Source organism: Henckelia pumila, chromosome 1 (genome assembly GCF_033568475.1).
Source record: "Henckelia pumila isolate YLH828 chromosome 1, ASM3356847v2, whole genome shotgun sequence".
Taxonomy (NCBI): Eukaryota; Viridiplantae; Streptophyta; class Magnoliopsida; order Lamiales; family Gesneriaceae; genus Henckelia; species Henckelia pumila.
The window spans coordinates 114,923,698-114,995,786 of record NC_133120.1 but is presented as its reverse complement, the minus strand read 5'-3'; the positions used below and the strand labels follow the sequence as shown (position 1 = coordinate 114,995,786).

General features: G+C 32.9%; 4 protein-coding genes across 12 annotated transcripts; 1 reads left to right on the top strand and 3 right to left on the bottom strand.

Moving 5' to 3' along the window:
- Positions 1-8,677: 8,677 nt before the first annotated feature.
- On the bottom strand, positions 8,678-10,594 carry LOC140873211 (uncharacterized). The gene is made up of 2 exons (XM_073276253.1): positions 9,080-10,594; positions 8,678-8,749 (listed from the first exon to the last, which is right to left on the bottom strand). Exons 1-2 carry the CDS (start codon positions 10,592-10,594, stop codon positions 8,678-8,680), a joined length of 1,587 nt encoding a protein of 528 aa, XP_073132354.1.
- A 22,210-nt stretch (positions 10,595-32,804) lies between these two features.
- LOC140873204 (uncharacterized) lies at positions 32,805-33,239 on the top strand. Its single transcript, XM_073276240.1, has one exon. The coding sequence runs from the start codon at positions 32,805-32,807 to the stop codon at positions 33,237-33,239; it is 435 nt and encodes a 144-aa protein (XP_073132341.1).
- Positions 33,240-38,395: 5,156 nt separating this feature from the next.
- LOC140882417 (ATP-dependent DNA helicase homolog RECG1, chloroplastic/mitochondrial) lies at positions 38,396-52,668 on the bottom strand. Of its 3 annotated transcripts, XM_073288412.1 has the most exons (17): positions 52,496-52,668; positions 51,818-51,900; positions 51,638-51,725; positions 49,977-50,540; positions 49,784-49,896; positions 48,494-48,728; positions 47,836-47,999; positions 47,257-47,338; positions 46,312-46,401; positions 45,459-45,692; positions 43,480-43,551; positions 43,242-43,394; positions 43,023-43,166; positions 42,097-42,255; positions 41,716-41,799; positions 39,176-39,748; positions 38,396-38,770 (listed from the first exon to the last, which is right to left on the bottom strand). In XM_073288412.1, the coding sequence occupies exons 1-17, from the start codon at positions 52,532-52,534 to the stop codon at positions 38,678-38,680; spliced, it is 2,970 nt and encodes a 989-aa protein (XP_073144513.1). In that variant the 5' UTR covers positions 52,535-52,668; the 3' UTR covers positions 38,396-38,677. The 3 variants fall into 3 exon arrangements, with proteins under 3 accessions (XP_073144513.1, XP_073144522.1, XP_073144529.1); XM_073288421.1 differs by lacking the exons at positions 51,638-51,725; positions 51,818-51,900; positions 52,496-52,668 and adding an exon at positions 51,526-51,634 and having other exon boundaries at positions 49,977-51,443; XM_073288428.1 differs by lacking the exons at positions 51,638-51,725; positions 51,818-51,900; positions 52,496-52,668 and adding an exon at positions 51,365-51,617.
- A 6,162-nt stretch (positions 52,669-58,830) lies between these two features.
- LOC140892756 (mitogen-activated protein kinase 9-like) lies at positions 58,831-66,373 on the bottom strand. Of its 7 annotated transcripts, none has more exons than XM_073301769.1 (12): positions 65,828-66,083; positions 65,465-65,613; positions 63,824-64,232; positions 63,609-63,736; positions 63,392-63,451; positions 62,636-62,785; positions 61,591-61,746; positions 61,221-61,358; positions 61,069-61,142; positions 60,780-60,878; positions 60,419-60,677; positions 58,831-59,799 (listed from the first exon to the last, which is right to left on the bottom strand). In XM_073301769.1, the coding sequence occupies exons 2-12, from the start codon at positions 65,471-65,473 to the stop codon at positions 59,785-59,787; spliced, it is 1,497 nt and encodes a 498-aa protein (XP_073157870.1). In that variant the 5' UTR covers positions 65,474-65,613; positions 65,828-66,083; the 3' UTR covers positions 58,831-59,784. The 7 variants fall into 7 exon arrangements, with proteins under 7 accessions (XP_073157870.1, XP_073157885.1, XP_073157878.1 ...); XM_073301784.1 differs by having other exon boundaries at positions 58,831-59,802; positions 65,828-66,082; XM_073301777.1 differs by having other exon boundaries at positions 58,831-59,203; positions 65,828-66,079.
- Between the last annotated feature and the right edge of the window lie 5,716 nt (positions 66,374-72,089).

Here is a 72,089-nt window from a genome sequence, read left to right as displayed (position 1 = left end):
TTCGGACCGTCCGAACCTTGACTTCGGAGCCTTCGAACTCGATGACCCTCAAACCATTTTCAAGTGTTCTGAATCCAATTCCGAACTCCGTTAACCCATTAAGAGTTCTCTTAATCACGTTTACTTTTAATTAGTAGGATTTAATGAATTAATTAACACTTAATCACTGATTTCGGGTACGGGCTACTACACGGCCATCCACTGCCTAGTCCCTCCTGGATCTACCCATCTTATCCAATCGCAAACCTGCCTCATGGAATAGGGTGTCCAGATACACAAAGTACGAGACGTGAGTATAAAACGCTCAACACGAGAGTATGAGTATACTGTACTATATAAATGCATGAATGCAAGTGTACCGCCTACTGAAACTAGAGGCCAAGGAATAGATAACAAAGACAGACCGGGCCCTGGTATGTAGTGTAATATCCAGAAAATTCATAAATCTATTCATGATTTATTAAAATAATTTTAAATGAGTTTTAAGTTATTTTATTTTATTTAATCAAGATTTAATACTTATTCTTAATTAAATGATTTCATGTGATGTGTTAAATGATTTTTAAGTTATTTCATTTTATTATTTATGATTTAAAAGAGTAATATTGATTAAATGATTTTATATTCTTAAATTGTTTTAAATTATTATTATGCATATGATTTCATGAATTGTGTCTATATTATTTTAACGATTTCGATTGAATTGATGGTTTTATGTCGAGTTTGATTTTGGACTCACGGGACGAGACTAACCTACTCACAAAGTGTTAGAAAATAATTCTACGAGTATTTTGAGTATAATATTGGTATCATTTTATTTTATTCATCGGGAGAAGAAAATTTTATTAGTCTGAGTTGGGATGTGCTGGACAGACTACGTTTTATGTAGTCAACACACGCGTTGTATTAACTCCACTCTTTCACACTTATCTACTCCTCTACCCCATCTTTAATTTCAATTTCCCACTCCTTTAATATGATTGTCTCCTCTCCCTCATTGCTTCATTCCTCCTTGCACGTCACTTTTCCCCTTCCTTTCCACTCCTTTGGTTCTTCATTTTGTTCATCTATTCTTTCATCCGAGGTAAGTCCAAGATTTCGAATTTCGGTTGTGCTAAGGTTAACTCGTTGCCAAGACTCCGGATCAACTCCATCTTCGGTTAAGGCAAGTTTTTCAACAAGTATTTTAAGATTTTGAAACCCATTCAAGATTATAATTATTTTAATATGAAAATGTATGTTGATGTGCATGTTTTAATGGTTTATGATTTTGAAGAAGCATGAAATTACGAGTGTCAAGTTATGAATTGTCGAAATTGTGAAGCGTGGTCCTTCTTGACAAGTTTTTGATAGATGTGTAGAAAATAATGAATCTTTTGAAGATTATGATGCTATTGGAAGTTTTAAAGATGAGAAATTGATGTTTAATTGAAAAAAATGAATTTTTGAGATTTTGAAGAAGTTGAACAATTTTGATGGTAGTTACGGTTTAAAAGTTTTGAAGCAAAATCATTTAAGATTTTAGTGTTTTGAAGTTAGTTAATCCATGTTCAATTACAAGAAAATGAGTTTTGATGATTTATGTATTTAGGATTTTGGGTAAAAGAAGTTTATGTTTGAAGTGTTGAAGTTGTGTTCGGTGGCACCGGATTACCAATACTTGTTATGATTTTGAGGATAAAAATTAGTGTATTGATCCAAATGATATGAGGCCAATTTTATTTGAAAACTAACCTATTTATCTACAACTTTTGTGTTTTGAGTTTTGTCAAAATCGTTTTGGATGTTTGGCCAAAATCGCCCCGAAGTGTGTCGGTTGTTTTGAATTTCCTTAACTGACCCTTCTCGGAAGAATGCGTATATATTTTTACTGAAAAATCCAATTGAGGTGATATTTTCGGCATTGGCAATCCAAGAGCAAGGGCTACAACTTTTATGTTTACCACTTTTCCAAATTACGATTGCAAAATAGAGTTTAAGAACAAACAAGCCCATCAGCAGATCATGCGCGCCCGCGCCCGAAAGGTGGCGCCCCCGCGCATGGCCTTCTGATTTGAAGATTTTTTAATGTTATTTTAGGGTCCTAAATTCATGGTTATGATCTTTTAAGGCTTCTAAAATACATTTAAGAGTTTTTATGCAAAAAGTTTCAAGCTTTAAGTAAAGAACGAAAAGAACGACTTACGTGGATCGATTACATTATGTGATGCATGTACATGTCTAAGTTTCATTCATGTAATCTATGTTCAATATGAAAGTATGATTTTTATCATCTATTACAAGCATGAAGTTATTGAGTAAAGTTTTATGTTCATGAAACGAAAATTATGACAGAAGTTACGATGATATGATGATGCTTCATAATAAAATGAATGTTATGATGAAAGTTATGATGAAATGATAAAATGATGAGACATGAATGAATGATGTTAAGATGAAGCATGATATGACATGTTAATGTATGAAAACGCTTTTGATGTTTTATGTGTCTTTGTAGTGGCAAACACGGGATTAGTGCTCCGGTTTGGGCTCCGAATAGGGCCTTTCCAAACATGGCTCATGAGACAGATAAGTACATGAGACTGCTGCTTCGGGATGAGCTCCGGAGAGGGCCTTTCCAAAGAACGAATGTTATGAGGCTTAGTGCCATATGCTTGTTGATCAACAAGAAAAGATGAATGTGCCCATTATGACGGTTGCCACAATTTCACATAATTCATCACCCCAAAATGATAAGTTTTTATGTTATTTTCATGGTTTATGTTCACGGTTTGATGTTGTCCAAGTTGCATGATTTTCATGAGATGTTAAGTGCAAATGTTTATTTAAGAATGAAATGGTAAAATTTTGAGGAAATGCATGAAGTGTACTTTCAAGATTTAAAGTTAAGTAAGTTGATGTTCATGATTAAGTTCCTTACATCTTTTAAGAGTTTTGAAGTTCATGTTCAAGATTTTAAGTTTAAAGTTCCTTGATGTTTACGTTAAAGTTCTTCAAAGTTCAAGGTATCATGTTATGTATGTTCAAGTCATTCTAAGTTTAAATTATTTTGAAGCTATAATGATATCAATATGCATATTTTAATCTTGCTGAGTCCTTTAGACTCACTATACTTGAATGGTGCTGATCTTAGCAGTTTTGATTTAAAAAGTTTTGGTAGCACGGCTGAAGAGTCCAAGAGGCGAAGACATTGCATGACACAATAGTTCAAAAGCTCTGATGTATTTAAAGAGGAAATATTTATCTATGTCTATTTATGTTATGTTGTTACAATATTTTATGTACGATGTTTAAATGTAATGGTTTAATTATTTTCATTGTCAGTCTTTTAAAGATGAGTTTTGAGGATCTCAAATGTTTCGTCCTTTAAATGTATTTTATATACATAGTTAATTAATTGAACTCACTTTCCCCTATCATCTTTAAATGTTAGTAGCAGGTTTTGACGTGCCGTATCTTAGATGAACTTAAATGTAGGGTTGTATCCGTATTTCATATAATGAATTTGTTGATTTACTTGGGCGATGCACTCCCAGCATAGTTTAAAAAGTTTTGAAAAATTTCCTCACTCTTTTTCCGCAACTTTTTTATTAAATGTTTTAAAATACGGGACGTCATATGTAGCACGGTGTGCAATCGCTTCAGGAGGTGGCTCCCGTACCGAATACCAGTGGATACTCCGGACCCAAATCGATGGAAGTCCATCCACTAACAGGATAGGATAAAACCCTATGATATCCCAAGATATAGCTCAAAATGTAATATGCATGCAGCATACAGTCATGTCATAAAATATGCACATAAAGATCATGCAAGCACATAATACATGCATACTCAGTCAGGATATCTCGAACAGTACTTTCGTACCTCAACTACTAGGCAAGCTCTACCAGCTCTAGGTCCATGCCTAATGTCCGCACTGCGTTCGTCGTCAGCTCGTTGCTGTCGCTTGCCTCAAAACTAGGCCAGAACTCCACTACGACGCCTGGATCGCTATGCTGCTTCCGGATTTCCAATGGGATGCCTAAAATTCTCTAGATCTAAGTTAGAAGGCTAAAGAATTGAGAGAAAAGAGGTGATTGTTGCGCTTGAAAATGAATCTCGGCACCTCTATTTATAGACGGAGTTCGGACTGTCCGAACCGGCTTCGGAGCGTTCGAACATGATCGGACCGTCCGATCTGGACTTCGTAGTGTCCGAAGTCCCATCCGCACGTCAGCCATGACGTCACTTTGTGGTAGGCCTGTCGTCAGCCAACAAACTTAAAATACCTACTCCTTAACAAAAACGAGTGTAGTGGTGAGCAGGGTCGAATCCACATGGAACAGATATTTATTTTTTTCAAGTAAATGTAACTAAAAGGGAGGTTTTGTGGTTTGCAGTAATAAAATAAAAAATTAAGACTAATGCAATAATTAAATAAATGAGATGAACAAATAATTAAAAGAGAAAATTTATATATTTTACCAAACTCTGATTCAAGAAATTTCCGTATTTCAATTACATCACTGGTCATTGGCTAACAAATAATTTATTCATGCAGTTTCTAGCAATTAACCTTAAAATCATAGGGATAGCCACTAAGATTTTTTGTGTTCTCCTATTTTAATTGACCAAACCTAGCATCCAGTCAAAACTTATCAATAACCAACTGGGCACGATAGCGTTCCATATTGATTAAAAATAGCTTTTTGATTTGTGAAAATAATTAATCCTAAAATATAACAATCGAGATAGCTATAATGGTTAAATCTAGTTTCGTTGATTTATTTAGATTAAACATGTCGTGAGAGCACAACACACCTAATCTATCGCTACTCAAGTACCAATCGTTCATGACAATTACGGATCACTGGACTCATGGTTAGCAATATAAAATCATAAATCAAATTAATTTGTCAGATTAATTGACCCACAACTTTCATGAAATAAATCATAAATTAACAAATACTAGAAACAGACAAGAACATCAATTTAAACTCAAAACATCACAGTGATAAATTGAAATACGAGAAATATTCCTTGAATCAGAAATAAAAACTTAGCCAAGCATAGTTGGCTTCATAATTCTCTAGAAATATAAAAGATTAAACCTAAAAATTATGAAGAAAAAATGAAGAAGAAATTTTCTCTGCCTGTGGCCGTTCAGAGCGTGTAGAACAGAAGCAGAAATATGTCTTCCAATAAAACTAAACTAACGTCTAGAGCCTAGGAAAAAAAGAAAAGGATAAAGTCTAAAATTAAAAACAAAAAGATAAATCCTAACTAAAAGATAATGTAGAGATATTGTTTTAAATAGAAAATCTCCAACTATCTTTATTTATCTAAAAATCTCTTTTTAAAAAATCTTCCATAACTTAAATACCATATTTATAATTCCTCAAATATGGTATTTTCTTCTCAAATTCTGAAATCTTCTATCCTCCACTAGACAGTAACAGCGTAGTAACACAGCGCGCCCACGCCTTGCTTCAGCACCTCTTCTAGTTTGCTCAATTTCTCAAAATTTCATCTTGGCAACTCCAAATATGATAGAATTCAACTTTTTAGCCCAAATTTTTGTCCAAGATCATCAAACTTCCTCCCACTACAAAACAAGATAAAAACATACCAATTAGCATATTAAGAAGATAAAAACACGAGAAAATCTGATACTAAAAATATAAATATTATGAGCTTATCAAAATCTTCCACACCTAAACCATGCTTGTCCTCAAGCATATAATAGTTCAATGTATCATCCCAAATCATCATCCTCATTTCTTTTCCTCAACCAATCCCAAACAAATATTCATGCATCTCATGCATCACATCAAGCTAAAAGAAGAAATTCTCACACCAACATCATAGACAATCAACTCAATCAATTGTATTGAAATTAAAATGCATAAGGTCCAACAACTTCTCACGGGATTCACTCATTGCACTCAACAAAAATATTTTTGGTGTATATATATATCAAAGAAAACGCTCATGTCAAAACATAGAAGATTTTTAACCATAAGCTTGCAAATATATCACGCCTTTCCCACCAAATGAATGAATTGAAATGCATGATCAAAGGGCATAAAGATGGTTGTAACGGGGCTTGGGGTAAGGTAGCATAAAAGGATAAAATGGCTAATAGAATTGAAATAATCATATAAAATCTTCCACAAACACCAATCCACCCAATTATTCATCTGCAGTCCATTAAAATCTTAACATCCAATAAACTCATTCATCACTCTTCAAAAAAAAAATTTCTTCTCTTTTCCTTTTGACTCTTTTTTTTTCTTTCCCGTATTTTCTCCTTCCTTTCTTTTTCATCATTATTTTTTTCGGGAATTTGAAATGTAGAAAGAGAATTATAAGACTCGGAGCATGAGTAACTAAATCTCCACACTTTTTCACAGTTTTTTTCTTCAAATAGTGTCCTATATGAAAATTTTACATGATTTTTCAATTCAAGGTTCAAAAATGAGATAATTAATAGAGAAAGGATTTTCAAGGCTTGTAGTGTGGGTATTTTTCAAAGAAAAGGATCAGACTCAAAATTGGCTCACTAAGGGTATATTCATAACGGTAGGCTCAAAGCAGGGGCATATGAAAAAAAATGGTTTTAATCTAGGGCCCTTAATTTTTTGAACACTTAAATTTTTGAACAATGCATTCAATCCACCAAAAGAGGTTAATGAGAACATGTATAACAATACAAGTTCTAGAAAAATCAACAATGCATGACAAACACACAATCAAGAAAACAGAGCATGATTTAGTGACTGCTCATTGGCCCAAATCTCACCAAAGAAGATGGTTCTGTGTTAGACCCATGCATTTCTCCTTTCAACCAATTATCAAGAGCAACTACGCACAATGCAGAAAAGAGAATACAAATTTTTTTTTTTCAAAGGACCAGTATCAGAAGTATCCAGGATTCAGAAGAGAGAAACAATAATCATGAACTAAATATCTCTTGGACAAAAAATCACAAAATATAATAAAAAGAATGAAAAAAATAGCAATAATTAACCACCTATAAGAATGACACAAACTTAAACCCTCCCACACCTAAATCTGGAATTGTCCTCAATGACATAAATAAATGCTCAAATAAAAACATGAAAAAGCGTAAGGATAGTTAGAGAACTCCCCTGACTGAGCATCAAAGAAAGTGCCATCTACTCCTGAGGTGGGGAAAATGGTGGTACGAAGATTGTTTGGTGCGAGGAATGAAGGTGATCGCAGGCCAAGAGAAACACTGGCTGCTGGTGATGTGAATGTGGTGCGGGTAGCAGCAGACGACTGTCTTGGAGTGAAATTGAAGAGCGAGCAGCGGCTGACGGAGATGGAGATGAGGAACAGCAGCAGTGCCTGGTGTGGATGGTGGACGCAAGAGGCGGCCGGAGACTTGAAACAAACGATGGCATGGAGAGTGAAGATTGCCGATGATGAGGATGATAAGGGCAGGGGATGAATAGGGGTACACGGCGGTCTTCTGGAGAGCAGAGGAAGCGGTGGATGGCGATGGGCTTTGAGAAGTGGTGAGTAGCAGGGCCGTATTCTGGAGAAGAAGTGATACACAGGCACGGACGGCTGGAGTTGACAGAAAAACAGCCGGCGATGATGATGGGTTGCGTGGTGGTCTTTTGGAGATGATGCAAATAAGCAGGCGTGAAGGAATAAGGGGCGACTTTGGAGATCGCAAACAGCAGCGAGATATCAGACGGCGGCCGTGATTGGAGTAAGAATGACAGGCGGTGGCGAACTGTGATGGTGAACTGACGAGAGAGAGACGAGAGAAAAGCGGCTGTGACTTCAGTGATGGGATGCTCTGGAGTTGAGAGCCGGCGGTGGTCTGTGGAGTTTTGAGATGAGAGTAATGAGCGACAACTTTGAATTTGCAGATGAAGGTAACGGTCGCCGGTGTGGACAGGGGCAGGCGGCGATGTGAATAGGAAGGTGATGAGCGACGAATCTGCTGACGGAGATGGAGATGAGCGGGTGCGGTCGTGAAGGAGAAGAACAGTAGCCAGTGATTTGTGATGGGGACGATGATGACCGGTGATGATGATGGTCGCTTGCTTGCAGACGAAAGCGAGGAAAGAAAAAACAAAAAAACGGCGACAAACGAGGAGAGAAAGGAAGAGGGAGGGGGCGGCCTGTACAGAGATAATAAGAAAAAAAAACAATAAACCCTCTTATTTGAGTTATTATTATTATAATAATTACAATTATTAATTAAACAAAATTAAAACAAATTGATTTTTTTTTGTTTTTTTCAAACAGAAAATAATTTGTCATAGGGCGTGGGCACGCCTCGTAGAAAATTTTTTTCTGAAAATTTTAAATCTTTTAAGAAGAAAAAATGATTTTTTGTACAAAAAATGATTTTTCACAGGGCGTGGGCACGCCTTGTACTAAATCATTTTCTGAATTTTTTTTCCAAAAAATAAAAATAAAAATAAAATAAAATAAATAAAAGCTAACCAAACGCAATAAAAAAAATTTAAAAAACGTTGGGTTGCCTCCCAAAAGCGCCTCTTTTTATTATCGTTGGCTCGACTCCATGTTACCTTGTTGCTCATGGTGGTTCATAAATTGTTACTTTGTCCACCTTCACCCATTTGGGAATTTTCATAGCAAATTTCAGTTTATGCTTGTTCTGCTTGAATTTCTTAGAAATCCCCATTTCTTGCTAACTTCCTCCATTTTTCATGGGTATTTGCTTAGGTCGATCTGGAGGAAGTTTTCGCTCAATTTTAGATGTCTGCAAATCATAGAGAAAAAATATAGTATTAGAATTTTCAGCAGGTATTGCAACAATCTCCTCTAAATTATTTTCATCCAAAAATTTTGTATTTTCTTGTGACAAGTGATCAGTGATATCAAGAGCATTAATAGTACTTCCACAACTAGGATATTTCATGGTATCATAAATATTAAACTTAACAATCTCGCCATCAAATTCCATAGTAAGAGTACCATTATTAACATCTATGATAGATCTTGAAGTTTTTAGAAATGGTCTTCCTAGCAAAATTAGACTATTTAGATCACTGTTTTGCATGTCAATCACATAAAAATCAACAGAAAAAACCAAATTATCAACTTTCACAAGAACGTCTTCAATTACACCCCTGGGATAAATAGTGGACCTATCAGCCATCTGAATCACAATTGCAGTTTCATTCAGAGGTCCAAGTTTCAAATAATTATAAACAGAATAAGGCATGACATTGATAGAAGCACCTAAATCCAACATAGCCTTTTCAAGTCTAGTATCGCCAACTGTACAAGGAATAGAAAACATACCTGGATCACTGCATTTGATAGGAATATTTCTTTTCAGAATAGCAGACACATTTTCTTCTACCTTTACCCTTTGACACTCCTTCAAATTCTGTCTCATTTTCGTATTACACGATTCTTTTAAAATTTTTGCACAACGAGGTACTGGTTTAATATCATCTAATATAGGAATATTAACCCCGCATCTACGAAAATTTCCATTCAACTCCTTGATACTTTCACAATTCCTATTCAATGCAAGGGGGAATGGGGGAACAAGTTTATACACAAAGAGAGGCGAAAACTTACCTTTTAGTGCATCATCTTGATTAGTTCCTTTTTCCTCCACTTTTATCTCATTGTCTTTGTTTTGATGGGCTAGTGTTGGTACCACACTTTCTTGATCCTCCAATTCTTTATCATTTTTTAAAGTGATTGCACAAATATTCTCCTTTGTATTCACTACAGTCTTAGAATTTAGACCACTTGAATTTTTTGCTTCCAACCTATTGAGTGCAGTTGTCAACTGACCCACTTGAGTATTCAAATTTTGAATGTTGGCCCTTGTTTCCTGTTGAAATTGCAAAGTATGAGTGGCTAGATCCTTAACAATATTTTCTAGATACTCACTTGTATTGAAAACTGGTAAAGGTTGTGATCTAGGAGGATATGATGGCACTTGAGGCATAGACACATTCATTTGTGGATTAGCATAGTTAAAAGTTTGATGATCCTTCAATCCTAGATTGTACGCATTAGAATGTGGATCGTATCGGCATTGTGGTTGTCCAGGAAATCCACCAATTGCATTAGCTTGTTGCACTTGATCTTCTTGTAGTGTCGGACAAATATCAGTGAGATGTCCAAGACCCGAGCATATACCACCAGCTTTGACCTGTTGTACTTGTCCTGCAACCAACTTTTCCAAAAGAGAAGTCAATGAATCTAATTTTTGATCAATAGGAATAGTACTTACCTCATTAACTTGTCGTGGAGTGTTATCCTGCCTAGTTCCAAACTGTTGTGCATTGGCAGTCATGCTCGAAATAAGATCCCATGCTTCTTGAGGTGTTTTGTTCACCAATGCACCTCCCCTCGCAGCATCAATCATGTTTCGATCTAAAACCAAGAGGCCCTCATAAAAATACTGTACTAATAGTTGTTCCGAAATTTGGTGTTGAGGATAACTGGCACACAATTGCTTGAATCTCTCCCAATATTCATATAAAGTCTCCACATACAGCTGTCTGATCCCACATATGTCCTTCATAATATTTGCTGCTCGTGAAGCTGGGAAGAACTTCTCCAGAAATTGTTGCTTCATACCATCCCAGGTTGTTATCGTTCCAGAGGGTAAATAGTAGAGTCAATCCTTGGCTTTGTCAGCTAGAGAGAATGGGAAAGCTCGTAGTGAAATTTGTTCCTCTGTAATTCCTTGAGGTTTCATAGCTGTGCAAACAATGTGAAACTCCTTTAAATGTTTGTGTGGATCTTCACCTGCAAGACCACGGAAAGTTGGCAACAAATGAATCAAACCAGATTTTAATTCAAAATTTGCGTTTGGAAATTGAATGCATAATGTCTGCTGAGTAACATTAGGATTAGCCAACTCCCTGAGGGTTCTCTGTGCTGGCGCTGCCATCGTTTCTTCGCACTCACTTTCTTCAGTCTCAAATTCGGGTTCAGATTCCCTTTCAGACTCACTTGAATTTGATGCAACGTTCAAACCAAGAGATGGAATTGATGATTGGTTACGTCGTAGCCGCGCTTATTTTCTCAATCTCCTAGCTGTCTTTTCTATTTCTGGAATGTATTCTAGTTCATCTGTACGAGAAGAACGAGACATAAAAAGGAAAAAAAATAAATAGCAAAACTCAAAAGAAATAATTATTAACACCGTTCCCCGGCAACGACGCCAAAATTTGGTAGGCCTGTCGTCAGCTAACAAACTTAAAATACCTACTCCTTAACAAAAACGAGTGTAGTGGTGAGCAGGATCGAATCCACAGGGAACATATATTTATTTCTTTCAAGTAAATGTAACTAAAAGGAGGGTTTTGTGGTTTGTAGTAATAAAATAAAAAATTAAGACTAATGCAATAATTAAATAAATGAGATGAATAAATAATTAAAAGAGAAAATTTATATATTTTACCAAACTTTGATTCAAGGAATTTTCGTATTTCAATTATATCACTGGTCATCGGCTAACAAATAATTTATTCATGCAGTTTCTAGCAATTAAACTTAAAATCATAGGGATAGCCACTAAGATTTTTTGTGTTCTCCTATTTTAATTGACCAAACCCAGCATCCAGTCAAAACTTATCAATAACCAACTGGGCACGATAGCGTTCCAGTAACAGTAACAGCGTAGTAACACAGCGCGCTCATGCCTTGCTTCAGCACCTCTTCTAGTTTGCTCAATTTCTCAAAATTTTATCTTGGCAACTCCAAATATGATAGAATTCAACTTTTTAGCCCAAATTTTTTTCCAAGATCATCAAAATTCCTCCCACTACAAAACAAGATAAAAACATACCAATTAGCATATTAAGAAGATAAAAACACGAGAAAATTTGATACTAAAAATATAAATATTATGAGCTTATCACTTTGCTGACGTAATCAATGACGTAATACTTGATTCCGATCGGACCATTCGAACCTGTCGACGGAGCGTCCGAACACGTTCGGAGCGTCCGATCCTTCCCTTTGGGGCATTCGAACTTAGGATTCTTAATTGCAATTAGTTTCTTAATTACTTTACTTGGTTACGGGCTACTACAGAGATGGGTCTGACCATGCCATCCGATGTGGACCTATGTTAGGCTCGAGCATGTGATAGGTCCACTTGTGGAATATCACTTTTATTTCTATATCATGTCTAAAAATATTATTTTTCAATTCGGATTCCCATATATTGTTTTCTTTCATTCATTTTTAAAAATCATCATAATATATAAAATTTCAGTCATAATAGAGACAAAAATAACATCTTGATGCAATTTTTAGAATTCTCAAAATACCTACCTTTCATTTTTCAAGCCCCGTATGTTTTTTATTTTATGTTTTTTTTTTTGCATAAAAAAATTTATTTATGTAAAAAAAATCTAAAAAAACTTAGTAAAATTTAATTTAGTTTCAAAATTTTTTACAAGATTACTTATATTAATATATATACATAAATTGACATGACATGTTGCGTTAAGGGTCAAATTGCCCCATCACTTTCTATTCACAGCCAAATAATAATGGACATTTATCTTTCTCTTCTTCTGGTTAACCAATGGTTTTAACCTGATAGAATTAGAATTCTGGGATCGGACGCAACCATAGAGAGAGCGATCATTGAAATCATAGAAAAATTTGTTCGAATGAAAGATTACAATATTGTAAATAAATACATAAAGATTGAAGTGCGGAAAATAAGTACCATATATGCCAAAATTTATAGAGGTTTCAAGAAATTTTTTAGCACTAAAGAGGATCATCCGTTTACTAGACAATTCTAACACCTGGCTTTTCAGCACTAAAGAGGATCATCCGTTTACTAGATTGAACAACCTTATAATATCAGTTTCAAGTTCTAAATAATTAACAAAATGACATTTGTTCAATTGTGCATTTGTTTTATCTTTGTTTTTTTTAATGATTGAATTGAGATCATTTGGCATCTTTTCAATTATAAAAAAAATCACAAACCAAAGGAAATATATATTTGAGGGAAGTTATTTTTCCAAAATATCTCATATAAAATGGTGAACAGCTATCCCAAAGAAATTGAATAAAACTCAATCAAATAAATATAACTAATTAGTTTATCTCTTCAATATGTGTCGAGTGTTTGGTTCTTCATTAAATTCATAATAACATAAGATTCGAAGAGATTAAAACAAAATACGATGGAGTTTAATCCGTGGGACCCAGAAAGTTGACTATCCACTAACGAATGTGGATTGTCTTAGCGATTAAGCCACTTCTTCATATAAATGTTTAAAATTGAAATTAATAAAGGTTAATTCCCAAAAAAAAAAAAATTAACAAAGGACTCTTATCATCGAGTTGATAGAATACATGAGCACTTAGTTATGATCATGAGTTCGAGTTCTCTACGGCCATTTTCTTTAACGAACATTTTGTATACAAGTTTTGTCCAATATAATTCGCTAAAATAATTTGCAAACTGTTATATTAATTTAGCTAGGATTTATTCTTTAATTAAGTACCAAATAATAGTCACCACGGATTTCATAATTTAAAAAGAAATTAGAATTGAGGGGACACATCATCCCACACATGACACAACCTCCAATTGACTATTATATATATCAACAAAATTAATGTTCCTTTGATTGATCTACAATACGTTTCAAAATAACAATGATAGATTCTCTACTATAGCACGTAACAAGTCGTTTGACCCTATGATTAAACCTTTTTACAATTTTTCGAACAAATTTAATATAGTAAAGCTTTTAGTTAATAAACCCTCTTTTCCTTTTAGCTGACTTCATTAAATTTTTTAAAAAATTTACTCAATCCAATATTCAAATAATATCTCACTAGAATTTAACGAATAAAAAGTACAATTTTAATATTAATAACACAATTTATTTAAATATATAAATATAAAAACTCGTATAAGACCGTTTTACGAGTTAATTTATTGAAATAGATATCTACGCGAGATATATAAATATATTAGATATACGTGTATAATAAGTGAGTAAAGGGGCCAATAATATCTCCAAACTTCCGCCGACCTCTTTTGTCCAAATTCTCATGCACCCAAGAAACGTAAATACACTCCCCTCTTTCTTCTTCCTTTTCTTGACCTTCCCCTACAAAATAATACCACTCCACACCTAACACTATTCCATCCCCCAAAAACCGATCAAAAAACTTATAACCAAACATATCAAATTCTTCAATCTCTTCAAATAAAAAAAAAAATCCCAAATCCTCCTATGGCTAAGCTTAAACTCTTGCAATTCACTACGTTTCTTGTCTTCCTCTCAATTTTGGTCCAAACCAAAGGACTCAAGAATCCAAGAATCCTCGATGAAACTCCACCTGATTTAGAAAACAAGTGTGGAAACTGCCCTTGCGACAACCCATGTGCCCAACCCCCGCCGTCGCCACCCCCGCCTCCGAAGAAGCCGCAGCCGCCGCCGACCAGTTACTGCCCTCCGCCTCCTGGTGGCCAGTACCCGCCAAATCCTCCTTACATATACATCAACGGCCCACCTGGAAATCTATATCCGATCGACGCCGATTATTCGGGTTCGGGCCGGAGCTCCGGCCGTGTGGCCATACTTCCATTCTTGATCACCAGCGCTGTTGGTTTGCTAGCTACTAGGTTTCTGGAGAATCTTTAATACTTAATTTGGGCACCCAAAAAAATTTGAGAATTTTTCATTATAATTTTGATCCAATTAAGTGTTTGATGATGATTTCATGAATAATTAACCCCCTATTCTATTCTCCTTCATAGCATCTCATCAACCATATTGCTGATTAATATTGTTTATGTCATTTTCTAAAGAGAACAAGTTGAATAAATATAATAATTCATGTAATTTCAAATTTTCTACGCTTTAAATTCTAAGCGCTAGCTGTATTATTCAACATTTCAATTATCTAATTGTACAACTAAGCTGTGCATTATTCATTTAGAGGCCCGTATATCTATTATTAGTTTATTTATTTATCTTTATTTTTTTCCATTTATATGTACATATGTGTGTGTGTGCCATGTCTATTTCGTAACATTAACTCAAATGTATTAATTTATGCATAAAATTTTTTTGGCCATCCCATGTGGATGATATCACTAAAAATATCACATGACTTGTACTAAATCTGACACCAATATTTCAATTTTGGACGAGGTTTCAGATTTGATCAACTCAATTGTAATAATGCCTTCAATTTCTCAACTCAAAATGCCTTATATATATTATGATTTTGTTTATATTTGTTTCACACTTTAATTATTGTTTCCGTAGAAAACATGAGCAATCAGTTGAATTTTATGGTTTCTAGTTAAATTTGTATGATTAAATTCATCGTTAATTGAAAGTTACGTATCATCCACCACTAACGTCTAATTGAAAAGTGTGGAAAATTAAAAAATTAGGATAGCGTTTGTCCTTCTGGTGAGTTTGCTGTGGCCAGGGCTATGTTTCTAGTTTTAGATTCCCTTATTTATTTATTATTTATTATTTACAATAGTAAAGAATCCATCTAACTTATAAGAAAAACTAAAAAAAATATAGTTTTTTTTGGGGACTTCTTTGGCACTTGGCACTCTTCAAATTTGTATTTTAATTTATTTTATACTATTTATTCCGATTAGAATTAGGTTTTTATTCTTTGGGTCCACCATTTGTTAGGTTGAGGTGTCTATAAAGCATGCCTTCTTTTGAGTTCACTAATTCAATAACATTATCGTCTCGATATATATAGAAAATTATATTTTTTTGGGTAGATTTTGTTCTTTATTTATTTATTTGTGCTTTTGGTCATTTTTATTGTCAAATATCAATTTTAGTCGTCAATCTCTTTTTATTTTTTCAATTTAATTATTTTTTTATGTGACATCAATACAATACTGATATGATATGACATGATATGACCTATCTAATCCACATCAGCATTGTAGACCTAAAGTGACTAAAATGGCGATTTGACTAAGACTTGTATATACGTGTGATCTTGAGTTTGATGATCAATAAATTGATTTGTGAGCAAACCCAGGTACCCAATTATTGAATTGGGGAAATGTTTTGTCGGATAGAATTTAATTAAATTCTATTTTTTTTTCTTAAATATGCTTCATCAATAATAACAATAATAATAATACTTGAAATCCGGAATGAATTATGCGTGTCAGTGTAGAGAAGATGAGATCAACATCGATTTCAACAAAAGAGGGGACCCAATAAAAGTTTGGAAACAAATTTCTATTAATTGTTTCTTGTCCATACCCTACCAATTCTATGTCAAAGCCAGCATTTGCTTCATTGGACGGTCTCACTTGCCCACACATTCTTATTAATATCTCATGCTCAACCTCAAATTTAATTTCCTATAATATAGAATTTTTTATTTAAAAAAAATGCCTCATTGTTACTTTTTTTTGGCAAGGTTCTAAAAAACGTGAAGCGCGTCGATGTGTGGAGGTCAAGTTTCAAGCTTTTTAAGCTTAAGCGAACTTAGAACGAGCTTAAGCGTGAAAAAGCGTTTTTAATTTTTACTATAATTTAAATTATTTTAATAAAAACATTAAATAAAATGTTAGATTAACCATAAATAAATGATTTAATAGATAATTCAAGTTCTAAACTATAAATATACATATTTATAAAAATGTTTTTATTTTAAAAAATAAATAAAATCTTCCGTTTTAAAAAGCGGTCGCTTAATCAAGCTTAAGCGTGTTAAATTAAGCTTAAGTGATATTAAGCGTCGCTTAAGCGGGCTTTTTAGAACATTAGACTTTTTGGTAAGAGTTGATACAATTCTAATTTTTCGAATGTTAATTGAGCATGTAGCCATTTTAATTTGTTGTGCCATCAAATTATAAAGATTCACAATCTTCCGACACTTTTATATATAATGATTTTTTTTATTTTTTATGAAATCGATATAAATAAAACGATCACATTGATTCTCGTGAAGATAAATTTAAAAAAAAAAAAAAAACTTTGGACCGAGCACGAACATCCTCAAAAAAGGAAACATGTCTAATCTAGTTGTCTCTACTCTCTACAACTATATAATATTTATGTGACAGAATGGTTTTTAATATGAGAGTTAGAAAGATACATATATACTTTCATTAGGAAAATGATATTCAGATAATAAATTATTCAAAGTATATAATATAAGGACTGTACTAATTTGAAAATTTGCAAACAAATGAATTACCAACTTATTTTTATGAGAATTTACACTATAGAATTAATGGACGTTGAAAATAAAGTTAGTGAGCGAAAATGAATATTTCTAATTATAGAGGTGACCTATATAGCGCACTATTTTGATTAACTTTGCAATAAACAAGATAGGAAAAATACGTTTTTTGGTCTAGTAACTTTACTTATTTTGGGTTTTGGTCCATTAACTTTTTTGATATGGGTTTTGGTACACTAATTTTCATTTTCAATGATTGGTCCACGTCATCATCTTGGCCCAATCGGAATTTGACATGTATGCAGTTGGACCAAAAATCACTGAAAATGAAAAGTTAGTGTACCCAAACCCACATCGAAAAATTTAATGGACCAAAACCAAAATATGAACAAGTTAATGGAACAAAAAACTTATTTTTCCAACAAGATACTACTAATCAAAGAACGATTCCTATTCATCTCCATCGAAATGGTATTGCGTAACCAAGAACGAAACTAAAAAAGATATATGTTATAGGGCAGGTTACCCAAATTTTAGGTAAATTTTTTTACATCTCTAAATAAAAACTTATCTTTGTATTTATAGAAAAAAAATATGTGTTTGTACTCTTTACATATCCACAAAAAAAATGTTTCTGCAATCTTTGGGCCCACATATTTTTTTTCTGAAATCGATACAAAATATTGAAAATATGATAGTAATATATGATTTTAGAATACATGTTACCAAACATATACAACAAGTATTTGTATCCATCACACATTTGTCTTCTCTTGGATGAAACTCGATACAAAAAATTAAAAAATTGGTACTGATATATGATATTTAAGTACCAATAGTTTCAGATTTGGTATAAATATAAGATTTTTGAATATTCAAACATGTGTTGCACATGTTGATATTAACAAAATTTTTCGAATTGTATACTCAAAATATTATATTTTATATCAGATCTAAATCAGTTGATGCTCAAATATCATATATTTGTAACACATTTTTAATTTTTTGTAACTATTTTCACCCTAAAAGGCATGTTGGGGCAGAAAGTGCAGAAACATTTTTTGTGGAACATAGAGTACATACATATTTTTTTCTCAAAAGGACTGAATGCAGTATAGTTTTTTTGGATGAGAACAAAACTTTTGTATTGTTAACATATTTGTTGGGTACAATAATATAATTTTTTTTGTTAGGTAAAATAATCAAAACGTGACGTTTGAACTGCTATACGGTTTAAAAGATTCGAGTTGCACGGTTATTAACAACTACAACTTTTGATAATGAGGCAAACACTAAATCTTACAATTGAAATCAGAGTCAATATCATGTATGTATTCGATTTATCATGGATTGCAAAAACTGCAATTATTTATAGAGTGATTGTTGGGGTGAAATAATTTTCCTATAGGGTAGATCAATCAAAACGGGGAGCTAGATATACAATATTATTGTTTAAAATCTTTGAGTTGCATAATTACCATCAGTTGTAAATTTTGATAAAATGATAATCATTCGATCTTACCATATATATTAATGAATTACATTGTTCACAAATATAATTTGAAACTTGATAATTTGCCAAAAATATTTTTGAAACTTAAGGTTCTGTATAATAGTCGTTTTCGCTCAGACACATATACATATATTATAGTTCCCAAAAAATTACATTTCTGATATCTTCACAAGAACTTCTTGTTGTTGGTCAGCATCTTGATACTTATACCAGTCATACCGTAGATTTCAATCTACTTTACGTATATTATCCTTTGGTTCTGACATAATTCAGGGAGTGTGGCTTAATCTAATCAAGGGTAAATTAATACGTTTAATGTCTAGATTTAAATCCATCATTCGTTTTCATTAGAATTCCTAAGTAGTGAGAAAAATAAAAATATTCAATTGAATTAATCAGTTGATCCTGATATTCGATTCATCATTAAAATCCCTAAAATTAAATAAAAGATATAAATTAAACTTGTGTGTACCTAACTTAGGAACTGATTTTGAATTCCCTAAAAAAATTTGAAATCAACTAGCTTGATTTGATTTTGTTGACGTTACAATAACAATTTTTGCGTTTAGATTCATATATCTTTATCTGCCAACAAGTGTTTTTATTCATCGATGACACAAAACTAGATCAATCACATCTTTCATTTTTGCACACACCTCAAAGTCTATAAATCTACTGGCAAGCGTACCAGGTCAAGTAATAGTAAAGTGGACAGAGAGTCCAAGTATCGATCCCACAGGGACTGTTGTCAATTCTCAAGAATTAATTATTTAGCTTAATCTAGACAGAATAATAAAACGAGAAATAAGAATTAAATAAAAATTTAATTACTAAAATAAAATAATAATTAAATATAAGAATAATAAATTCAATTAAAACGAGACAACCAAGACACACGCAGGTACCAAACAAATCATGCAAACAAGTGGCAAATCCAGGATCCAGATTTAATCTTAAATCACGGCGAATTCTCTTAATTTATTTAACAGTCTATTTCTAGAACAGTTAAACCTATTCAAATATTGACGGATCAATCTTTCATAATTCAAATCAAATTCAAATGCATTTGGAATTGTGAGAATTCAGTTTTTACCTAAAGCCGCATACTGAAACCGAATACTATTTCTAGTCGGTTTAACCATATGTCAATTATTGGAGTGATCAAAATCAATTCCTAACCTTTCGACTCGGAATTAATTAACAAGAAAGTAAATAATTGATCAGGTTATTCACAAGACAGAATTTAAATCCAATAATCAATAAATTGAAGAAAGATCTAAAAATCTCAAATCAAAATCCACATATTCAACATAAAATTATTCGGCCCAATCTCGTTGTCTTGGTTGAAGAAAAACTAATCAATAAACGAAAAGTATAGTTCAAACAAAAGTTTAATAATCAAAAGAAAAAGGGAAGAAAAACTCGAATGGAGCGTTCTTCAATCTCCAAGCCTCCTAGCCGCCGTCTATCTGATGCGATTCCAACCCCTTTTCACGTCTGACAATCCCCTATTTATATGTCTTTGAAAGCCCAAGAAATAAAGCCCGGAAACTTGAAAGTTTTAATTCCCGAAAATTCTATTTTTTCTGATTCTGCGACATGCACGGACCCTGGATAATGGTCCGTGTCTAGGTCCGTGCATTAAACTAAAAACGCCGATTTTTTTACGAAGATGCACGGACCCTTATCCGGACCCATGCACGGGGTCCGTGCATACATCCTTGCTTGCACGCAATTTTATTGAAAAATTCATATCTTCAGTTCTAGCCGTCGGATCGAGCTAAAATTTGGACAGCAGCTTCAAAACATCTTGAAATTGATTTTGAACAGTGAAGATTGGATTTGGATCTCTCTACCATTAAAAAAATATTTTTGATCATAGCTGCTCCGTAATTCATGCTTATGGCTCTTCTCTTTCTCCAAACATAATGATTTCTTCAATATTTCTACAAAAATCAACCCAGAGAGTGAAATGCACACATATGCAATAAATCATGAATAAAACTTATAAAATAATATGAATGCACACAAAATAGACATAAAAATATAACAAACTAATGCATACAAAATGCACTTATCAACACCCCCATACTTAACTCTTGCTCGCCCTCGAGCAAGACATGCAAAAACACAATATGCACACAAAAACATAAGTAAGGACGATTCATGAACAACATAGCCTCCAATAAGTTTCAACTTCAAGAACTAAAAACCAAAAACTTCTGATTGTTCACAATACACTGTCAGTTTAACGTAAACGTGTGTGTGTATCATGTCATTCCAGTTTCATGCAACTTCAAAAGAATCTGTCCTAAGAATGCTTAGCGACCTATGACAATTCAATGCAAGTATCACAATCCAGCACTCCTTCATCCCAACAATCCCAAACAAAAACATGCACTTTCTTGAGATTAATTACGCATCGCCGGATTTTGCACCCGGTTTTTCTCAAGCCCCAATAATTACCCGCAAACTTAGCTATAACTAAGATAGGATTCGAATTTCAATCTCCTCGTCTATAGCCCGAATGGAACTACAATCCCATTTAGCCCGCAAACTTAGCTATGGAAGAATGATTAGGATTTCAATCATTTTCCAAGCCCGGATGGAATTAACTTTTTTTTTTTCCACAAAATTTTTTCAAAAAATTTTATAGGTACGCCCAAGATCATACATCCAATGTCTAACAATAATCGGGAATCCAAAGACACTATCATGATCAACAAACACCTATTGTCGTGCAATGGTCAAGCAAACACGAACTTCATCAATTACATCGCTACACTACACTAGTCGAACATGCGTGCTTTATAAGATTCACGATTCAACCAACAGTTTCTCATGTTCAATCAAAAGCAACATTTTTTAAATTTTTTTTTTTTTCAACAATATCATCATCGACTATTATGACTTATCCTACTCATGCAACACAAAACAAAAAAAAACAACAAAAATGAACGAGATGCAAACAAACACAAAACATTACTAATGCAACACAAACACAACAAACAAAAAAATAAACTAGTCGACCCCCCATACTTATCCAAAGCATTGCCCTCAATGCTTCAGAACCATGAACAGAATGTGAAACAAACACACAATGAAAACAAAAATAACACTCCCCTGGTTTCGTATTCGTCCTCTTCATCTTCCTTTGTAAAAGTCCAATAGTAACTTCTGGTGGCGGGGCAATATACTGCACATATAAAGGCGACAGGTAAGGCATAGGATTAGCAAAAGATAATAAAAAGAAAACAAAAACAAAAACAAAAAAAAAATAATAATATTGAAAAGAGAACACTGGGTTGCCTCCCAGTCAGCGCTAAGTTTATAGTCTACAGCCCGACTATGCAGAAGCAACCATCAAAGAGCGGTTGCCGCCCATAGTAAAAATCATACGACTCTACGTATGGGTCTTGATTTCCTTCGCCCTCAAGCTTGGCGTGATATATACTTTGTAAGCTCGTCGGTCCAACAACACTTGGTCTGAAATTTTTCTTTTGGAAGGAGACTCCGAATCTAGGCTGAAGCTCATAGATGATGGAATATGCTAGAGGTGGCGTCAATGGCAAGAACGGATCTTCTAATGGTGTGCATGAAAAGACCATTGACGAGGACAAATCTTTCGCCTTGTATATTTCTTCCTCCTCCACTGTAACTTTTGGCTCTTTGTCACATTCAAATTTCTCAAACACAATTTCTTCTTGATCTGGCTCAATTACGGTCGCAGGATCACACTCCCATGCAAATTGATCAACACAAATCGCTTCATTCTCTTGATTGATATCAGGAACTGACTGCATCAGAAGCTTCATTTGTTCATCCAAGAAACTCAAAGAATTGATGTGAGTTTCTGAAAATTTTTGGTTGATCTCTGACTGTCTATTAACAATGTCCTGGAACTGATTCAGAAATTATTCAGAATACTCTCCATTCTCCACGTTATGCTCACGTGGTTGATTTGAAAATTTTGGGTAGTGGGGTGTTGGAGGATATTGGTGACTCCGACCCTGCAGTGAAGAATCTCAATGTCAATGGTAGTCGAAATCTGCCATATCATTTAACAAGTGCATCACACTGTCATAATCTCTCTGAAATAGGTGACTGCCAGTTGACAAAGCTCCACAATCCACCCAACTTCTTGTTGGCTCATCCAAACCACCATAGAAAATCTGAATTAGAGTGTAGTTCAAAAAATCATGGTATCGAAATCTGTCTGCCAAATAATTGAATCTCCTCCAAGCAACATAGAATGGCTCCGAGTATTGCTGTCCAAAACTTGTGAATACCCGTCGATTATCCATCTCCAAGCACCTCACAAGTAAGAAAAATTAATATTAATAATTAAAAATAAAACAAATGCAAGAAAAAAAATGTCTAGTGTCAAACAAATAATCTATCCTAATATTAACTGAACAGTCCCCGGCAACGGCGCCAAAAACTTGACCGGCTAAATCGGTGTGATATAAATCTACTGGCAAGCGTACCAGGTCAAGTAATAGTAAAGTGGACAGAGAGTCCAAGTATCAATCTCACAGGGACTGTTGTCAATTCTCAAGAATTAATTATTTAGCTTAATCTAGACAGAATAATAAAACGAGAAATAAGAATTAAATAAAAATTTAATTACTAAAATAAAATAATAATTAAATATAAGAATAATAAATTCAATTAAAACGAGACAACCAAGACACACGCAGGTACCAAACAAATCATGCAAACAAGTGGCAAATCCAGGATCCAGATTTAATCTTAAATCACGGCGAATTCTCATAATTATTTAACAGTCTATTTTTAGAACAGTTAAACCTATTCAAATATTGACGGATCAATCTTTCATAATTCAAATCAAATTCAAATGCATTTGGAATTGTGAGAATTCAGTTTTTACCTAAAGCCGCATACTGAAACCGAATACTATTTCTAGTCGGTTTAACCATATGTCAATTATTGGAGTGATCAAAATCAATTCCTAACCTTTCGACTCGGAATTAATTAACAAGCAAGTAAATAATTGATCAGGTTATTCACAAGACAGAATTTAAATCCAATAATCAATAAATTGAAGAAAGATCTAAAAATCTCAAATCAAAATCCACATATTCAACATAAAATTGTTCGGCCCAATCTCGCTGTCTTGGTTGAAGAAAAACTAATCAATAAACGAAAAGTATAGTTCAAACAAAAGTTTAATAATCAAAAGAAAAAGGGAAGAAAAACTCGAATGGAGCGTTCTTCAATCTCCAAGCCTCCTAGCCGCCGTCTATCTGATGCGATTCCAACCCCTTTTCACGTCTGACAATCCCCTATTTATATGTCTTTGAAAGCCCAAGAAATAAAGCCCGGAAACTTGAAAGTTTTAATTCCCGAAAATTCTATTTTTTCTGCATCTGCGACATGCACGGACCCTGGATAATGGTCCGTGTCTAGGTCCGTGCATTAAACTAAAAACGCCGATTTTTTTACGAAGATGTTCACGGACCCTTATCCGGACCCATGCACGGGGTCCGTGCATACATCCTTGCTTGCGCGCAATTTTCTTGAAAAATTCATATCTTCAGTTCTAGCCGTCGGATCGAGCTAAAATTTGGACAGCAGCTTCAAAACATCTTGAATTGATTTTGAACGGTGAAGATTGGATTTAGATCTCTCTAGCATTAAAAATATATTTTTGACCATAGCTGCTCCGTAATTCATGCTTATGGCTCTTCTCTTTCTCCAAACATCATGATTTCTTCAATATTTCTACAAAAATCAACCCGGAGAGTGAAATGCACACACATGCAATAAATCATGAATAAAACTTATAAAACAATATGAATGCACACAAAATAGACATAAAAATATAACAAACTAATGCATACAAAATGCACTTATCAGTACCTAACTTAGGAACTGATTTTGAATTCCCTCAAAAAATTTGAAATCAACTAGCTTGATTTGATTTTGTTGACGTTACAATAACAATTTTTGCGTTTAGATTCATATATCTTTATCTGCCAACAAGTGTTTTTATTCATCGATGACACAAAACTAGATCAATCACATCTTTCATTTTTGCACACACCTCAAAGTCTACTTTTGTCACTCTTCACGAATTTTAGCATCATCCCTCTTATGAGTTATGATACAGTGGCTTTCTATCGCAAAATTTGTCTCTTTTGTAGAACATAATATCATACTCCAAATCAAGATTTTCTAAATATTCATTCGGGTCGTATATAAAGTTTCGAACAAGCGAGACGGGAATTGAATCGAAGGTAAATATGTAACCATACTTTAAAAAGATATATTCCGATTATGTACCAAAATATGAACGTATCTTTCTCCATGTATCATACCACCTCCTTTGCATAACCCCGAAGTTCAATCAACCATATCTTATTCATATGAACGAAATCAAAATATTTAATACTCCCAACTATGTACACTTTCTTCTTGTTATTGGTTTTCATTGTACCATTGTAGTACATTTAATTGTAACAAGAGTAGGTTCTCCCGTCCCGTCCAGTCCGACCACAAAGAATAAGAATATAAAATAAGTAGATGTGATATCACACCTCAATAAATTTATACGGAAATTCATCACATTACAAAATATAATTGATGTAATCAAATTTTTACTTCGGGTTCGGTCTGGTAGATCAGATCTTCCAATCTTCCAATATGCAGGTCGGGTCGGATAAATAGGGTTCTGCACAGACAAAAATAGGGTTAGGGGGCGCCGAATATGTGTTCGACGTGATCCTTCTGATGCCTAAGTCAATGCTCAGATTATGAAGCAGAAGAGCGTAATAAAGTTGAGAAAGCAAGAGAATATGAGTGGGTGAATGGCTGAATGCATGAGTAAAAATGAATGTGTAAAATCATAAGAGGCATCTGGTATTTATAGAGGCCGGAGGGGTAAGTTACCTTGTTATGGTAGAATTTTTGTTTGGGCGGGACTCTACCCAAAGTAAGAGACTAGTTTCGGTAAGACTCAATCACCGTGGCGGCTAAGACTCTTGAACCGACCTAGTAATCTTGATCCAATCCCGAGTTTATCAGGATCTCCCTTCATCTTTTAGATATTCATAAGTGTTTCCAATATCTTCACGTCTTTAGCAAGACTTCTCTTGTTGGGCTCGGGTCGGTCTTTTTCTCTACCAGGACAGGGTTCGGGTCGGTCTTTTTTCCTACCCTGACAGGGCTCGGTTCTTTGGGCTCAGCTGCATGGACTCAACCATAAACTTATCCTTTGACTTTGTGTATTTTTTTGGCCTTCATCAGGCTTGGGCTTTTAATATAATATGGTCTAGTGATTTTGGAACTCCTCTCCTCCCGGGTATGGGCTAATGGACTCGAGTCGGACCAAACACAAATATTTTTGCCATAATTGGAGGTGAATTCAAGAGAATGTACACTTCGTTTAGCCATAAATCACTTGCCACTTCTAGTTACTTGCAGCAAATCCAATATCTGATAGGGGGAAAAAAAAACTAAGCTCAAATGGACAAGAAAAATACCCTAAATTAGAGAAATGGACAAGAAAAACAGGATACATGATACATCCTCTAAATTTCAGTAAATTGTGTGAGATTGATCAAGTGTACTTTGTACATTAAAAAAAAACGGAAACAATTAAAGAAACAATATTTTAGCCTAAGAAAGTAAACAAACCTAATATTTCTTATTTCATCATTAGACCTAATTAAGTAACTAAGTTTGACTGGTGAACAATATAATTTATCATTTCCCCTGTTTCAGATATACACTTGACTAATAACTAATTCAATCATGTATACATTTTCCACTATTCAGTGGCACCTCGTAGCGGATCAATACTATACATTCATTTGATCATTTTCTAGCTTTTGGGGCAATACTATACTTTCGAGGAGGAATGTGATTTTTTATTTATTTATTATTTTATTTTATTTTTTTTGAGATGACATAGAGCTCAAACCAAAGCATCTACTTTAGAAGATGAAAAAGTAACTGATATAAGAAATTAAAAGTCTAATGGACAGAAGAATCGTGACTCTAAAAACAAAGCATCTACTTTAGAGGAGGAAAAAAGAGACAAGGATAACATGCCCACCCTTGAGTTGTCGCAGATGGAGAAATTGAGAACTAGGTTGTAAGTGTAAGGGCTAGCCAAGTGCTTTTTTCTCAACTGATTTGGGGGAATTTGAGTCGTTCGATCCTCTACGTGACCACGTCAATGTTATGTTCAATAGACATATAACGCGAGAGACGAATTTGAGAAGAAATTAGAAAGTTGAGGAATTAATTCCGCAGTCAAGAAAGAAAGGGGACGAAAATAAGGGGGAAAAAAAAAAAAAAGACATACAAGAGAGACGAAAATTGTTGTTATCAGGATATATTTCAAGCTTTCATTTATTGGAAGGATGTTTTTGTAAGTTCACAAAGAACTTGATTTTCTTTTCTTGTCTTTTTTGGTCATAATTAAAATTAATTGTTTCTAACAAGTTGTTCTAAGGATGATATTGACAAAATTAAAAAGTTGAGGGTGATTTTGTTTCGATCCTGAAAACTAAGGGACCCAAGAGAGAAATTTATCGACTAGCTTATGGGTGCTAACTGCTACTGATTGTTTACATTCACCAACATATTAAAAAAAGTTGCTTTATATGAGAAGAAGAAAAAAATATATATATAAGAGTATCTTTACTAATATTATTATTGGTTTGACTTCTAAATCACTAAATTATTCGTTCATTAATTATTGTATCGCTTCTTTTTAAAAACGGTTGACCCCGAAGGCGACCTCATTTTACATTAGTAAGAGGCCTCATGCGGAGGTTAAATCGAGAGATGTGCACGAGCGACAGAGACCTGAAGGAGGGAGCAATATGGTCAACTCTCAGAGCATACCCCACAATATTTCAGCAAAAAATATGCTCCACACGAGGATCGAACTCGCAACGTTGGAAAATCTCTTCCTACATCACCTCATGTCTTACCAACTCGCTTATGCCCATGTAAACATTTTATTATATCGCTTCTTGTTTGAAAAGTAGTTCAAAATTCCACATCCACGCTAGTAAACAAATGTTGACTGAATTAATTTTTGGTCCACTGATAGCCTATATAGGAGCTAATATATATTGATTTAGAAATTTGGAACAAACGATTCGCCAACCGCAAAAAAATAAATAGATAATCATCATTAGAAATTTTGCATTTTCGGTCTAACATATTTGTTTCTTATGTTATTTTGGATTTTGTTTATGCCGCTCGCAGGATAGACGTGTAACTCCATGATTGGTTAAAATCAGTTGGTCCCACGTGAGGCCCACTAATTTAATCAATCAAAATCCGTCACGCCACCCACAGGGCAATTTGAAAGAAAAATTCACCGCATAATTGGAGGAACTTAATTTTTATTATTAATTATATTATGATTTATTAGTTATTTTATATTTTATTAGTTATTTTTATTTTTATTATTAATTATATTATGATTTATTAGTTATTATTAATTATATTATGATTTATTAGTTAATTAGAGAGCTTCTTGATAATCCAGTTTTCATTTCGTTGCTCCATATGCGAAGATCATCTAATGTCGTAGCTCATTGTTTGGCTCGACATGCACTCTCTTCGTCTTCGAACTTTGAATGTTTGAATGGTATTTTATCTTGTTGATTATCTAATGTTGTTGTATCTGATTTGAACCCTTCTTAATGAATTGGTTTTTTTCCCTAAAAAAAATATTTGATCTAAAGTCTAAAAAATAAACAAAATTTACTTTCACCTTATTTTTAAGTTTATGACAAATTGTTATTTGCTCTCAACTATCAAATTTCAAAGTTCTAAAAAAAATTAAGCTAGCTTTTGAGATGAATTAGGTTCAAGTCAATTTTTAACATGGTATCAGAGCTCGAGTTCCATCGGTATGTGTTAGACGGCTCATAGTTGGTCTCACTTGTCCCATAGTTGATCACCCGTTAATATCTCCACACTCCAGTCGTTTCATTACTGGACGTGAGAGGTGTGTGCTGGTGTCTTAGTTTGTGTCCCATATTGGTTGGCTAAATAATCTGTGAGTCCTTTATATAAACAAGGACAAACATCTCCTTTTAAATTAGCTTTTGAAGTGAATTAGATCAAAATCAATTTCTAACACAAATTGTTATTTGCTCTCAACTATCAAATTTCACAGTTCTAAAAAAATTAAAAGCTTCCCGTCTTTTGAAAAACTTGTTCAAAACTTAACCCCATTAGGACAAAGCTGATAATTTATAAATTTATAAATTCATTCCTTATATATGAAAATTAAAATTAAAATTTATTAAGAAATTTATACCGACATAATTTGCAATATTTTTTTATTTTATTGTTCTTATCTTATCAGACTTCTCAAAAAATCCATCGGTTGACCTTTTTAGCCAAGTATGGTATAGAATAATCAAATTGTCATCTCAATTATAGTTCCCAAGGATCATTTAAAATGAACACAAGAAAATATTTCTTACATAATTCTATCATTTTATTTTCAAGAAATTCAATGATAATAATAACGTAAAATGATTTTTTTTATCAGGCATTCAATGTTTTTTTTTTACTGATAACCAAATGCTAGTTTTTTAAAGATAAATTTTCATTTATGTTGTTATCTATACAATATTACAATGCACGAGAGTGTTAGCGTAACTTTTTTTGATCATTTTAATGGTTGTGCCAAATTACCCCTATATATTTTTTTTGTAATAGTGAGAAATAAATCACGTTAATATATATATATATATATATATATATATATATATATATGTAAATACATAAGATTTATATATTATATGACACACGCAAAGCGTGTGCTTGGATGCTAGTCTTTTATTAAATATTTAAAATGTGTTGCATTTATTATTTATGTATGTTGTTTAATTATGTGCTAAAAGATTAGATTTATTGTTATGACTTCTACTTGCTCATTCTCTTATTGTGTTAAAAACCACTTAACATTAAAACCCGCAAATGAATTTTTACCTAAAAATCATGAGTTAAAATTAGTATTTCAAATGGAACTGTACGTACATGAAATTTTGGTTAGAATTTATTGAAAAAAGCTTCCATACCGCACGGTGGTCATCCCCAAGTCATGTATCTTCCAATTTTTAGCGAGTAGTCTATTTTTTATTGGAGGTGTTGATATAACATTACACATGTCAACGTTACGTTGAGAAAAAAAATATTTTTTTTTTAAAAAAGGAAAATAAAATATATGAAAATAAAATTAAAATTTGATAACATTGATAACCAAATTTACAAAGGAGAAAAAAATATGGGACCAAATTTATTTTTTTTTCTAATTATATGATGATGATGATGGCGATAGCGATGATAATTATAATATACTAATAATCAAAGTTCGCGTCGAAATTGGAAGATGAGATGAAATTGGGGATTCATGTGCTAATTATACATGGTGCAAGAAGGGTGGGGTGGGACGATGCAATTCCGATCCTATTATATTTTCAGACTTCCTAATCAACTATTTTTTTTATTTTTATGTAAGTGTATAAAACTTTACATCAACCATCTAAATATTATAAAAAATAAAATAAGAAAAAAAGTGATTATATACATAATACATGATATCATATACAACATAAGCTTGCATTTTTCAAACTTTTGTAGATTTTAGTACAACGTTTCATATTATTCCTGCTTGGAAGTTATTCGTGGTCTAGCTAAATTCGATCTGCCAAATCTATTTTTTTTCACTTTACTATTTCAAATTCTTGATGTCACGCATTATTTACACAATCGTACTCTCCTGATGTGTTGAAATGAGCTTGACATGTAGCTGCCTTCTGAAGTCATGATCAGACCTTTCGAATACGTCATGACATGCACAGTTTGGATCTTCTGAATTTGACCTATCAAGTTTCACTTTATATTTGGGTGTTTTCAACCATATTATTAAGGATCGGGCATTAACATGATACTACCAAATTCGTAGCAAGACTAGGCGCAAGTTGCGAGGCTCTCGACATCAATAAGCTAACAACAATACGAAGGTATAATTACGGGCCTTAGTTTATTGGGAATTTAGTATGTATAGCCAGTATTGTAAGTCTTTTGGTTATTCTAGGACTGGAGACTGACCAGTTATAGAATATGTAAGTACTATCTAAGATACTCAGGCCTGAGTATACATTTCTATATGTTGTCTTTTACTTGGAGTATTTTATGTGCATATATTTTGTCACGATTTTTCTGCTGCATGCATATCATGTTGGACCTATTATCCATTGAGATAACCATGTTGGTGAGGGTTGCTCAAGCCTCAATTTTTTAAATAACTGGACACTGGCTAGGAGACGCTTTCATTGACTATGATTGTCAAGGACATTGTTTGTCCATGATCTCGATCTGGTGTGGGAGCCAACTCTTGATGTGATAGCGCGGTATGCTACACACTACAGTGCCTCCAGACTAAGAATGTAATCTTGTTTTGATCCCAAGTATTTTGTACACTTGCATACATTCATCATATAAAATTGTATACTCATATTTTTATATATGGAGGTTTGTCTCTCACATCCCCTGTTCATTTATCTTGGACACCCCCATTTTATGGGGCAGGTCTTTGATTGGATTGACTCGGTGGTCTCGGACATTGAGCTAGCATGAGGTAGCGCTTGCGGGATGATGGGTTAAGCGTGCATGGGTGAGAAGTGTACTAGGATGGGTGACCTCCTGAGAAGCTCTAGTACGCCAAGATAGTGGCGTTGTGCTGCTTGATCTGGTTGGCTAGGTGAACCATAAAATAGGGACACCATATCTTAACGAGTAATAATGTCTATACTAGAGATATGGTCGACATTAAAGAAATGATAAGACTGATCTCGAAGGGATATGAGACAATACCAACAGTAAAGCATGTCCCTCCCACTCTCTATACTCATGAGCTTAATAACCCGAATCATCTGCGCTACCATAAGTATAAGAAAATAAAGTTGCGTCTTGGCTAACTATAGATTTTGGTCTATTGGTAAGCCCTTAATCCTAACAACTGATATCAGACTCAAGGTCATGAGTTCGACTTCTCCCAAAAAGCATATAACATACTTCTCTTCTTCTTTTTTTTTTCGGAGAGAGGGGGGGGGGGGGGGGGGGGGGGGAGAATGTTGGGTTAAGAGTGCACAGGTTAATACTTTGGATAAGTGATCTCCTGAAAAACTCTAGTGTATTGAGCTGTTGACATTGCGCGGACCGTAAAATAAGAACAACAGATCTTAACGGGTAATACTGTCTCTGATGGAGACATGACTGACAGTGGGAAAAAGATATGACTGATCTCGAAGAGATATGAGATAGCACCGGAAGTAAGAGACACTTCTCCCTAAACTTATGGGCTTAACAACCCGACCCATCTGTGCAGCCACAAATATAAATAAATAAAGTTGCGTCTTGGTTAACAACTATAACTTTTGGCCTAATGTAAGCACTTGATCCTAACACGATAGTTTTCTTTCCGGTTTTTGTTGTATTGAGGATTAGATCTCTGCTGGTTGTATAAAATTTTTGTTTCAAGTTATGGATTTGTAAAATTCCTAAGATTTGATTATGTTTCGGCTAATTATATGTTTGTCAATAAATTTTATTTAATAGATGATTTGAGTAGAATCCTTACTCTTACATAACCAAATATATAATTTCTTGAATATGAAAATATCATACTTTCGACTCTAAATTATCTATTATCAACTAGGCTCTATCTTCGCATTATAATAATTTTATCGCCTTTTAGTCACCTAGATACTCTCACCAAAAGTTACCGATACCATTGCTTTACTTCTACCCTACCAACTTTGTCACTTTTTGAGTCATGACAAGAAGTAGGGGATTCAATATTATTTTCAGGTTGTAAATTCTTAAACTTTAGAAAGTTACACGAAAAATAATTAAAAAAAAACATATCTTGAAACAGTCCCGTTACTATCCCCCTAAATCAATTCATCCCTTTGGCAAAATTATGTCAAATCCTCCCCACTAAACCAAAACCAGGACCATTCCCACTCCCCACTTTAAAATATCTTTTACTTACTCGATCTTTCACTCATTTCTTCCAAAACACCTCCCAAAAACTATGGCCACCAAGCTCCAAAACCTACTCTCCCTTGTGTTTTTCTCCGCAATCATTCATCATCTCATCCCCGCGACGTCTCAAGTATGCCCGTATCCGTGCAATCCACCGCCGATCGCCCCCGGAGATAATCCCATCGTCGGCACAACGCCGCCGGTGTCGACCACCCCTCCGGCCACTTTCTCCCCTCCATTCTCAACTACTCCTCCGGCTACTACCGGATACGTCCCATTCACTCCTCCATCACCGTTCTATTACGGTGTCGCGCCCCCGCCGCCGGAGCCTATGGTGCCTTGGTTTCCTTTCTACTACAGAAAGCCACCTCATCAAGACCAGTCTTCGTCATTATCCATCAAAGAATCAAGAAACAATTCCCTCGCCATGTTTCTTCTTCTTCTTTTTGCTTCTTCTCTCTTTTGTATTCCATTAATCATGTAACCGAATCAGCTAATTTTTATATGTATGAGATGGGAATTCTTTTATATATATTGTCTTCAAATATTGTTGCAAAATTTTTGCAACCTTTTGTTTTGTTTTTTTTTTTTTTTTTTTTGTATATTTATTTTAGATGATGATCGCGATTGCATCAAAATTCTTGGCGTTTACGACAAGTAGTAGTATCATCATAAATATTGAGCGTAATATATTTGTATTTTTCCTTCTTGTCTTTAATCTTTGATTAGAAATTCCCACCTACTTCATTGCATCATCGAGTTTGAATAATTGTATCAATTTTCTTTATTCTTTTTACAAGTCATCAAAATTAGCCATGTTCCAAACTTCTTTACTTGTACCAAAACTTCAATTTTGGTGATTTTCTTTCTGTGGTCACGTACGACATGTGTAACAATCGATAAAATCATCTCAAAAAAAAAAAACAATCGAAAAAATAATCTCAGCGTGTGCTTTTCGTAAAAGAGAGTGAGTACTCACACGTAAGCATATTTATAGAAAATAATAATAATATTTGAACATAAAAATTAATATTTTTTTATTGATCGTGTCGAAAGTTTGTATCACAAAATTAATCTGTGAAATCACATGAGTTTTAGTAGGGTTTTTAAAAATTCCGGTCATGATTCACGATGGGATAATATTATATATAGGAATTTTGAAAATGAAAATTATGACGCAAGTAATATATGTGTAATCTACAATCAATTTTGTAAATTAAATTTTTTAATCTTTTTATATTTACTTAAATATTATTATGCTGACTTATTTGATAGTTTTTTTTTTAATTATTGGGTTCCATTAGCTGGTGATGTTTTAAATATTACAACTATATAATAATGCGAGAGCCTATGATTTGAAATTCACGACTTTTTTTAATGGAAAATTTCAACTTTTTGTTTAATAATTATAAAGGTGAATTTACTTCAAAAGTATCCACTGCTCTATAAAGAGAAGACGAAAGGATATTGCAATCTTTTCTTTCTTTTTGATAAAAAAAAAAAAAAAAGAAAGAAAAAAAAAAAACAAAGGCACAAAAAAGAGTGAAAGGAATTCAACTTTTTTACTTTTTAAAATTTTTATTATGTAGAAAAGCCAAATGAAAAGACTGTAGAGGGTATATTTTTCATGTGCCTCAGTCTTATCCTGCCAATGAATTTCAACAAAAACTGAACATCAGTTTGGAGTATGGAAAAGTTTGTAACCAATTCCATAACACAAAAACACATATAAGATCATTTCACAATACAATTTTATGAGACGATAAAATTATTAATTAATTTATTTATGTTCAATTTCTAAGAAACTATTATTTTTGGGAAGATAAATTAATTAAATTAGAGTTTCCAAAGTGAGTTCGAGTCCCCTATTCTCACTTGTATTTAACTTTAAATTATTCAAATTTTGTTTGTATTTCGACATGCATACATCGTAAAATAGTCGATAATTTTTGTGTAATGCTGTACCCGGCCATTATTGTATGTCGACCTAAAAATGAAAAGTAGGTCTTTTGAGACTCGTGAGACGGGTCAACCATACTCATATCTAAAATTGATAAATAATAATAATAATAATAATAATAATAATAATAATATTTTTAACATAAAAAATAATATATTCATCTCATAAAATTAACCCGTAAGATTTTCTCACATGAGTTTTTGTGAAAATGAAATGATGTATTATTTGGATATACACTTTGAATCCAAAAATGACAAATGAAACCATTAACTTGGAAAGTAAAGGCTCATGACCAAATTTACAAAATTAGTTGCGATTGATTTCGAAATTTGTAGTTGGTTGAGATGTCAATGTGAAGTACATGGAAATTTTTAGGCAAACGCTCATAAAGAAGCCTACCCACACCTTTAATTACAAGGATTTGACCATATGCCCCAAACTCCTTCATTTTCAATTTTTCTCCAGTTAGAGTCTTAGAGAGATTATTTGTTATATATAATTCATAAAAAATCTTTTAAGACCGTCTTACAATTTATTTTGTGTAACGAATCTCCTATAAAAATATTATTTTTATGTCAAGGTATTATTTTTCACTCAAGATATGGATCTAATATATACGTCTCACGAATATAGATACATGAGACCGTATATCATATATAATTAGATCTCAAATTCGATATTTTGTTTCAAATTTGATACCTTCTTGCAAGATGAATTACAAGATATCCTATATTTTAGTGCGATTTTTCTTTTAATTTTATGTTTTTAAAATATTGATTGAATTGAATTGTGCAGATGTTGCCGCAATGTTGAGATATTATATTAATTTATATGATAATTAAATAGGGACAAAGTTTATAATTAATTGTAAATGATTATGGACCACGTAAGCTGAGTAGTAGTTCTTTGATGATTGCTGGGCTTATTGTAAACAAAGGCGAAATGAATATGGCCCCTACACTTGGATGTGATTAATTAATTAATTATATTTAAAACATTAGTTTCATCAAGAAAATTTATTGATATGGGTGTTTTCAGTCGCAACTCTCTTTCCTTTTTAAATTTTTTTAAAATCAAATTTCAAGCTAAATTAAAATTTTAAAATACCCATAAAATACTTTTAATAAATTTAGATAGTTTCTCGATTTAAACATACTCAAAAGCAATGACAAAAAACTGTGCCAAACGACTAGTTCTTGGATAGTGTGGTTTATTTGACTAAAATGATTTGCAAATTACTACACTAGCCTGAAATTTACTAAGCACGTATCGAAAATCAGTGTTTTAAAAAGCTTGAAAAAGCGTCGCTCAAGCGCGATTAAGCGTGAAGCGTGAGCAAAAAGTTTCGCTTAGAACAAAAGCGTGAAAAAAACGGTCAACCATTTGGTTGACCATATTAAGCGCAAAAAAACGTGAAAAACATAATTTTTTAAAAATAATATTTAATTTAAATTTTTAAAATTTTTAATATTTTTAACTAATTTTGAATTTTATTTTAAATGATAAATATGTAATAATATAATTTAAAAAAAACATTAAAATGCATCAAAATTTAATTTTCTTCGTACATTTCATTACTTTCGACTAAGAGATGAAACCTGACCTAACGCAAATATTTTACTCCAGATAATTTATTATTTTGAGACTTACGTTTTTATAACTTGATAATTTATGTATTTATTCTTAAAATATTTAAGTTAATATGTTATTTATTCTATTAATTAACCTAATATAATTAAAATTATACAAAAAAATAAAAAATATTTTTTCACGCTTAAACTTGTTCTAAACTCGTTTAAGCCTGTAAAACTTGAAGCTTGACCGTGACGCTTTATCACATTTCGCGCTTTTTAAAACCTTGTCAAAAATAGCAACAGAATTGAAGATTCTATGTCATGATTTTAAATATATATATATATATATATATATATATATATATATATATATATATATATATATATATAAAGACTGGTTCTTCATGTGAGCTAATGTTGTTTCATTTTGGTTCAACCACTACGTACACTTCAGTGACTTCACCTTCTTGTCTTTTGTTTTTAACCTTGTGAAAATTATGAAGTCCTTGAAATATAATTGCTATTTTATTTCAAAATTGCAGATTAAAATAGGCATAGAACCTTTGTTTCTTAAAATTATATATTCAAATTTAGTATTTAATTGTCAATAAGTTGCAATTATCTAGCATCAATATCTCATGTTTGGATAACTTATACTTTATTATTATTATTTTTTTCATATCAATGTCTCGAGTTTGAAATGTGGTCTCGATTTCGAGGCTATTTATAATAAATAAACTCTCTAGATAATAAAAAGAAGTAAAATTTGGTTTTAAGGTAGGGAAGAGCAATCGCGATACATGGAAGTGTAGCATTTTTACAAAAAAAATCATTATATCTATTAAATATACACTTTTGTTATAAAACTCAAAGTTTATCAATAATTTATATAATGAATTTGAGAAAAACATGTGATAAATGTATTCATGTGATTATGGAGATTCTTTTAACAAATTTATTAAGAGAATCTTCATAATCACTTATTTTTAGAGGTTGCAAACACTACCTTGATAAATCTCAATCATAAAATCTGAGTTCAGGTAGTGTTTTGTTAAGAGAATCTTCATAATCACTTATTTTTAGAGGTTGCAAACACTACCCAATATCTGTGGGATCCACAATTTTTTCAATGGACCCCACAAATATTAATAAATCTCAACTCTTAATTACATCATTGGGATAGCGTCTGTAAATGTATGATGAAATTATCCCTTCCGGGCTAGGTACCACAACACGAACACTCGATTACATTGGATTCAAGAGTTCAAGAAAAATTATGATCCAAACAAAGGTGTCAAGTGGGTCGAACCAGCTCAATTCAAGATTTATCAAGTTTAAGATTTTCGAGTTCAAGCTTGAGTTCAAGTCCCCCAAATTAAAAGTATATATTATTATTATTAAAAAATAATAAATAAATAAAGCTTTACTTGGGTATTGTAGTAAATTATTTCGTCCTGCATTTGAAGCCCTTTTACTAGCTAGGGATCATGTGAGTATATTTTATAACTCGAATTATGAAAACTTTTATTTTATTTTCTTTGTGAGATAAATGTTCAATTGTATTTGAATGGATTGAAGTTTGTGCCAATTATGTTTAGTTGATAAGTAACTTTCAATTTAAAGATATTATATAATATAATAACATGGTGATTTCAAAAATAATAATAATAATAATAACATGGTGGTGAACACTTGAATTAAGTAATTATATTAAGCTAGAGTAAACAATGGTAGAGTATTTTTTTATTTTTTTTTTGGCTTCATTTTTGGACATAAGTAATTGATTTTAGAAATTGAAACGAAATTTGCTAAATGTTTCGTGTGTTCCATATTTCTCAAGAATATCTTTTGAAAATGAGCATATTTATACCATAGAATATGATAGGCGTGCACATAAACTCAGAAAGGGTGAACTCCCTCCATCTCAATTATATAATTTTTTATTTCACACTGAGAAAAAATCATTGAAAAACAAATTATATAGACATTTTCTATTTTATCTCTAGTTAATAAGAATATATTAGTAAAGAAGTGTAAAAACTATTATTAAATATGACGTATGACTATATATTTGAAATAAAAATAAAAAAATAAAAAAAAAACGTAACCAATATAATGAAAATGGAGAGAGTATTTTTTACTGTAAATATCAGATTGTGCTAGAATACTCGAATGTGCTTATTTATATGGAGTAATTTTTTTTTATCATACATCTATTATTTCAAATATCAAAATATTATGTCAACTTGGTTAGAAATGTGTGGGAACATCTCTTCAGACATCTTCGTTCAGGATTACCCACATAGTTGAAGCTTCAAAGTACAGATCCAAGTAATGCTTACTTCCAGCTATTCAAGATGATGGAACATTTGATGGTCGGGATTGAGCCTAGTCTCCGAGAGGGCACAGCGGTTGTCGCATGCTAAGCTCGGCTTTGAGATCAGGAAACTTCTCTAAATCATGGGACTTTCCCAAAACTTTCTGCAACCACAACAAATGGTGGAATCGTTATGGTAGTTTCAAATTTAGAGAACAGGGCCAAGTCCAGATAATACTGACTCAGAGTTCACCATTCGGTTTCTGTAGCAAACAAAAACTGAGATGGCGGTAAAAGATGAATGCATCATGTTACATCAACACGCCTTGAGATGTACATATAAGGCAAAATTGTTAAAACACAAGGGAAATCAAGTTTCATGAGGCATTCGGGTATTTACTATAACATGAAATGTTTGTGTAAATGATGTATTACCTCAAGAGATGTTGCAGAGTGAAAACATGTAATATGATAAATTTAGGGGTTCGTTGAAATAAATAGGATGGCGAAACTATTTATGGGGAGCGTAAACATAGAACAAAGTGAACAGTGGAACAAGTTGTACCCACCAGTGCAGAAAGGTGAGCTTCCTGGAGAGTATTTCCATCAATCTCTAATCTGGCGATGGGAAACTCCGGCAGATGTCCAGATTGTTTCTTACCAAGCAAATCACCGGGACCACGAAGAATAAGATCCATATTTGCAAGGTAGAATCCATCTGATGATTTCTCAAGAACCTTCAACCGCTTTAAGCCAGAGGTTGTAGACGATAATAATATGCACTTGGATTTCCTCTCCCCCCTGCCAACTCGACCTCGAAGTTGATGTAATTGTGCAATTCCAAATCTCTCAGCATTCATAACAACCATCATCGATGCATCTGGAACGTCCACTCCAATCTCAATCACTTGTGTAGAAAGTAATATATTAGTTGCACCGGACCTAAAACGCCTCAAAGCTTCATCTTTTTCATCACCTTTCATTTTTCCATGTAACAATCCACAATTATAACCAGTAAACTTGTTAGAAATTGTTTCAAGATCAGCTGAGGCAGCCCGAAGCTGAGGCAGTTGTTCAGACTGCTCAATCACTGGATAGACAATATACACTTTCCCACCTTCTTCTAATTCGTCCAACATCATCTGCAAAAGTTTAAGCACTCAATAATCAATATCTAAATTATGAAGTCAATAGTCTCTTTTTTAAAATGGGCAATCGCTTCTACTGTCTACCTCATCGTTCTCAAGAGTCAAGCACATACCCTTCTTAAGAAAATCAAACACGTAGGTCGGATTTGTACAACTTTCAGCATTCCAGACACAGATTTTTTTTAATATCTGGACAATGCATTTAATAACAATGCCGGCATTCCTTCTTTTCTTACCAAGTAAAAATGTAATAAAATGAAGGTTTTGGATTCAATGGAATGTTGAACTAGGAACAAACCACTAGGATATGGTTTCAGTTCCGGTTCCTAACAATTTAGATTTCTATTTGGTTGTTTTTTGAACTAATCTAAACTCAAAGTATTCCTTTAAATTTTACCACTAAAAAATAAATAATAGCAGACTCATGAAGTAATCAAATGAATCAAATTTAATCATTTAACAACTATATTACAAAATAAAATGAATGTTTAATTTTTCTTAAAAAAGAAATAAAAATAAGGTTTAATTTAAGTTGTATAAATCAAGTAGCTTAAATTATGTTAATTAAGTTTATATCAGTGTTTTCATAACCGAACATGGTCAACCATTTAAAAACTACTCAACCGGTCCGGCCGATTCAATTGCACGTCAGGCTGGAACACTGTTATATTATATAAAATAATAATATAATATAGTAAATAATATATTTAAAATTTTAAAGATTTCAAATATGTACGTAAATAATAAAATATATATATATTTATCAAAGCTTAAAATCTGAACAACACACATATAACCATTAATCAAAATATCAAATATAACTATATATATATATATATATATATATATATAGTAATTTTCAGCTGCCCAACCATTCCTGCCCAACTCGTCCCCGACCACTAAAACCCGCTACCGGGTTTTAGTTGTTTTTTTAAAAAAAATTTCGTATCACTAAAACCCACTACGGGGTTTTAGTTGTCGGGATGAGTTGGGCATCATTGGTTGGACAGTTGAAAATTTCTATATATATATATATATATTAACAAAAAAATAAATCAAAATAAGCTCAAAACTACTAAAATAATATTTTTAACAAAGTTTAAAATCCAATCGTATAATATATGTATATGCATATATGGCCAAAGATATAAGAAATAATTTTTTTAAGGAATAAAAGAAATAATCAATTCTGAAAAAAATAAATGCAAAAAATTTATTAAAGAAAAAGGAGCGAACCATTTGGACCGGTTTAACCGTTAAAATGGATTATAAACTTGTTCCAAACCGGACCCATCAGGCCGTCACAGATTCCCGGTCAAACCACACGCTCCAGTCAAGTTTTGAAAACAATGGTTTACATATACTTCAAAACCTTGAAACTTAATATTAATTTACGATTCTAGTTTTCTTATTTCTAACATCAAAATCAAACCACGAGTCACCGATTCTGATCCTGTTTTAGGAAACAGTTTTAGTTTCAATTTATAGTTCGAAGGAAATCGTGGTCAGGTCTCCGTCTACCCACAGCACAAGAAAATATAGTATGACTTCTTTTTAACAACTTGGATGCATGGGCCTGCACAAATGCATCAACCTAAAACCTGATTTGAGTATAATGTGTTAAGCACAATTAACAGATGCATATAAATGTATATATTAGCACTAATGCACTTCTCATAGAGAGCTTTCTTAAAATTGTCTACGGATAAAAGCAAATTTAAGTCGAGGGGCATGCGAAGACGATCTTTTTTATCAAATCGGTACAAAATGCTCCCAGAAGTGTATAGGAGGCAACATTCTCTTCCATCTTATATATCTATTTCTTTATTTCAATAATCGGGAGACCTAATTCACACAGCAAAGTACTCCCCACGAAGTAAGTTTTTTGCTACAATTCTAGAAGTGGCATCAGTTTAAAGTAAACAATGAAGATGACATTGTATTTACACTGAAAAAGTTACCTGGTAGGCCTTCTCAAATCCAAGTTCATTTCCTTCGATGATGTATGTTTTGACTGGCGTTCTTCCCGGAGGCAAATCAGTAATCTGTCATTTCAAGTACACCAAAATGTGCAAGATAACATAAAGTATAGCATGAGAAAATAGAAAAACTGAACCAAATAACTCGCAACAAAAAAAAAATTTGCTCCATACAATAATAATCAAAATGAAGAATAATTGAATCGGGCAAAATTTTCTTCATGCATTATAGAAAATCAGGTAGGGCATGGGCATAGTAAAGAACAAGTAAAAGTAGTTGGGAAAAGATAATTGAAATTTTATAACACATTATGAAATATCACCAAATCTTTGTTGGAGAAACCAAAATAAAGGAGTACATACTTGAGTCAGGGACATGTCACCATATAAAGCCAGAGCCAGCGACCTTGGTATTGGTGTGGCAGACATTGCCAGCACATGTGGAGCCATGACAACATCATTTTTCAGAGACTCCTTCAAACTAGATGAGCCCAGTTGCGAAGTGATTGTGTTGAAATATAACTGCAAAATGGTGAGTTTTATCCAACACAAGCATAATATAACAACAGGCATAACATTACATGATAAAAATCGAAAATGCCAACACAATTGCATAGGTCTAAATTTGAAACTTCAGCTTCAGAAAAGATGAAAGTAGATTGCTTGCGATGCATCTATTGTTCGGAAATATAATTGCACCCAACAATACTTCTGTCCAAGCAGAAAGCTCAAAGTAAAGTTATTAAGAGGAAAAATGAAAGTTGCTGGCTGACTAATGATCATTCCATCTAGTATGATTATTGGTTATGAAAAGCTGGTGGAATTGAAATCTTTTAGACTAAGTCAAAAAACTCCCACCCCAAGACACACGTGAAAAATAAAGGAAAAAAGCTTAATCTGGCTGTCAATAGTATTGCTATTATTCTGTTTCAGAAAGGCCGTCTGTATGACTGTATCATCCTTCCCCATCCCATAAAACAATAAAGCCGCTGAATTCCTTAATTTGACTTCGACAGTAAAGTTGATTCTTGTGAATAAACAAATTTATAAGAGCCATAAGTTTTGAGGAAATTTGAGGGTTGGTATTGTGCAATAGAATCACTTTACTGTAACTCCATTTTGGATACAACACAAAAGTTGCATCTAGTTGTCGTTAAATCTAGGCAAGCTGAGAGAGGATGCGGAACAAGCTTGCTACTATCAAATTACAAAAAATTCATTCTAACTCAACCTAGATTTCTGTAAAGCATCCAAGTGAACATTTAAGTGAATGTCGAATCAAATGCTACCTTGCTATTGAAGCGTCCTCTTTGGACAACACCAAAACGATGTTGCTCGTCTACGACAGCAATGCGCAAGGCTGAGAATCCCACTTTTTCAGCTATTAAGGTATGAGTTCCAATGACCAAAGAGATATCTCCCAGTTGGAGACCCTATAAAATAATTATAGCAAAAAATGAAATCAACAAGGCAATGGAAGTAACTCTGAACAACTTGTGGAAACCTACCTTTCTAATATTTTTTGCTTCTTTCGCTGGGGTTGAGCCAATCAACAGAGCAACAGAAGGCTTTTCATGGGCCTCTTCTATTCTCTCTAGCAAACCAAGAAGGTGCTCATAATGTTGGACAGCAAGCAGCTCAGTTGGGACCATAAAAGCTGCCTGGAGATAAAGCAACAAATCAAATACATTGAGTTTTCAAATATACAAAAAACTTAAACATAATGAAGAAGTACAAACAAATGACCTGGTATCCGGAGCCAATTACTTCCAGGCATGCTAGAAATGCCACCACAGTCTTCCCACATCCAACATCACCCTGGACATAGTCAAAAAAAGAACAAACAGACTATGAGAACAGAATAAAGCATCAAGTACATTATAAAAGGTGAACGTTAGAAAACGTATTAGATGGAATGATTTGTGCACTTCGTCAAATGTCAAGTAAAGGTAGACATAATAAACCGGAAACTGAGAAAAATAATCCAATACCATGGTTACCAAATCGAAAGAATTTGAAACCAAAAAAAATGATTCGGTTTTGAAAGAAACCAAAAGATTCAGTTCAGTTTACAGTTTAGAGGTACAATCTAAGGATTAAAACAAGACGAAACCATGAATATTTTTCTGTGGTTAAAACCAAAACTTAACCAAGCCCACATCAAAACCAAACAAACCCAGATCAAACCAGAATCAAACCTGAACTTTTACTTTTTTTGTACAACATAATTTATTATCTCATTTTTTGAAGAAAATGTCAAATTTATTTAATAAGATTCAATTTTTGACTTGAAATATATAAAATATTGGGAAACAAAAACAAAAAAATAAACAAAGATTGACGGTTTAATTCTAAAACAAACCACAAATTTCAGTTCGGTTTCAGCCTATAAAAAAACTTTCAATCGAAACCGAATTGTACAAATTGATCTAATGTAAACCCTTAATTGTAAGACATGTTCCGGACTAACTCCTCCCAAAATCATATATCTTGAAAAAAATATGACGCCAAAATTAGCTTCCAATTGGCAAATAATAGTTATTATCAACTATTTAACCACATCTAAAAACCATTTCACTTACCCCGTAAGGAAGCTAACCTCTTTCGTTTCAAATTTCCACAGTTTTAACTTTGGCTGATGCATCAGGACCTTGTTTTTCACTTATTCAAAGTATATAAAATTATGGGTTTTGGCACTTTGAACCCCAGTTCCCCAAGTGAATGCTCCTACTTTCAATTCAAGAAATACACATGTAATGCCATATTTTCCAAAATGAGAATATTTATTTCCTTAAAGACCATAGCACACTGAAAAGAGATATGGGCATTAAGATTCAAACTCTTTCCCCAAATTACTTGTGACTTAAACTTTCAGAAAATTATTATCTTTGGATTCATATTGAAAATAAACCTGGAGAAAATAATTCCTGATGTGTCCAATCACCTTTAATTTGTGTCATTCTAAACTACCCATTTAGTGGTGACCGGTGGAACATAGTGACTCTTACATCAGACACACTACTTTTCCCATTTGAAAAACCATACAGGTCCACACACTGCAGCATACATACACATTCGATAACAACTGGACTAATACAAGAGGTAGGGGAACCACATAGTGTCCATACAAATATTATGTTGGCCATGCTTTCTACCATCAAGACATTGTAAAGCCAGAACCCAAGTAGAATAAAGAACAATCTGCACCTACATTACGCTACGCCGCTACCTACTCAGAAATGAAAGAGGCATTACTTCTAGCTTCAAAATTTAACGTTGGTCAATGCATACATCTTACAGCCGAGCACATCACAAACCTCTGAAGCAACATGATTACAGTGATTATCAAACGATGAAATTGTCCTTAGAAAACTTTTTAGTTTTAGATTTACCCGGGTACACAGTTGATAAGACCAATGCATTGGAAAACCTATAACTCCACCACAACACTGATTCACTAGTCAAGACTTCTAAATGTAATTTAGGGGAAACTCACATAAACCAAATCAAATAGAAAAATTATTTTTGAAAAAATAAGGAAATTAATTTAATGAAAGGAAACTCAATAACAAGAATTAGCTACCAAGGGAATTTAAACTCCTGCAGATTTTTAGATTTCTCCTATACTTTATAAGCAGGTTCAATGTTGCGAACAAGATGCAAAATTTTAGGAACTTGTAATCAGAAAATTTTAATTTATGAATGATATAAGGCACTTCCAAGACCTGTAAGAGCCTGTTCATTGGAACTGGTCGTTTTAGATCCCAGATTATTTCTGAAGTAGCTCGCAGTTGACTGGGGGTAAGCGTATAAGGAAGAACCTTCATGAAGGTCTTGGTGATACTGCACCAATCCTCCATAAATGTTGTGTTGAGTTCGGGCTTCATGTACCTCTCAAGCAGACCATCTTTTTCAAGAGTAGTACCAACAGATTCAAGCATTTGGAATAACCTTGCCAACTGACAGAACATTGCAAAGGAACATATTATTATGACCTGATTAACATGGCGCCATGGAAATGTTATTGGACAACATATTTCACCTAAGTAAATTACATTTCAATGTTGGAGAGGCTGGCATCCAACTCAAGTAATGCTAAAATACGAGTGCAAGTAATATACATGTCCAACAATTGAATATATAGAGTTTCTTTGAAAGTTCAATTTCTCATAGATTCATAATAAGGAAGAGAACTACCTAGAACAACAAAAATAAGAGAGAATAAACTGTGGATCTATGAGTTCATAATTGAAAGGCAGATAAATATTTCTTGTGTGACATATAAGGACAAAAATTCAAAAAACGATGAAAATGTTGAGCTGTTTAAAGTGAAATCTTGGATGCCTGTCCAACTAAACAGAATGGAAACAAATAATCTTATGTAAAGAAAAGACTGGAGATCCTTTAGGCCACAATGGCATGGAAACATAAAACCAAATTGCTTCAAAGAACAGGCATATACGCATAGGTGTTGCTTTAATTAACCACATGAACATGTCCCAGCAATGTTACTGATCAAAAGTTCCCTTACAACCAAAATATATGGAGCATTGGATAACAAAAACTTGTCACCATCACCTGAAGATAAAAAAACTCATCAAATATAAGCCTTCTGCGAGCTAAATCTGCCTCGTTGAAATCACCTGGCTGGTGAATTCCAATATAAGCCTGCATCATTGCCAAAAAAACTAAATTCTCCACCATTTACCAGACATGAAAAAATATAAGATGAAGTGTAATTATCCGACAAATTTGGACAACTGGGGAGAGCAGTGAATTACAAAAAAGCATGAGTCAAAGCATATTTAGCATGGTTGAACAAATTAGCAGGTCATGCTGATTCTCACCTATTAGAAAAGTATTGCTGAAGTTCAAAGACAACACAGTATGTAAAGTCAAAGTTCAAGGGTTAGACATGATTGGCAGGGGCAAGTACAGGAACATTTTCACTTCATGACTCCTGAAAAGAAATGGGAAGGTTCATTTATTTCTTTCCAGAGCATGCACATGTCCCGCGCCAGGCAAAGGAAACTGGACTGGCGACAAGTGCGGAGAAGAAAGCAAGAAAAATTTCTGATTGTGAAACACATACGAGCAAAATTTAACAACAAAACAAATATATAAAAGATTAAATAAAATGATTTGCTGGCTTACTGAAACTATAGGAAGAAACAAAATGAAAGACAATGACATGAAAACTACAGAAAGTCTTAAATTTACAGTCATAAGATGTGAATCATCAACGCTAACTGTGTCTCTGTTTTGTTTTCTCTTCTTTCCAATCCAATCGTACGCCCAAATGGTGGGTTGGCAGTAATGTCTAACAGCATATACTCAGCTAAGTACAATTTATTTACATGCATCAAGTCATAAAAATGTTAGCCCGTCTCACGGCAATTAAAAAAGAAAGAAATAAATAGATTGGGCAGTGTAAAAAACCTATCGAGTAATGTTCACTTGAAAAGAACAAAATGTAAAATACTAATGGACAACCATAACACAAATCAAAGCCAGTTTACGCACATCAGAAAGACATAGAAGTCCAAACTCCTGAGTAACATCTTTAGGAATAGGATCAAGATTGACTGGCAATGTCTTTAAAGCTCTGAAACAATGTAAAAGAGAGATGGATTAGAGAAAAATGCATGTTTCTGATCAGGCGATAGATCAGTTTGGAAGTAGAAAAGTGAAAAATAGATTAATGAACCAAATCTACAGATTCGGAAGCAGTAACAGGAGGACGCATAGCATAAGTATTATGACCACTAGACACAGGGAAAACAGTCGTTCTATTCAGAATTCAATTAAAGATATAAGAATCATCTCTGCTGAATGAAGATGAATGTGAGGTGGTTGCAAATGAAGCTCGTTGTGTGCAATCGTGCTTATGTGGCATAGGCATGAGATGCAATAAATAATATCATAGCAAAACTATGGTTTTTACAAGATAAAATTGTTCGATTTATTATTGCAGCTACGAAAGGTCGTGTCTCATATTAAAATTTGTGACTTTTAGCCAACATATAGTAGAAATTTCATCTGAGAAATGATTATCTTGAAAAAAAAATGTAAAATTAGATCTTAGAGGTTAAAGAAGCAGACCTTGATATAATATCCCTTAGATACTCAGGGTTGAGACCCTTTTTAGAAGGATATATAGGGTAAGGTCTCCCTTTTGTGTACACAGATGAATCTCCTTCATCCTTAAGAACATCAATATGGTACTCTCTCATTTCAAAGTGATCTTTACTATTCCCCGACCGAACCTTCAAAAATGAGCATTTCTGAGTAAATTATGTGCACGAAGTAGTTATAAACAATAAAATCATTACCAAACTGTCCCGCACTCAAAGAAAACATAATTGAAGTAGGTTTAACAGAGACCAGCAAAGGCCCCGAGCACCATATTAAAATAGTCGAGCAATGAGAGAAGGCTGAAAACACACTGAGCTTGTGTAACTTGCTCTCCCTCCATTTTACATTTAATTGTCTCTCGTGTATTTTCATGAAGACATATTCAAAGTATATTTGGATATCTCAATCATCAGAAGCTATTTTATGTCAAACATCCAAAACCGAATAAGTCATCAATTCCCACAAGCCTTTACTATTAAAATGAAAGCTAAACTTTCTCAAGCCCTCAAATTTTAGCTCAAAACCATGAAATCATGCCCAGTGGAAGGGATTACTCCAACAAAGAACATGCCAGAAAGATAATATCACATTGTAAATAATAACAAATTAATACTCATAACCCCACCTTACCACTAACGCACACCATGTCTCCCTCCCTATGTTTATCCTGAAGACTTCTAAGGAAAGGTGGGCAGGTGAAGCGAGTACCACGAAAAAATTTCTTCAAATGCAAATAAATTGTTCTTTTCATGCTATTCTCAACTTCAACACCCGTGCTCTCAGAATTTGGCTCGACATCTGCAACCTCACAAGCTACAACCACCTCCAAAAATGCAAATGTATAACTGGCCCGAATTCCCCTGGAAAAAAAAGGCTATAGTGTTAAAACTCAAGTCAAATGTTTATCTCTATGTTTTAGAAAATCTAGAAGAAAAGCTCTGTATATCAACTGCATGATAGTGGTGGAAAAAAATAAAGAAAGCGAAGAGGAACATGCAATTCACAATGACACATTTATATAGTGTGATGCCGGTAAAGGAACAAAACAAGTATGAATGGCGGTACTTTCAAACTCTACTGGCAGGTGACTTCCATTGTTAATCTTAGCGACAAAATACTTGTTAACTGATACACAATTCAATATATCACAAATGCTCAAACATCTCTCAAAGTCAAGCAAGTTTATGAACCAACTAAAAGTTAATGTGGCATTTTTTGAATGAAAACAAAGCAGTGCTGAAAAGCAACGAGAACTGTAAGATCAAAAACAACCTTTTCTTATTTATCAGTCCCATCTCTGCTCTTCGGTTGAATCAATCTAGAAGACTGTTGCAGGATGCAGGAGAAAACTTTATTTATTTCATGCACTGGCTGCTATTGTAAGATTATTATGCCTTCTTGTATCATTTTAGCATCTTCTCTCACAATCATCATTCTTGCATCTCCAATAACTAAGAAAACCCAACTCTACGACACAAGCCCAAACCTAACGTTGATAGATGAAATAGTAAAGCAGGGATTTTATACACATAGGTCCAACTTAGACTGGACGATGCGCCTACAATACTAGGAATTTTGTAATTTCAAAAACTAAGTATTAAAAGCATTCTTTACAAATAACCATTTCGATTCATCTTGTTAGTTTTCTTAGCATTTTTTCACAACCCATGAATAGCCACTCAAATTACTGATTCATTTTAGAAGATTGATTAGTGACTATTCTTGGTATAACTCAAAAACTTAGAACTAAAACTAAATGTCCTCAAAGTGGAGGGGAAAGGGGGTGGCATTTGTCAAATCAAATGGCTTTGCCACTGTCAGCAAGAATGCTCACATAAAATCACAAATGTCAAAATAGCTGAATCCAAGGTGATTATGTTAGATCTCAATGATAAATAAATGTTGACAGGCTGACCTTGAGGAAATCACTTGCCCAACAAAAATAAAGTACTGCCCATCATCGATTTCCACCTCAGCATTCTGTAAGTCAGCATAGGTGCGAGGGAAATGGTGTAGTAGTTTCCGCAACTACAAAACAGATAACCAGGTAGATCCATCAGACATCAATATCCAAAACAAGTCTAAATATATTTATTCATATAACGCACCGTGTGAAAACCACATTTTTCCAGCTGACTGAGCTGCCGTTTGTTTAGTCCAGGCACGCAGCTGATATGTTTATCAAGAATTTGTGAGACTGATAGACTAGCTTGCCGTGCCTCAGATCCAGTACTGCTGCAAGGTTCCTCTGTGGTCAGCTGTAAACCATTTCTCGTTTCGGTCTTTCTATATGGCGACTGGGAATGCAAAGTAGATTCATCGAATTTTTCTTCCAGGGAATAAGGGGCACTGATATTTAAAATCTTTTCACATAAAGATTTTGGAGCTTGAATCATACAATTTGGACCCACCCAATTTGCATCAACACCACTAGGACTACATCCCTCGGGAATTTGAGGTACCTCAGATTCCTTGGTATCAGAATAACATGGTGCTCCATCATACAGCTCTACAGTTGGGAAGTAACCAACAGTTATAGAAGGGAATTGCTTGTGTACCAAAGTGGGATCAAAACAAACATTATGGCCTTTGAGATTCTCAATAAACTTCTCACGAAATCTTTCATTCGCAATCAAATCATCAAGAGCTTTATAACCCATCAAAACTGATTCCTACAAGTCATAAAAGTTGTTATCATGACAACCCCTAACATAGAAAAAGAAAAGCAGAAAGTGAGGAGCATAAAATATTAAATCTTAAGAAACCAGGGACAACGTGTTGTGCTAACCAAAAAGGTAAAAACTAAAACCTTGATTAAACAAGACAGCATACAAAATATATCATTTGAATAAGAACACCAACAAGCAATATTGGCAGTGTTGTTTTCCATTTACATAATTCTCGGAAATGTGAGTTCGGTGAAACACTAGAGTTCATGACACGAGATAGCTTCTAACTAAACAAAAAAAATATTTAAACAGATCCAAAACACGATTCATAAACAGCAAAACTGATTAAAAAATTTAAAGGACTGATTAAAAAATTATTAGTTAGATTACATATATCATTCTAACTGATACTCCAAACACTATTAAGATAAAAATTCAACAGTTCTATTAAGATACCATAAGAAATACTCTACATTTAAAAAGCTCCAAAACATAGGATTCATAAACTGACAAACAGCTAAAAAGCATTACTTCTCCATTTCCCATTAAGACCTCACAACAATTGAAACCATAAAACACTATTACGGCTACATTAACAGCACCACATGGATATTAACAGTAAATGAAAAGGAGAACATGCTGCTCGATAAAACAAAGTTACAATTGGCAAAGTTCGAGATGAGAGTAAAGGAAACAACAGAATGATTATCATTCAAGTATTAGGGAGAAAAAATAGCAAGAGACAAAAGAAAAGCAAATGGTATAACCTCCAAGAAACTAGATAACTGCTTTGCATAATGAGTAAATAGTGGGTAAAGTAAATTTACTTCACTTCATCTGTGAATGGCGAGGAACACAGTGGGAATAATATCAACAAGCATAAAAAAAATTAGGAAGACAGATTACCTGCATACAAGATAAACTGCATGAGAATGGTATTCATCAAAAGAATGATCAAAGAATAAAAACCAAAAAAATGGAGATATACTGGGTTAAATGAAATACGGATGAAAAGTAGCACACTGACGAAATACACCAGCCTTGTAACCAACAATATCTACTGCCACACAAAACCAAATTTCGTGATCTGAGACACTTGCCTTTTCATAACCATCCACACCCTCTGGGAAGTTGTGCTTTGATTGGAAGCATAATGTTAAAATCTTTGGCGGAAGAAAATTACCAAATCTACATGAAATTGGAGAGAGTAAAGCAGTGTTTTGCAAAGTAGAGGGGGAAAAGAAAGAAAAAGAAGCAAATTTAAGCAAAGAAAACCACACCTCAGCCTTCTGCCAAAAGTATTCCTGCAAGCTCTACCAGCTTCAAAACATACTGTATATCTCAAACAATTGCCACTAAAACCCTGCAAAAGAAAGATCAAGTTTACTATTGTGATGCTCTAATTGATAATCTTGAAAAATGCCCCGAGTGCAACATAAATGACTTATAAATATTCATGCAAGGACATTTTAACACCATGAAACAAGTATAAGCCAGGAGGGCTAGTTATTTGTTTCTATAGCATAGTTCGAACAGTAAGATTGCAATTGACATCCTTAAACGGAAAAAATAAATCAATCATGCACCTAAAGATTATGAAAACTGTAATCTTGGTCCATATACGAGGCCATTTAAAAAAAAAAAAAACACTCGAATTGGAGTTTTTTATGAGTTCAATTACTTGAAATTAAGATGAGCTTGAGTTTATATTTGAATTCCTGCAGTCCCCTCCTGGTAAATTATCATTAACAAAAAATAACCCATCATCCTACTCGTTAATGAATTTCTTATGGCCATTCTTAGTATTGACAAAACTCACCATATTTACAGTTTATTATCAAAGAGAAACCATTTCCGTAGGCCCGTGATTCACGTAACATTCGTTTCAGCTTTTAAATAACACCCCAAAAGATTTTTAAAAAAAAAAAAAAAAAAAAAAAGGAGAAAAAAACACTTACCATGCCAGAAAAATGCACGGGCGAGGCCGTAGCTGCCATACAAAACAAGGCTACGACGGGAGAAAGAGCTGCCTGGACATCGAACCTTTGAAGCCCTAAATTGGAGTCACTTGTTCGCCATTGTAGGAGAAAAATGAAGCTAGTTTCATGAAACAGATGACCGAAAGCCAACACTTCCGTGAGTAATGGCTCCTGGATATATATTACAATTCTATAATATATTTTTTGAGTACACAATTCTATAATATATAATTTGTGGCTTAAGTGTGATTAGTTTTACTTCAATTTTACTTTAAAAAAAAAAAACAAATTACTTCAATTTTTTTAATGAGGATTTTACTTCTTTTTTCAAACTAGAAATTTACTTCGAATAAAATCTTTACTTTACTTCGAATTTATTTAATAAATTCTAATATTGGTATATATTTGAAAATATATTGGTAATTTTATTTTTATAAATAATTATGAGGAGAGAAATAAATAATTATGAGGAGAGAAATAAATGTATATGATATAAAAATAAGTTAATGTAAAAAGGTATATTCTATGCATTTAATTACATCGGTGGTGATGGTTAATATAGTGATAGAAGAATACTTATTTTTTTTTACGCTTAACACGAAATGCTATATTTTTTATAATATTCTAAGATAGTGTTTATAATTGCTAAAAATAATTGATTCATATTCTCTCTCTAAGGTAGTGTTTATAATTTTTAAAAAATAATTGATTCATATTCTTTCTATGGACTATGATAATCTATATCAGTTGTTTATGTGTAAAAATAATGCATTAATATTTTAAATGTATGATGAATATTTATATTAAATTATCTATTTTGATTAACTTATTTTACAAAATTGTTGAGATATGATTGAAATTAATAGAGAAATGTAATAAGTTAAATGATATTTATGGGAAAAATTTTAAATAAATGAAAGTTCTTACATATATCTAGTTGATTTTCTTCGACATTTGCAATTGATCCGAAAGAGACATTGAATGACAAATCGTTAGAAAAATGTTTGAAAAATAAAAATAAAAAAATTTCTTAACACTAGAAGAATTATTGCATCCATTGTTCTTATATATTTGTCACTTATCACCCTTATAAATTTTATAAATTGTGATTATAATATATAGAAGAGGTAAGGTTAATTCATTAGATATATGGAAATTGAATGGAAAGAGAGTACATATGTTACCAGATGTTATCACAATCTTTATGTTTATATTTATAGTAAAAAAATAATGGAAATTGAATGGAAAGAGAGTACATATGTTACCGGATGGTATCACAATCTTTATGTTTATATTTATAATAATAAAATAATATTTTTTTAAGTAAGTTATTTCGGAAAATATATTCAACAAACTCCAATTCTTTTACCCATTAACATCTTAGAAAAGTTCACAAAGCCCTTATTACTTATAGTGTGTTTGGATGTCTAAAAAATGGAATTTGGAATTGGATTTGGATTTGGAATTGGATTTGGATTTTAAAATCCATGGAATTGAAATTCCATTTTGTGTTTGACAAAAAGTTAAAATATATTTTGGAATTTGATATTATAAATTTTGGATAAATGATATTTTATAAAAAATTATAAAAAAAACCTTAAAATATACAAGTAAAGTATATGAATTTATTATTAAAAATAATTTTATTGTTTTATAAACTCAAATCCCGTGAAATTCGACCAATTTTGTCAAGATTTCACATAACTAATTGAAATCCCATGAAATCCCACCAAATACCTATCTCGTTTTGAAATCCCAAGTTGCCAAACAGTGAAACTGTATTTCCAATTTCAAATTCCAATTTCAAATTCCACCAAATCCCGTCCAATTCCCGTGATCCAAACACAGTATTAGTTTTCGACTTTTCGGGAATATCTCAGCGAATGATGGGTAAAACTTGGATTTGACTTTATCATATTATAAATTTAAGAGATACCAAGGATTTGACTTTATCATATTATAAATTTAGGCTATGTTTGGTTGGAGTATTAACAATCCGTATATAAATTTATCCTATCTAATCCTACGTTCTTCTAATCATATTATTTATCCATCTATTAATTATAATTTTACATCAATTAAATCATAAATTATTTATCTTACATCAATCAAATCATTGAATTTAAATTACTATATTACCCCTTATAAATAATATTATTTATATTTTATTTATTGTTAAAAGAATAAAATAGTAATTTATATAAAATTTAATCAATGAAATCAAATCAACTATAATCTATCAATCAAATCAAATATTATATTCAATATCATTTCTTATTTATTTTTTATTGCGTTACATTACTTATCCATATATTATCAATCCAATCACCCGAACCAAACCGATTAAGAGATACGAAATATTTAACTATAAATCAATAATTTGAGTAAAAAGAATATTAGCGGCAAAATAAAAAACCCATCCTCGGCCCAATTCTTCCATAAATACAACTTCAGCACAAGCTTTGTTAGTCTTAACATCAATTAGGGTTCCCAAGCCAGGCACCGCCGCCATGGAAAACCCTTTTCTTCTCCGCGAATCGACTCTCCGAAGCCCGATTCCCTCCGATTTTGTATCCCCGGTTCAATATAGTCCAATTTACGAGGGGCTGGATTGATGCTAAAGGGAAGAGCTTAAACAGAAAGCTGTTTGTGGCTCTTGAAATAGGCGGCAGGTTTTCTGCTGTCGGCCCTCTGATTCTCAGCCCTCGACAGTAACAATGGCATCATAGTACGGGTTTTGTGCTTCAGATTGGCTTGGCTGATTTGCGGTGGAAGTGGATGTTTCGAGCCCATTTCTGGGCTGGAATTACACTTTCACCGGCGGCCACGCCCATTTGGTTTATCATCACAAACCCGCCTCCAAACGCCATAACATTTTCAGAACTCCGCTACGGTTTCATGGGTCGGGTAGGATCCGGAAAACTTTGGAGACGAGAGATACGGGTCTTCTTCCAGGCCCTTTTAAAATTGAAGTAAATGCCACTCAAAACAAATTAAAGCAAATGAAAAATAGTCTATATTTAATGGTTAAATTTGATAAAATGGGAATGATTTTTTTTTGGTAGGTTTTTTCATAAACTTAACACTGAATTACATAGAAATATTTTTTAAAAATTCTAATATTTCAAGAAAATTAGATGTGCAGTTTCGAGATGTTTTGATCCGTTCAGCAATTTTTGGAGTTAAAAAAATATTGAACAACGGCACAAGATTAAATATTTTTTTTAAATGAAAATAAGATCTTAATTTAAAATATCATATTCGAAATAAAATATGATACAAATAATTAACATATCGTGGTCTATAATATGGGTAAGTTTGTTTTAGATCCCCAAACTCAAACATAATTTTGTATTCAGTTCATGTCAGAAAAAAAAAATATATGTTTCAACAACTCCTTAATCAATGCAAAAATGTTTATGCATTTTTTGGGCCCACATGTTTTTTTACGAGTGAAAATCAGTACAAAACATGAAAATATGATACCAATATATGATATTTGAGTACTAACTGATTTAAATTTGATACAAAATACAAAATTTTGGGTACAAAATTTTGTACAACTTTATTTATTCAACACTTGCAACAGATGTTCAATATCATATATTAATACCATATTTTTAATATTTTGTGTATGAGCAAAGCTTATGATCGAGTGAAATTGGACTTTTTGTATGTTATTATGATCCGGTTGGGATTTGGAGTGGAGTGGAGTGGGTTGAGAAGATCATGCTTTGTGTCAGATCGGTTCGCTATTTTTTCCGTATTAATGACGAGGTGGTAGGCCCTGTTATCCTAGTAGAGGGTTGCGTCAGGGCGATCCTCTATCACCCAATATCTTTGTGTGATGTGCCCAAGGTCTCTTTGCGATTCTGTCTTCTTATGAGGTGAGGGGTCTTATTAATCATATTTTCTTTGCAGATGACAGTCTGGTCTTCTTTAGAGCGAATATGGAGGAAGGGGCCAGAATAAAAGAATGCTTACAACTCTACGAGAAAGTCAATTTGTGAAGAGATTGAAAATGAATGTTATGACATGCTTCAGAGTGACAAAGTCAATTTGTGAAGAGATTGAAAAAGAATGTGCCAACTTATGGAAGAAGGAAGGCGGAAAATTCACTGGTGATCTTGGGATTTTCTATGCAAACGACGATGTTTGGATTCCCAATTTACCTTCTACATTAGGGGGCCGCGAGGTGCTAGTCTCAGGAGCGAGTATGGTCGCCTCTCTAATCAGAGATGGCTGTTGGAACCGAGAGCTCATCTGTCATAGTTTCAACTCTTATGTAGCTGATGAAATTCTAAGGATCCTAATCCATGCAAGGAAGTCTAGGGATAGCATATTCTGGAGATTTGATAATAAAGGGCATTATTCAATGAGGGATGGATATCGAGTTCAAAGGGGGGTTTTTCAGTCCACCGAAAAATCAGTCGGAAAATACATTGTTCTTATGGGGATTATCCATCCCACCTAAGGTACATATATTCTGGTGGAAATTATCCCATGACATTATTCCCTCGAATCTCAATATGATTCGACATCATGTACCAACCAGTGGCACTTGCATATTATGTAACTTTGCTCATGATTCTACCTGTCACTCTCTATTCTTTTGTGCCGCGATAAAATACCTTTAGAAAGAACCGAGTTCTTTCATGTGATGAAGATAGCGAAGGGTGGCAGCACACTAGACTTTTGTGAATGGATGAGATTGAAGATGTCCACGGACGAATTCTAACTCTTTGTTATCCATACTTGGGCTATGTGGAAAGATAGGCAGACTTTCATACATGATTCTTGCAAGTCTGCGATCTCAGTGGATGTCGGATGGTGTGAGTCCTTTCTAGCCAATTTTCGCTTAGCATGTTGAGCATATCAGACCATTGAGTCGCACACGGGCAGCGGGTCCAACAAAAAATGGCAACTTCTAGATGTTAGTATGCTCAAACTAAATGTGGACGCTTGTGTTAACGACGATTGAATAGATACACTGTGGGAGGAGTGCTTTGAGGTTAACAAGGTCGACTGCTTATGACATTTGTTAAAAAAAATCTCTCTATCAGCTTCTTTATGAAAAGTATTTTTTTAATGTCCAAGTTGCAATAGATTCCTTACTAGCAGTGCAGACAATCACAACTACTAAGGAAAACCTTGGTTATGCATATTATTTCGCCTCAGAGATCAAAAACCTTTTGAAGCTTCCTGTTATTACCAATTTGATTCATGAGAATAGATTGGCTAATAATGTAGCACATAGAGTTGTTTATTTTGTTTTTTCCTCTCATTCCTCTTATGTTTGGGTGAATAGTGAGTTTTCCTCGTGGTTGATAGAACTTGTAATGAACAATGTTTCTTAATAAAATTACAAGTTTACCTAAAAAAAAAGACAAATGCGTAATTAATATCAATATTTGCATATATATTTAAGTACTAAAAAATCATATGTTAGTATCAAATTTGAAACAAATTATGTTGAAATATTATGTATTAATACTGTATTTTCAATGTTTGTACCGACTTTCATAAAAAAAAAACATGTGAGCCCAAAAGATGCAGAAACATTTTGCTATGGATTAGAGAGTTCAAACATTTTTTTCTGACAAAAATTGATTGCAAAATTATGTTTGAATTTAAAGATTTAAAGCAAATTTATTTTTATAGGGTTATAATATTAATATTTGTGTCTGAAAAAATATATATAATATAAGATCCAATAAATAAGTTGGAGTAAATTAGATCAAATCGAATATTCTTTCTTAGTTTTCAATTTTTCGTCTAATATAATTTCTTTTTTAAATATAAAATAATGTCCTTAATTTTATTTTATCAAGTCAAATTTTTTTTTGTTTCTTTAACAAAATCTTCTAATTGTTTAATTACAAAGTTTATGAAACAAAAATAAATTAAAAACATGTACTTGGAAAGAGGGAAATTTTCCTAATATTCATCGACACAATTTGATTTGCACGATTCAAACGGTTTTTAAAAAAAGTATTGCTACAAGTACAACCAAATTTATACACTAAATATTATGACACAAAAAATTCAATACAAAAATTTCATTCATCAAAATCTTACAATAAATTAAATTCAACATCTCATGATAAAATAGATATAATTATTATAAATATCGTTGTACATTATATTTGTTGTATTTTTAATATTATTCTATTAAAAATATCCGATCACCCCACGATGTGACTCTTGAATTTATTGTGGGCCCCCCGGTGGATAGTCTACAGAATGAATTGGTATATCCTTTCCTTCCGATTACCATAGGAGACTAGAACGGAGAGAGAGAGTACACATGCCTCTGAACTTAAGAAAAATAATAATAACTATAGTCGTCATCATCACAGCACCATTCCACTAGGTATCATCCATTGTCTTTTAACAATATAGATACAAGAATTACAAGTACAATTGCACAACAAATCATGAACTACACCCACAAACAGTTAGCGCGTTTCATAATCAGAAATCGAATGTTACGGATTTGTCAAATGATAAATCTGGAGACGTACTTACCAGCGAAGCTGACCAGATTGAGTTTGCTCCTCTGGTAAATGCAGATGAGAGAACGAAGCATGTTTTTTATGATTACATACTACTCACTGTTAAATCGGTCCTTAAGTTGATATTCAGAAGCAGAAATGTAAAGGTGGATCATTTCCTTTGCCTTTACACCTGCTCAGCCAAAAAATGCACAACGTGGAAGAAACAAAAAATCAAAATTTCTGTTGACATGAACCAAATGTTCCTTACTGAAATGAGAAAACGAAACAAAATAACAGTTCTGGATCCGCTCTTCCTTGTTTTACAAACCCAACTTTTTAAATAAAAACATTCTACATAATATGATTTGATGATCATATTACTGATAGTAATTGCCTTCCAGAGTCTACTACAAAATCAACATTGCAGATAGACATGCTCTTCGTGACACTTTAAACTACTATTGAATGATTCGATGCTGGATATTTTCATAGGGATGGGGGACTCTTAATCTCACATATGGCAGAGTTTATGCCACAGGCATCGGCAGATTCCCAGCACGTCAGCCAAAATGAAAAAAAAAGAAAGGGAAAAAAAGATTCCAATAAAATAATTGGGCCGAGTATATTCACTTTTTGAGGTGACATTGTTCCATTCAAAAGGTGAGGACAGATTTAATAAAGATATATAAGGCGCATCTGCGGAGTAGAGTCCAGGCAAAGGCACAAGGAAGGCACACCTCATTGAATCAGGTCGCACGTGGCGTAACAATGTTATGAAACGTAGATCTACTAAAAGAATATGTCAAATGAATACAATTGGAAGGCCATAAATTATTGAACAATCCAAATATGAATGACTAATACATTGAATTTCACCTCAACAATTCAGAAATTTTTCATTTAAAATGTGCTTAAAACCTCTACTTGTAAGGCTCACCAAAGCCCGTGCTTCACTGTCACGGCGCAACTTGGCAAAGGTTCACTAAAGGATACAGTGATCGCTTCCTAAGTGCAACGGTTGTGCCTCATTGAGGCTTAATCCTATAGACCTATACGTGCAATTCTTGTGTATTTTTAATATCTATGGGTAAGTAGTTTGTGGATCAATTGTCAATACAAAATTTCAGCTGCTTATGTCATCGATTTTTCTACTATAACCACATTAATCATCACACAATTCATAATATACCAACGCACACTCATAAGTCGTAAGTCTAAACCAAAAACACTTTCAAAAATGCCTAACCCAGCATATTTTTGAAAAATTTCTCAAAAAGCACTTTCAGAACTTTTGAGTTGAAAAAATAATGAAAGCCCATCCAGCACCACCCAAAGATCTAATTGGTTTGTGCATTCAAAATTTAGATATAACAAGAAGACTATGCTACATGATAGAGACACTTACCTCACAGTAGTCCACTGCTTCAACACCAATACACTTTGAAGCGCTAATGCTGGCACTTCTTAACAAGCAACGTGCACTGTAGCTTGAATTTCTACAACTGTTTTGCCTAGCTTTTACTGTATTCGTAACTTCCGATCCCTTAACATCCAGTGACTTTTTGGGGCTCACGAGGCATGGGTGTGAAATTTCACTAATAGGATGATTTTTGGACTCCACATACTGCTCAGATTCCTCATTTATGGATGCACAGACTCGTTCCCTGCATGTGAAAATAAAAAGAAAGTAAACTAATTATAGATACTGGACACACAATCAACAGTCAACACGATCCGAATTTACCAGAGAATCAACACCACATTACCTAGGTAGTGAAGCATAGCGCCTTCTAAGTGGGGGTCTAGGAGCTTTACCACGATGCTCCTCAAGGTGAACAAATTGTTGCTTAAATTGGTCCACACCGCTGAAAAGTTATAGAAGTTTATTACACAAGCGCACGTAACCAAAAAGGAAGACACGATATTAACTTTTCGAAAGAATATAGCCTAAAATCATAAGGTTGAAGGAAATAAATAAAGAATGAATGATTAAAACTCAAATTTTAACTTCAACACGAGACATCAAGTCAGTAAATATTCTTTCGATTGCCCGACCTTGGATACATAAAGTGAATCTGCTCCACGCCACGAAGGTACTCCTGGAGCATCTGGGGATGATACTCCAAGATCTGTTTTGCTTAATGGAGATACAATGTAAGTAACAGCTAAAGTAACGGCAGCATTATTCAAAAGATGATTTCTCGTACCTCTCTGTAGATTAACTCCCTCACATCGGCTTTTGTTAGCTTTCTCCTCTCAAAATCAAACTCAAATTTTGAAAAGGGCTGGGTTGATGGTTCATCCTCCAAATTTGCTAAACCATAAAAATATGGATCTGCCAATGCCTGTAGCGAGAAAAAATTGCTCATGTCAAAACAGAAACTCCAAATCGATTGTGAAGTAATCAATGTCAGAAGTTTTAAATTTGGGCCTACTGTGCGTGTGAGTGTGCGCGGGCGTGCGTGTTTTTTTTTTTAAATGTAGGTATCCCCAATGTATAGCTAATAGGTCCTTTTACCCTATTCCTCCCAATTAAAGGGAATTAAAGAATGACAGCCCAGTTGCCGTAAATCTTACTTCTTCAGCAGAAGGACGGTCTTTAGGATCAAATGCCACCAGACGCTCAAGTAAACGAAGAGCCAACGGATCAACATTTGGGAACTTCTGAGACAGAGATACAGGTGTTTTCTTCCTCATGCTACTCAAATATCTTCGTGCCTTTTCATTTCGAATCTGCAAGTAGCATGACAGTAAAATGGTTCAAGAATGACATTCTTCTGCCATCTACATAAACATTCAAGGTTGGGCTTTCAACTTAGCTGGGCTCCGAAATAATGGATAAGCTTTCAGCAATAATCATAAGATGTTTAGATATCCATTTTCATGCAATATGTAATTAAGTTATGTCTAATATTAAGTGAAATGAGTGAAACAAATAACAGTTCTGGAAAAAAGAGAGAAAATATTTGATCATATAGTAATATTATGTTTTGAATGAATGATTTGAAATATGTGATACAATCTGATTGGAAACTTTCATATATCATATATCATATATATATATATAGAAGTTTTCAGCTGCCCAACCATTCCTGTCCACCTCGTCCCGACCACTAAAACCCGGTACCGGGTTTTAGTTTTTTTTTTTTATTTTTCGCATCACTAGTCAGGGACGAGTTGGACATCATTGGTTGGGCAACTGAAAATTTCTATATATATATATATATATATATGGACTAAAATTTGGAATGCATAGATACCTACAACTACATATAAAGAATCTGTCCCTTGGACACCATCTTTTTTTCTACCCAAATTGCACTTATGTGGTATAGATATTACTTTTTTTTTCTTTTGTTTTTTTATATTTCGATATTTCAAATTAAAGTTTAATCCATCTGTGATTTTTACAAGTATGATATTACTCTTATTTGAATATAAATCAAATTAATTACAAAAATATTAAAAAAGCACGCAACGCGTGTATTAATAAATTTTGATATGAGTTAAGTGAAGGTGGAATCTCCAAACAAATAGGGCTTAAGTTCTCATCTTAAATCCGAAATCTCTAGGCAAGCAGTTGATAATCTAAGAGATTACTTTACACAGAATAGAGACAGACCCTTGATATGGTCTCTGCAGAAGGTGAACCAAGAAGATCAGTGATGATGTCCAATTCATGGACCACATTTTTCCCAGGAAATAATGGTTTTCCCGTGAGCATTTCCGCAAATATACATCCTATGCTCCAGATATCAATTGCAGGAGTATACTGCAAAAATTACCATCAGATAATCCGACATGTTTTGCCAAAAATTACACTCAATTTGCAACTAGAAAAAAGTTTCGAACATTCAACAAGACAGATTGAGCTAATCAGAAACTTCGACGGATTTAAGACTAAGTTGGTAATGAACCGATACTTTTCTCTGACAACCACATACATTCAACAACCATGAAAAATTCCACAGCTGTATTCTACATTTTCCTTCTACACCGGTACTTCAAAAGTGTACTGATGGTTAACTACCACTTCAAAGAACACGTCATTAAAAATTTAAGCAGAACCAAGTATCACCGCTACATAAAAGCTACGATGCTCTTAAAATAAAACACATATTTCAAAGTTTTGAGAGATTGCTACAATTTTTTAAAAATGAATGTGGCACTCTTTGGCATGCTAAAATTCATGCAAATAAGTTTAAATGAATCACAGAAGAAAAGGCAATTCAAGACACTGGTAACCAACATGATGGCTATTTGACCAAGATGCATACCAAACTTGTCATAGCAAGACCCCTGAAGTCTAATAAAACCTAAAACATTATAAAGAAATATATAGCGCACACACACATAAACCTTGGCAATGATTACTTACTTTGGAAAAAAAGGAACCACAAAGTTCAGGAGCACGATACCACCGAGTTGCCACGTAGTCCTTTAGAAAATGAAATGCATCAATAAGAAATTACAAAACATATAATCAACAAATTACTAAAACCAATAATAGCACATTGCCCACATATAATGAAATGATTTGAAAATTAAGATAAAGAGAGTGATTTCGCCATCACGTCTCTGCACAAACCACGTACAGTCCAAAAAACAGCAGATGGGGCATCGCCCAGTGATGCACGAGCTAGACCAAAATCACATATCTTCAACTTGCAGTCAGCATTGGCAAGGATGTTTTTGGGTTTTAAATCACGGTGAAACACATTAGCTGCAAATGGAAATTTTGGAAGTCAAATTAGATGCCTGTAAGTGTAAAGAAACCGTTAAAAACTTTTTAATTCGAGAAGCCCCCTACCGGAATGTATATATTTCAAAGCTCGAAGCAACTGATACAGAAAAAATTGATGATGCCCAGGAGTGAGATCATCATTTGTCTTTATTACATGATGAAGGTCTGTCTCCATCAACTCAAACACCACATATATATCCTTGAACTCTCTCGGGCACGGAGGCAACATAATATGCTTAATTTCTACAATATCTGGATGCTTGAGTAAGCGAAGGAGCTTGATCTCCCTAAGAATGCGAGTAGCTTCAGACACATGCTCAAAAATGCCATTGATCTTCTTTATAGCCACCTTCTCTCCAGTGTGAGTGTCAACTGCAGCAGCCACAACACCATAACTTCCCTTGCCAACAACCTCCTGAATTTCGTACTGATTTGCCTCACCATATTCAGTGAAGAACTCCTTGAAAGGCATGTTCTAAAATATAAGGAAGAACTGTCAGCATTCACTCTTAAAGATTTCTTTGAATTTAAAAGCGGAAAATACACACTGTTTCCAACACAAACTACAAAGAAAAACGTGTGAGCTTCTGTGCTGGAGCATACACTAAGCACCACGTTGATTGATTATTGTATGACCAGATGGACTACCATGAGCCTCAAATAGGGTCAAAGCCTCAAAGTTAAAAGCTGTGCCCAATCTACATCACTGAGGTAAGGCGTAAATCAGTGAGATGAACTTTAGTTAACATAGTTATTTTTCATGTAAAAAAGTTTTTTAACAAAGTATACTTGTGTTGGAGCTCATCAATTCAAGGGAATTGAATTGTTAGCAAAGAATGCTAAACTGAATATAGTTACAAAAGAATAAATTCAGAAACTTGTGTAAAATATTTAGTCCCCAGCATAAAGGGCCATACTAGAGACATTAAAAAGAAAGCCATTAAACCAATGGCAGTTATAAGGTTTTGCTATGAACAGTTCTTTTTTTTAATTTCCGAGCAGAACTATCTTATAATTATGGCAAGCAATAATTTTTAGCTACAAAAATATCTATGTGCTTGTACAAAAATATGCATTTCGACCCCATGAAACTACCATTTTACAAATGACCAAAATTGATTAGTAATTCGTAATTAAAAAGGTGTATCATTTCAAATAATTTCCCCATACAAATTGTGGACTTATCAGAGATTAATGCATCTTTTAAAAAGACAAGTAAACCCTGACTTCCATTGTCGCTTTTCGTAACAGATGGATGGAATCACACAATTCAATCTAAAGAAATCGTAATATTAAAAATCTAATAAATCAATAAGAAGCGTGAATCATGGCAAATAATCTAACAAGAAGATGATAACCAATAAAATCCATTTGAAGAATGAATCATCAATAAAGAGTTTAACAGCAAGATACTGACAAATAATAAAGGACGACGAAACAAAATTTATTTGATTAATCAACTAGCGTTGGATTTATAAAGGAAAAAGGGGGGAAAGGAGCAGACAAGCTTAATTTTCATTAATGCCAGAAAAATTCAATGAATTTATGCCAGAAAAACAAGAAACTGAGCCAACGTCATAAAAGTATACAGTCAATTGACCTATAAACTTCGAAAAATCCAGAACAAATAGAGCCTCCAAGAAAAGAACTGTTTATAACGAAAACAAACCCAATTATTCAACCAATTGAACGAATCAACATACTTACATGAGTCATTTAAACGAACTTCTCCAGATCTGAGGTAGCTTAGCTACGAGATATCCCACCGAAGCAACCCCGAAGAAGGGCAACTAAACTACAATGAAAACAGCAACTCCGCGAAATTGATATATCATATATCCTTGTTTCGAACGACCCTAGTTCACATACAGAAGAATTGACATTACGCACACCTTTTTAATGCATATGAAGGGCAAGATTGAACATGTACCAAAAAGTAATATTTATTAGCTCCAAGAAAATATAATTATACAATTCATCTCCGACCATAAAATATACTTTAAGCAAAAAATGTCAAAATCTTCTTTTTCAGTTTTTATTTTATGTGATCTGCCACAAACCATAGTTTACCTTTATTTTCTATTCTCAGCAAACCTGTGTTCATCTACTACAAAAAGAGATCTCGGTGTCTATACAGATCTACGTCCGCTTGTCGCAGTCGGTGGCCTCTAAATTATTTATTTACAAAGTCGAACAAAACCCACAAAAAGAAGAAAATATATATATAATTATAAATGGCGACTGGAAATGGTCCAAAAAGTATGGCCCCATAAAAATAATTTTGTGTGTATATTTCCACGATGATGCGTAACCAGTCGAAGTAAAAGACAAGGAAAAAGCAATAAATAGAGAGCAGTGATAGTATGTTGGAATGTGAGCCTTATCCATCGTTATCACAAATCGATACATTGCTCTCTCACACATCCGCGCGTGTGTGTGAGATTGTGTGAGGAAGAAATCGAGCTGACCTTTTCGTCGGTGGAGATTCTGATAAGCTTGAGCTGGGCTGTACCCACCTATGCGGCGGCGAAATCTTCGCCCCGTTTCTAATTTTGCCCTAATTCTACGATTTTCTGAGCTTTGACGCAACCAATGGTACCGTATGAGTTTTCGTTTGAACTGACGTGGAATTGAAACTGAAGATAAAGATTTACAACCAATTTTCGTTTGTCTTTTTTATTTTTATTTTTTTCCCCTTGAAAAAAATAAGGAATTTCGAGTTTCGAAGAATGTAAATTTATGGGTTTTAAAAGAGCAAAATATAATACCTAAAAAAAAAGAGAAAAATTTAAACATTATATCAATTTATTATTTTAGAGTCAAATTTAGTTTTGTACCTGTAGTTGATGTTTCCATGTATTTCTCTTCACGTGATTTTAATCATAAATTTCAGTGTTGATTAGTTACTGTTTTTTTTTATTATAATTTTAATTATTTTTCATGACGCTGATGTCGCATTCATACGAGTCGTATACGACGTTAACATGGAGCTGAGGTTGATAGAACTCATTTTACCAGCTCTATTTAACTTGTCTTTGAGTTATGAATTGGCCCGTCTCACTAACTCTTTTTTTTTTTTTTTGTGATGTGGGAACCCGCAGCCGCTATTTTTCGGTGCGCTTTGGGTAAACTCTCGAACTAACGCAATAGCCTGCAAACTACGCCAGTCACATGTCAAAATTATTTAAATAGTGGAAATTATTTAAATAGTCAAAATATTAAGATTTAAAAGACTTGAGATTAAAATCCGACCAATCATGATGAGATATTTTGTTTTTCAAAACTCAAAAGGTGATAAACTTATAAAAATATTATTATGCACATCTAAATCTATACAGATTTATGGTCAATAGATAAATGTAGATTTTTGTATAAATAAATCTTAATAATTATCATATGAACCACTTTATGAGATAAAAATATTTTATATTAAATAAATATTTCTAACACTGCCAAATACTAAATTTTTGTTTTTGACTGGTAAATCGTATCACTTTTATTAAAAGGAGGAGTTTGGGTATACAATATTAATCAATCAAAAAAGAAATTCTCCGTTCACCCAACAAAACAGCAGCACTATCAAACGAGGTTTCTCGATGCGTTGTCCAGATGCAAAGTAACAAATGCCCATCGGTGTTCCGAGGTACCCAGCAACACCAAAGTTTCACAGATCTTTTACTTAATTATATATTTTTTTAAAAATCACACTTTTTTAAAAAAAAAAAATTCTTTTAGACATTGACCATGATTTACAGATCATTTAATTATTTTTTAGCTTTACTCAAATAAGTTTGTTGCAACAAATTCTATTTGATGAAATAAGAGGTATTTTTTGTCCATCAATTAAATTATCAAAACAGTTTCTATTTGATGAAATAAGAGGTATATCGTATATCTGTCCATCAATTAAATTATCAAAATAGTTACTCTAAGATGTTTGTTTATTATTATATAATATAATAATATAGGTTATATATAGTATAGATGTACAATTTGAGAGAAAACTAAAACTCGTAGCAAGTAATTTGAATATAAATCAAAATCTCTTTATTTTTAATGCAATTTCATCGAAATTCCTACCATATTTACTGGAATATAATTAATGTGATTTCAATTTCAAAAGTAACGTACGCACATCTTATAAATTAAATAATTTAAATGTACTGTTTCCGAGTTTCAAATCTCATAAATTCATAGCAAGTGAGTGACTGCCAATTCTTGAAGTCACTGTCGAGTACATATGATTCCTATATTATTAAAGAGATGTTCTGGACCTCCATGGGCACACGCAACAATATTTGAATAAACAAACAATTATGGGGAAAACATGATAAAATTTCACTTGAATTTTAAATCTGTTACGAATTATGCAGCTCCAAATCGATTTACATCCAACAAATTTTGAGAAAACAAATGATAAAAATGCAAAATATTAAAACACAAAAATATCAAAATAAAAAAATAAAGGTTTTGGATTCTATTTAAATACATTGTAATCAACGTATAAAAAAAATTGTAATCGAAAATGAGAAAGTCAAGATTAGAAGTGGTCTTCAAAATTTCTCAAGAAATGGGTTTATGACAGAGAAACGTTGAGAGTTGTGGGAGAATACGTCGGAAGATAAATGGAATATCAAAGTTATATTTCTTAATTACAATATTAAAACAAGTTCTCAAAAAAAAAAAATAGAATATTAAAACACAAAAGACAAAAGAAAAAATATTTTAGTCCACACACATTTTGGACTTCAGTCATTCAAATCTGTTTATGTTGTTATAAGATAGTAAGATGAGAGTCTTGGAATAAATATTTTTGGATTAGTTACGTTCTTTTAGCAATATAAAAAAAATGCTGTTCTCAAATTATAAAAAAAAATAGAAATATATGACAGTCATGCATGTCTCACTCATTATTCCATATTTTTAAAGTATATATTTTTTTTAAAAAAAAATTCCATATGTAATTTTGAATTTCTAATTAAATTGGTTGTATCAGATTCACTTCTGATATAAAATAAAATTAAATCACGAGTTTAAAAATTAAAATTTTATCTTATTTAAATTAGTTTTTGATAAACTATTTAAAAATCTCAAACAAATAATTTATAAAACATTTGTTAGGATCATATATGTGTGTAGAAGATGATGCATACACGTTTTAAAATTTTTCTTTACAAATGTTTGATCAGTCGAGTACGTATTAATTAACTAGACCAAAGTTCTCAAATTTTAAAAGCATTTGAACAACTTAAAAGTGCAGAAATAGTTCGATAGCTTCGGTGAATCTATATACTCAGTTCAAGAATATATTAACAAGATAAAGTAGAAAAAAAGTAACACAAGAGATATGAAAGTTCGAAGGCTGAATCTTTCTATGACTTTTCTTCTTTCACTCAAAGAAAAAATTCACTAGAAGACTATATGACTTTACAAATACTGTAACAACCTACTCAAATATTAGGACTTATCCACTGCCTGAAATTCTTAGTACACCACACGATAAGATATCAAGTCTTATCACGATAAAACAAAGAGAACGTCACTGTTTGAATCTAGATCCAAACTATTAAACTTCTTCTTCGAAAGCCTTCTGTGTGAAGCAGTCGATAAGCTTTTGATGAACTCTTGATTGATCCTAAAGTTCTTATATATTTCAAGCAAGTGAGGGTTAATCTGGAGCAGATCGAGATGAGGCTTTCTAGAGTACTCAAGTGTTGTGAGAATGCAAGCTCGTAAGTGAGATAGACATCGATTCAAAGATAGCTTAAGTTCAGTTCTTTGTGGTTGTCTCTATGATGCATCCTCTATTTATAATGACTTTTGCACGAGACAAATCAACGTTCATCTATAGGCTCGTCAATGCAAAAGTATTGTTGTTGTCGTCTTTTTTATATATAGAGTACACTTCAATAAATGCAAAATGTAGAAATTTTCAAATATGGGAGGCAACGGTCGCATACAGCTCCTGTGTGCAAATGTAGCAATAAAAAAGTCGGGAAAACATTCTGATTTTCTGATGTTTTTTTTGGTTATGCATGTCTTGACAACCAAATTTTCTGACGGAGTGTGTTGAACACCTTGCAAGTTGTGAAGCTTGAATCAGACGATATCTTATGATCGTTACACATAGTCTTTAATAGAGTAACCGATCAAGTGAGCTTTTTGCTGTTTGGGCAGGCGAGTAGATCATGTGAACAGTCGATATAAAGGTACCGGGCGAGTGCTATGCTTCTTGGAGTTCAGGTGAGCACATCTAACTGCTTGAGACCGAGCGAGTGCTTTGGGATCTTCAAATGAAGCGGTCGAGTATCTGTATTACAAAATATGATATATAGTTGGATCTACAACAATGAATTATGGTGTATTATCACAAAAAATAAGGTATCTAACAACCTTTAATTTTAATATAAATTTTAAATTCTTTATACAAAAATACTTCAACGAATGTATCACGTGAAAATCACCAAATCGATAAAAATATAGTACTATCGCCATACAAATACAATGGTTCCTTTGGTCACAGACTCACAAAGTCTTGTTCGGAGCTAAAAATGCTAAAATTTTAATATAATTTATTAATTTTCACTCATCTCTTCTAACAAATTTTTTGACCGACCAATCTACGATTAATCAATCTTAGCGGTTTTATCCGCATTTACATAATTGACTTGCATTATTCAAGTGTACAAAATGCGTGGTTACTATAAGTACATATATACCTAACTTTACCACTCTATTTATTTATTTATAGTTTTATCTTATTATTTATGCACCATTGTTGTAACCATCGTATGTGGAGTATTTTAGAACGAGTAAAAAGAATTTTGTTACATAAATTATTGTAAATAACTTAATTGACACATGATTCAATTAAAAAGTAAATTTTATCATTGATTAAAGTCCAATTATTGTTATTAAATTCAATTCGATACACATTTTTATTTTCAATATTATTGTATAGATCAATTTTTTTTTTTTTTTGAGCATATGTATAGATCAAATTTTCTTAAAAATAATGTATATTTAAAAATAAAGTATGGCTTACCCAAATGAGAATCCAATAGATTTTAATGTGGCGTCATTGGCGTAGTCCGCCATAAATTCGACCCTTTTTTTGTCAAACAAAATATCCAATCAAAAAACTTGCCCCATTATAAACTTTTGTTAGATTATTATATTATATTTTAAATAATAAAAAAAGTCTCTTCAAGCCGTAATTGATTCATATTTCAACACAAGTATTAAAAATGTACGATAATAAATATAAAATACAAACGTAATTATTAATGCTATAATTTGCTTAAAATACAAGCATAAGATAATGTATGACAATTTCATTATATCATAACTTTATACTTTGTTTTTGACTGGCAGAGAAATATATCATTAGAGAAAAGAATCATGTGAAATCTACCCAATAATGAGGAAATTATATTTTTCTATTGTGTAACTAACACATATTTTTTTTGTCCTATTATTGGTCTATGATTCATGAGTGAGAGAACGATGGAAACATTTGCTTAAAAGACAAGCATATTTGAATTAATGCACTGTTAGTGATCAACAAATTTTTTTTCTTGAACTGACATACGATATGTTTTATGATGTTGTAATGGATTTGCTACTCTGAATATATATCATCTCGTAAAATTATATTTTTCTAACAGTTCAAATTAATTGGAGAGGTTTTTTCTGTAAACAATTTTTAGATGCTTTAAGATGGTCTTTTTTCTTTTTATTTTTTCAAGAAAAACCTTGCTCGTGGCATGCACAAAGGATTTCACAAATTTGTTGTTCGCCTCCAAGAGATTATTATTATTTTCTTTTGTATTCCATATCCATATATAGAGATCAAATATTTGAGAACATGATATCGTTTTATCGATGAAAATGACATGAACAATAACAACAATGTATTAAAGTGCCCCGGTCCCCGTGGCTGCCATGTATGCACACTGATTAATTTTTTTTTTCTATAATTTGTGTAAAAAATATATGTTATTTTATTAGTGTATTTATAGATTAGATATAATTTTATCGAGATAATTTAAATTTTGAGATATTGACATATTGTAGAGAGAAGTTGGAGAAAAATCGAGAAAATATTGAGACAATAACAAAAATTACTAATAAACTTGCACCAACAAAATTAAATAACAAATATGATGAATAATTTAAGAGTAAAACTCTAAACAAACTTTAGTGTCATATCGACATGCCATTAAAATATGTACGTTCTATATGATATGAGGAAACTAATTTCACATGAAGCATAAACTAATAAAAAAAATAAAATGTTAAGAACATCATACAATTTAAATATGAAATATTT

Excerpts from the sequence above, each read along its gene's own strand:
- LOC140892756 (XM_073301757.1), bottom strand. Across the intron at positions 61,747-62,635 it reads CTGCAGAGACCATATCAAGG|ATTCGAAATGAAAAGGCACG; the intron begins GTCTGTCTCTAT and ends TGCTACTTGCAG. Across the intron at positions 61,359-61,590 it reads ACCGTCCTTCTGCTGAAGAA|GCATTGGCAGATCCATATTT; the intron begins GTAAGATTTACG and ends TTCTCGCTACAG.
- LOC140882417 (XM_073288412.1), bottom strand. The coding sequence starts at position 52,534 with ATGGCAGCTACGGCCTCGCCCGTGCATTTTTCTGGCATG. Across the intron at positions 49,897-49,976 it reads AAAAATGTGGTTTTCACACG|TTGCGGAAACTACTACACCA; the intron begins GTGCGTTATATG and ends TCTGTTTTGTAG. Across the intron at positions 43,395-43,479 it reads TAATTGGCTCCGGATACCAG|GCAGCTTTTATGGTCCCAAC; the intron begins GTCATTTGTTTG and ends CTTTATCTCCAG.
- LOC140873204 (XM_073276240.1), top strand. The coding sequence starts at position 32,805 with ATGGCCACCAAGCTCCAAAACCTACTCTCCCTTGTGTTTTTCTCCGCA.
- LOC140873211 (XM_073276253.1), bottom strand. The coding sequence starts at position 10,594 with ATGAAGCAACAATTTCTGGAGAAGTTCTTCCCAGCTTCACGAGCAGCA. Across the intron at positions 8,750-9,079 it reads TTGTGAAAGTTGATAATTTG|ACATCTAAAATTGAGCGAAA; the intron begins GTTTTTTCTGTT and ends TATGATTTGCAG.